Source organism: Pinus tabuliformis, chromosome 6 (genome assembly GCF_031772625.1).
Source record: "Pinus tabuliformis cultivar Carrire ecotype Pingquan chromosome 6, CPIR1, whole genome shotgun sequence".
Lineage (NCBI taxonomy): Eukaryota > Viridiplantae > Streptophyta > Pinopsida > Pinales > Pinaceae > Pinus > Pinus tabuliformis.
The window spans coordinates 1,114,246,042-1,114,318,130 of NC_142292.1; positions in this window are offsets into that span (position 1 = coordinate 1,114,246,042).

Genomic DNA, 72,089 nt, shown 5'->3' on the forward strand with positions numbered 1-72,089 from the left:
CGGTCCCAATAACACTACCACATAGCTTCTTGAATTTGAGGTTCATCATAGTATACACAAACTTGCAATCCACCATCCCACATCTCCCGAGCAACTTCACAATGCATTTTACTTGAGAAAGGAATATCAACTATCTTTTTCTAGACCTCTAGGCCTAGGAAGTAGTGCATCAGTCCTAGGTCCTTCATCTCAAACTTGGAAGCCAATTCCATCTTGCATTGAAAAATGAGAGGGAATGCACCTATCAAAAAGAGATCATCTACATAAAGGAAAAAAATGAGAGGCATGTCATTTTCAACCTTGAAGTATAGGTTAGGATCAACATCGCTCCTTGAGAATCCAAGCTTCATAAGATAGCTATCAATCCTCTCATATCAAGCCCTAAGGGCTTGCCTCAACCCATAGAGAGATTTCTTCAACCTTCATATGTGTTTCCTTGGATCTTTTACTTCAAACCCCTGAGGTTGTTCAAAGTAGACTTCCTCCTTAATCAAGCCATGCAAGAAATTCATTGTAATGTCCATTTGATGTAGGCTCCATACTTGAGTGGAAACAAGAGAAATAATAGATCAGATAGTGGTATATCGGGCAATCGATGCAAATATCTCGTCATAGTTTACCCCTTCCTTTTGGGAGAAGCCTCAAGCAACGAACCTGGCCTTATACATTTTAGCACTCCTGTCAGCTCCATGTTTTATTTTGTAAATACATATAGAGGTGACCATGGACTTGTCCTTAGGTCTAGGCACCACGTCCTAAACATCATTCTTAATGATAGATTCATATTCCTCATTCATTGCATCCTTTTGGACTTGGTGCTTTACGGCTTCTTCGAACGTACATGGCTCAATTTGAACAATAGTACTCATAGCAACTAAGTACCCTTGATACCTATCTGGCTTCTTACTTTCGCGGAACATCCATCTTGGAGCATTATTCATTTTAACATCTTTGGGAGTATCTTTGAGCCACAAAGGTATTTTACTTGAGGTATAGGTACCATCAGGAGGTGGATCAATAGGATCCATCGAGCCTTCAACATTGGGCATAAGCTCATCTGTCGGAGGTTCATCCTTATTTCTGTAACAACATAATTATCCTTCCTTGGAATGGGGAGTTCTCTGGCTTTCCCAAGGGAATTGTCTTCATCGAAGGTGACATTATGGCTTACTTCCACATCTCTTGACTAGGCACATAGATTCTATATGCCTTTGAATTTTTGCTATAGCCCACAAATGTACCTTCCTTCCTAGATGCTTCCAACTTGTTTCTTTTCTCTTTAAGAATATGAAAGTACACGGGACAACCAAATATTCTAAAATGTGAAACATCAAGTTTCTTAACAACAAAAACTTCTTCGGGTGCCTTGAAATCCAATGCTTGATGTAGGCTCCTATTTTGAACATACACGACAATGTTGGAAGCTTCTCCCCATAAGAACTTCGATAGACCTTTATCATGGAGCATGGCACGGGTGACTTCCATGATTGTTTGATTCTTCTCAAGAGTGTATGGAATGGTTGTCTCCCTTTTAATGCCAACCGCTTTGCAAAAGTCATTGAATTCATTTGATTCATATTCGCTTCCATTGTTGGTCCTCAATATCTTGATTTTATTCCCTGTTTGATTTTCCACGGAAAGAACAAAACCATTTGAACACTTCATCCTTATTCTTCCAGAAATAGATCCATGTTTTGTGTGAGAAGTCATCCACAACGTTTGCATAGTATAAGTATCCTCCCAATGATGTTATGAGAAACATACTAGACATGTCAGAATGGACCAATTGAAGAATATCGGTAGTTTGGCTCTCACTAGAAGGGAATGGTCCCCTTGTAAGTTTCACAACAACACAAACCTGACAAACTCCTACACAATTCATGTTGATCTCGAGCATACCTGTGACCACTTTCATTACCCCATGTAAGGATTTGTAATGAAGGTGGGAAGATCTCCAGTGCCATAATTAATATTGAAGAGAAGTATTGTAAGTCAATGCTCCCAAAGGAATTCCTCCAACTTGATAGAGACCATAAAACCTAAATCCAGGTGTGAATGCTCTTTAGGGTTTCTTTTCCAAATGCGTTCCTTTCCATCAATGAATGTTACCTTGAAGCCTTTATATTTCATCGCAGAAATAGACACCAGGTTCTTCTTCAAATCGAGCACATACAATACTTATTGTAGATGAATGGTTTGACCTTCATTAAAGTGAAGAGTGACAATACCTATCCCTTTCATGGGGTAAGTGGCATTGTATGCAATTATGATTTCCAAATTAGTCTTCTTTCAACCAAATTTGAGAGGGCTTCCTTGTACCTAGTGAAGCACCTTGAGGCTCCATTATCAATCAACCAATGATCCAAGGTATCCAGAGGAGAGGCAGTAGATAGAGCGGAAATAAGATAAAACTCATTTTGTTTTTCTACAACATTACTTTCCTCATACCTATAATTTATCGTCCTCTCAGGAGGTCACTTATTTCCATATCAAGAAGTGGGATCATTCATCTTTCCTTTATTGTTGTTCCTTTGATTGTCACTACCTTTGAAATTGTTGTTGTTGTTGTCGTCATCCCTCAGAGAATTCTTCTTGTGAGGACAATCTCTAGCATAGTGGCCGAACCTATTATAATTGTAACACCTTACTTTTCTTCCTTCTTTCCTTCCTTATTTCCTTCCTTTATTGAATTATTAACCATGTCTCCTTGGACCAACATTATGGTTTTTCTTAGAATGAGTGGAGAAAGAAGTATATTCATTTCCATTTGAAGGATTTTTTCTCTCCATCATCGTCATCTCCTCTTGATTGCATCCAACCAATAATTCATCGAAACTAGGTATCCTATTATTGTTGAGAATGGTGGTGTTAAACACATCCCATGATCTTGGAATACCTACAAGTGCAATGATATTTAGCTCTATATCAACAACTTCTCCAATAGATAGAAGGTCATTCTTGATTTGTGTGATCCTCATGAAGTAGGAATGGATAGACTCCCCTTTATCCATCTTGATGTCCTACAACTTATTCTTGAGAAAGAATATTTGATTTGCATTGTTCAATTTGAACATCCCAACTATCTTATCATACATCTCCTTAAATGTTCCCAAATAAAAAATATAAGCAACCAAATTATTTTGAATGGAGTTTATGATAATTCTCATAGCTTTGACCTCACCTTTCTTATATTTCGTTTTTGCAGCAACAAGTGCGTTTGAAAGAGGCTCCACCACTCTTCCCTTCACATAGTCCATGGCATCATACTCTTCCAAATTCAAGTCCAAAGTGATCTTCCATGCATGACAATAATATTTTCCCTTGAGCTTATCCTCATATTTGAAGTAAGATGTAGTAACCATTAGACAATAGTCTTGTCCAACACATCTCTCTTAGTGATTTCTTTTCTTTCTCTTGCTTGGGATTTTTCTTCACCTGAGCTTTGAAACCATGTTAAATTTGGTCAAAAATGGTATGTTCTATGCTTAGCACAATTAACTCAATGCATTTTAGTAGCACACATTCCAATTTAGTTTCTAATAGCAATCACATTGACAGTAAGAGTATATAGAACGTGAAACAAAATGCAGAAGACAAGAGAACACCAGATTTGGCAGATGCTAGGGAAAAACCCTAATGTGGGGAAAACCCTTTGATCAATTCTTCTTACTATTATAACAAATGTTTAGTAGACAGAGAGTACAAAATGTCAAAGTTGACTTGCCAAATCAAAGTCAAAACAACCCTATCAAATATAGTCAAATTCAGTCCTAACCAAAAAGTCAATGCTAGTAAAAAAAATAGAAAAATGTCTTCTTTGAAGCTCAGTCAAACCCAATCAAACTTGGCCTAAACAGGAGGTCACAATTAGCCCAAAACAATCCCAAAGTCAATGGTCAAAATTGGTCAAATTTATGCCCTGAAGTCAATGGTCAACTTGCAAATTTAAACTGCACTCAAAGTGCCCATAATGCCTCGATTTTTGTGCCAAGGTATATGACCTACCCAAACAGAAATCTACCCAGAAAATTGAATTCAAAATATGCTTGGAAAGTCAAAGTCAACGCTAGTCAAACTCCTACAACAATCTTGAAATTTAACCCTGCAATTTGCCCAGAAAAGTCGTCCTCCTTTCCACACGTGTGAGAGAGAAGATCTACCCAATAGTTGTATGAATCAATGAGAGGAGAGAGAAGAATGTGAGTGATAATTATGCCAAATGAGGTGAGAGGTCACTTGTATTTATACAAGTTGTTGAGGGTGAAGTAATATGTCTCTTGGGCTTCATGAGCCTACATGATGATGTGATCGACCTTGACAATTTACACATGTGTGGGCATAAATTCAAAAACACACTTATGCTTATCCAAATTAGATGATCCTTATATCAATTTTGGTCCTCTCGAAAAGAATAATTCAATGTAATCATCATCTCCATCAAATGAGTTGTCCAAAGTGGAATTTTCCCTAGTTTCCAATTTTAACATTTGAGCACTTCCTCTTGTTTTGTTGAGATTGTCATTCATTTATTGTTGAAGTACCTTAGTGTTCATAATTAAAAATCATTGCAATAAACTACTTAAAAGTTTTTAATAATATCACCTTAAGAGCACTCACATATTTCAGTTGCATCTTAGGATTAACCTCTTGCATTAATTAATTTACTTCTAAGCATAGGATTGGTTGATAGAGATATAGGCCCACCTTTCTCATTTATCCTGAGGAGTTTAGCACCTCTTTAGTGGTTATCACAGTGACATTATAGTCGTCAAAGTCACAGTCTCTATAGCACCAGAGTCATCAGGTGGTTAGAACCTAAGGGGAGGTATCATTAAGCAGGCCTTATCTTGCTTCCCCTTGGATTCTCTCTCGCAACCTACTCTAGAGACTAGATTCAAAACAATTAAGAGGAAGGATACACTTAAAATAGGCATATAACTTAAAATAAACCAATATTCTGCATCTCACTTAGATTATAGGATTTGCATCTCATTTAGGATAATGATGCATCATTTAGGAAACAACTTTTCATATTGTAATTTGATAAATAATTTGTTTTACACAATTAATTGACCCCATTTAAGGCACTGGTATTTCAAAATAATATAATGCAATCATTTAACTTGCTAATTCAACCAAGTTTTTAGGCCATTTAGTTTTGTCTCCCAGACTTTTTGGTTTCCAATAAGCCTCCCATATTCGCATTTCATAGGGAATACCCCCCATAGATTGTTTTAGAGAGACAACTAGAACGGAGAGGAAGGGGATCAGAGTGACAAACCCCATTCTCAGCGTTGTCGCATATCACCTATACTATTTAAGAGACAACATTTTATGGCGTCGTTGTTGGGGATAATTTTTTTTCCCTTGGTTCTCATGACATCTCTTCTTTTAGAACCTTCTCATTCTCATCTTTTCTTTGTATCTTATCATCTTCTTTACCCATCAAACGACACATTTTCTGGCACCATTGCAAGGGATAAGTTTCTTGTTCCCAATGTTTCAATATTCTTTCCATCTCTTCATCTTTTCATCATTCTCATCCTTCATATTTTCATTAATCTTCCCATCACATTGATCAGATTTTCAATCTGCACCATTGGCACTTGGACGTTTGGGTTAGTTTCCTATTTGGGTGGCGGCTCCACTTATTCATCCATTCACATGGGTTTATACTAGAATAAATACTGGTAGCTTGGTTAACCCTGCTCCCGATCCTGAAAATGCTCTAAGGACTCAGTTAAATAAATTACATTCTAGTAAGAATTTAATCTTTCTCCTATTTTGTAAGAATTTAATCTCACATGATTAGCCTATTCCGTTTTGCAGTCCTTGTGAATTTTTTCATGAAGAAAGTGCATGTTTCATTGCTAGAAAACTCCTAGACGAGGGAAGCAACGAAAAAGTAAATAATGTAAGTCAAATTTCTTGAAAGGAAGGTCATTGTGCAAACATGATCCCTTCATATTTCACCATCAACAACTTCAATGATGAGAAAGATCCTATCACACAGATGTATGGTGAAAATCTGTCTTAGGAACAAATTCTAGAAATTTCTAGAAGAAAATGTTATACTTATCAAAATAAGGACAAGGATTAGAATCATAATAAACAAGTTGCATCTAAAAGCTATCAATCAGGATTGAAAATTGATTGGGCCGCATGGATAAACAATGTTAAGATTTTTGTCCCAGTGCTAGAACTTCTAAAGATTCCTTCTCAAAGAGCAACATTCTTCAAATCTCTAGGCATGGCTCAATAGGATAAGATTGATACAGGATCTAAATTATTACATGACCAATGAAGACAATCAACCTTTCTTCCTTACTTTAGAAGTTAATGATCACCTGCTTCGCAATTGTATGTTGTATTCTGAGGCTTCAACCAATGTCATGACTAAGAAGGTTATGGACCAACTAAATTTGAGAATCTCAAGTCCTTATCACAACATTTTCTCTATGGATTCAAAGAAAATTTAAGTCCTTGGTGAAGTTAAGGACTTACAAGTTTCCTTGGCAAATTATCCTTATAAAATTATCACCATGGACATAACAATCATTGATATGTCAGACGTATGGGGAATGCTTCTATCAAGAAAGTTTGCAGCTGACTTAGGTGGATGCATTTAGTTGGATCTATTGTATCCTACTATTCCCGTAACAACAGGTGGTATGGTTAGATTATACATAGAGGTTGAAAGAAGGTATCATGTTGAAAATCTAAAGAATCCAGACAGTGATGAGGAAATTGAACCACAGGGTCATCCTTCAAAACTTAATGCATTTGTGAGAGAATTCTTCCAGCTTGTATATCATTTTTCTTCATCTCATCTTCTGAGCAAGAAAAGAGGATGGCTTGAATTTGATAATGATGTGCAATACAATGATGAAAGTCTACATCAACCAAAAAGGTTCAGAATTCAATAGGGGACATCTAATAAACAACGAATTGCCTGCATGCAAATAGGTGTTCAAGATAGTGCCACATGGATGACATTTGATACCATAGGGCATCCTTTGTATTTTATTTCTAACTCTACACTCTTAGTTAGAATTTTATTTGTGTCATTAGTTAGTTTTTTTTCATGAATTTATATTTTATGTATTTATGCTTATATGTTAAGAGTAGATTTTTCTATTCCAAAAGATGTTCTATATATACATGATGATTTGGATTTTGAATGGATATCTAATTGATGGACTTCTATTTTCTTAGGTACAAGACTATGGATTCTCACATTCCTTCAACGAAGCAATGTGTCCCCAAGTAGAGCCAGATGTTGACCACACTTTGTAACAATCCAAGGAAGCAGAATGCAAAGATATGATTTTTATTTTAAAGTTCAAAGCCATCAACTAACACAATTTTATCATTGAAAACCGAATTTATGCAAGTTGTATTGTAAATGATGTTAATATGACTATTTAATTAAATGACAACACCTAGGTAAACCTCTGATGTTGGAAACATATTTCATCCTAGGAAGTTTTCTAATCTCACCAAATTATGTGTGTTTCTAAACATGGATAACCAAAGTTTTTCTTCCAACTTATATCCCAAAGCTAGGGTGGAATCCCTTGACAAGGTCTTAGGTGAATCCTAATGTTATATTGAGTCTTTGTAAAAGTGTGTTTGGGAATAATTCAAGGACATTTGGCTAAATCATTTTATTACAAACCACTTGGTCTATACTAGATCATATTGAGTCGTAGAATTGGGTAAATTGTTGAGGGTGTGAGTCTAAATGTGTTTTCCTCTTTCGAAGGTTGATATTGTAATATTTTGAAGTAAAAAATATTTTAGTGCATGGCCCCTCATATTTAGACACTATGGCTAAAATATTTGAGTGTGGAAAAATAACTAATCCCCTCTAATGTCAACTTATTAATTTTTCTAGCTAAATCAAATAAAAATCCTAAGCTAGGAAATTAATCAATTCTAAGTCAAAAAAATAATTATAGAGAAATTGATTTATTTCCAAGTGGAAAATAATAAAAAAATTCGTGGGTCAAAGGAAAATCGTTTTTTGGAGGTCTCCCACCAAGGGAAAAGTAGATATTTTAAGAAAATATGAACCCTTGGACCTTGGTGGTTAAGTCTAAGTCAATTTTTTGAGGAAATTATTCCAAAATATTAATTTTTGGATTAATTAAAAGTGGTTTTAAGAAAAATTCTATTTTTTCTTCAAAATTAAAAATTCGACAATGGGGATTAAAAGATGATGAAGCTATTTTCAATGGTCAAGATTATTTTGATGAGGATCAAGCCAATTAGCCTTTATTTTCTACTTAGAGGAGTTTCTCTATATAAAGAAATCATTTTGCTTCCATTGAATATCTTTGGATGATGTAATTCTTGAATGTTGTTATTGAGATGTTGCTCTGTTGGGAACATTTTATGTCATAATAGAAAGACTTTGGGGTTTAATTCATGGTTTTTTTCTTCCGGTGATCTATGGTATGTGTTAGCTATGTGCGATCATATATTGTGCTACACATTGCTAATAATTATTATTTCATTTGTCGATGATAAGAACATTCGATTGGTACAATCTATTTTAGATGATCTGATTTACCATATGATATAACATTTTTCTTGAGAATATTATATAGATTTACAGTTACGCGAGCCCTTAGGCTCCAAGTTCACATATTGTGGGGAAGAGCCGACTGTGTTTGGGCTTTGCTATTTCTTTATGATATTTGATTTTGAATAAGGGTTTCAACCAATATTTATTTTTTTCGAAATATGTTCATCCATTGTTATTTATCCATTTTATTTTTGTAAATTTTGTAAATATTGTATATTTGTAAATAATTTCTAACCTATTTTTTTTGAAACACTTGGGGTTTTATTATTTTTTGGGGTTTTATATTTTGTATATATATTTGGGGTTTTATAATTCTTTGATCCAATTGTGTAGGTGAACTTCAAGTTGATCAAGAGAATTTTGTTGTGGTTTTCGAGTAGATCTAGGCCTAGAAAGGCAATAGCTAGCCTTCAAGCTCAACGTCAAGCCTGAAGAAGTCAACTATCATTTTCTACAATGATTTTTGGTGAATTTTGGCATTTGTAGGGTTTGGATTTTTTTTTAAGGCGCCAAGTGTTGTGGGGGAAAGTATCCAACTCGGAATGACCCTAACCCACTCTAAGGGTGGCAGTTCCTTAGCAACAGCTGAAAGCAAAGCTATCTAAAGTTTCTTCTTTATGACATGCAAGAGATAAAAGGGAGAGATCCACTCACCGATGTCTTGCGCAAATGGTCGATCCGATCTCCTTTGTTTGCCGCTTGCTCCCAACTCCAAGTCTTTTCACGGGCCCAGCTACACGAGATCCTGCAAACAAGACAAAGAAAGGAAACTACAAGAAGCATGCATTCATAAATGATTCAAGGATTAGCATAAATCAAAGACGCAAGTAAGACAATACACCATTGAAACACATGCGAATAGAAGAACCTCAAATGCTTTATTAATATATGGAAGTAAGGTTCAGGCGGTGATACAACCATGAGAGGTCCAATCCAGCATCACCTTCCCGACAGAGAGAAATCTCTTCTTCACCTCCCTCAAGCAATCACCCAATACTCTCAACTGTAAACCAACAACAATTCTTCGCACTAAATTCCGGCCTCCAGATCCCATGGGATGAGATCCTTATATAGAGTTTTGGAGTGAAGATAAGTCAGCTTGATGTGTGACTTGTTGTCCTCTTCAACTCCAGTTGTTCTTCAGTTCTTCACTCGGAGTTTCTGTCTTCCACTTGGAGTTTTAGAAGCTCTTAACTCATCATTAGGCGAATCTTATGATCAAGTGTCTTTTTGGAAGCTTCCTGGGCACTGGCACATTGAGAAAAAGATTCCTCCACATGTCAAAGTACGCCCAGCGCAGGTAGCCTTTGTTGCACTTGCAATGCAGCGCAGGTACACCATGGAGCTCTTGACATTCAGCGCAGATCCCTAGTGGAGCAGCTGCTTTGATCCAAAACTGACCTGTTTTTGAGTGTTTTTCAGTGGAGAACTGATTTGCAGTGCTGTGGTTTGCTGACCTTGTTCCTCTAAGGGTAAGAACAACTTGTTTAGGGACTTTGGATCCCTTAGATTATTGACATTTCATGCTCTATGCTGTAAGGCACAAAAATGTCTATAACAGTTGCCCCCTAAAGTATGAGGTCGTTTATCGGGTGAAATGCTTTATTAGGAGGATCCGAAGTTCATTCAATCGTCGGGAGGTGACCTGTAACAAAATACAATACAATACATTATCTCTTCATACTTTCTTTTCATGATCTAGCTGATGCGGGCATTTCCCATGCTCAGCTTTATAAATACATTTGTTGTACATAAACAGACGATCGTCTGATAATAGACGGATAATTCTCTGCTTTTAATTATCATCCTTTTAGTAGGATGCTCATCTGCTGCACATGTCTATGTTTTTATCTCCTGAATATATATCGGAGCCCGGATGGATGAAACTAGATCCGGGGTCTTCAAACTTGTCCGATCTTCACTTTAGTACAAGTCGATCCATGTGAGAATTTCCTGAAGTCGAACATGGAAAGACATCGCTTGATTACCAGTCAATAATGTAAACTATTAACAAGCGCGAGAGGAATCACCGATAATGATGATGACCCTCAAGGTACTGCAACACAATTCACGCAGTGTGAATATAGGATCTGACGTCGAACACCACGCAAAGTCTCCTGGTCGAAGGTCATTAATGTATACCTATCGCCGGGAGTGAGAAACTTTCCATTGAGGCATGCAAGCTTCAAAGTACTGAGGGGGTGTTCCTAGACCACCACGGTTCCTGAACAGTCGAGTCAACAGTTAGACCAGTCTAGAGCTACCCTCCAGCCTTCCACTTCTTATACGCCTTCCTCCGATCCTTCTTCTTCGAAAGGTCAAGCCGCCAAAAGCGTGGCTCCCATAGAAAAGAAGAAGGAAAAGAAGAAGAAAGAAAAGAAGCAGAAGGAGCCAAAGGCGCCTGGGGGCAAGCAAAAGGTATCTAACGAAAACCCACACACAGCACGGACCGGGCCCAAATCGCCATGTGTCATATGTAGAGGGAACCACCTCCATCGTGATTGTCCCAGTATTCCCCGGATACTAAGGGACTGGTCCCCTCATTTGCACAGTTCGGAAGCGTCAACCTCTAACAACCAGGTTGAATGCTTACCGTCGACCAGCGAAAGTGAAGGTTCTAGACGACGAAGGGGAATGAGATCCCCCTGCGAGCTGTGTGAAGGAAATCACACCCTTCACCGTTGTCCCTTTTTAGATGAAGCAAAGAGAGTTTTGGAAGATCAACCGGTTGCACCGTTGCTACTTCCTCCTGGATACCAAAAACTTGCGCCAACTCCTTCGTTGGTCGAAAATACAGCTGCCCCGCTCATAGGGCCAGCTGAAGTGTCAGTCACTGAAAGTGAACCTACTGAATCCGGACCGGACAAAAGTCCAAAGTTGGAGACGGCAGTTGACCCGGTTCTCCCTTCAGAAGTTTCATCTTCAAATACCACAGTCACTGAGGATTCATCTTCAGTTGACACCCTCACTGAAGAGAGTAAGGATGACACCATCCAGGTTCTCTTCATCAACACCGATTCTGATGAACATCAGGGAAATGTTCCCACTCCTTTATCGCAGGAAGGAGCGTCGTCAGGATCATATCCGGCCGTATATTCGGTCCCACCACCAAGCAACCTAGTTGTGTCCTTTGATTGGAACCAACTAGGCAGACCTCGGTTACCAGCCAGTATACCATTTAGAATTATAGTCCAAATATACAAAATGGTGATGGCTGGAACTTTCATTGATGAAGGGGCATCTGTGAGTATCCTGTCCTCCATTGCTTGGAAAGCACTGGGTTGCCCGACGCTTTTGCCCGAGACAAGGCATCTCTCGGGTTTTGACAAAGGAACCAGTCGACCATTAGGGATTCTACCTAATGTGCCTATTACACTGAAAGGGAAGGCTGTCAAAATGAATTTGATGGTCGTCTAAGGACCCTTCGATTATAACCTACTCCTTGGACGAGACTACATATATTGCATGGAAGCAATGGTCTCCTCACTCTTTCGAATAATGTGTTTTCCATACGAAGGAAGAATGGTCAAGCTCGTAGACCAACTTTCATTTCCGGGATCACGCATCGCCAATAGTCACATACCTATCCTAAATGGTCTATTTGATCAAGAAAGGTCTCTACCTCCGGTTCTTCTTCCTGATGAGCGCGAGTGATTCGGGAAAGTAGGGCCGGAACCCAGGGGGCATGCATCCTGGTCTGCTCTGGAGGCAGAAAAAACCTTGGGTGTAAAGTAGAATTTCCGCGGGAGAATATGACTAGTCTGTACCCCGTCCCCTCCTTCTTCTTCGTAAAACAGAAGAGCCAGCAAGAGCTCTCATGCGGAAGAAGGGGTAATTGGGAGTGGGGTTGTTCTGGAAAAAGATTCTTTTGTTAAAGTTAAGTGCGTGGCGGAGCATCGTCATTCACCGTCGCCTAGTCGGCGTCGCCGAAGAAAGTTTCTGTTTGAAAGGATTAGCAGAACAATCTTTGGGTAACCTGAAAGAGGTAAGCCTCACCTGTTGAAAATAAAGGTTTTTAACGGAAAAGTAGGGGCAGCCTTGAAATTAGACTTACACCTGGGGGCATGCAAACCTCTTGGAATACAAGCGCGAGCGGTTTTTAGTTTTAGGTAGGACTAACCCCTCTAACCCATAGGATAGGCCGATACCCAGCTTGCATAAAAAGAGGATATGGAGCAATACGTAGGGAGATGAAGCTCTTTAAAAAATAGCGATCTTCCATGAGACCTTCCTACTTTATGACTGGTAAAAACGAGCAGTTTTGGCAAAGTTCATGCTCGTTAAAAAATAAACGCAAGATCCGAGCAGTTTTAATGCGGAAATTCATGCTCGTTAAAAAATAAACATAAGCTAGTGAGCAGGCTTCCCCCAGAGTTCAAGCTCATCCAGAAAAAATGAACCGGTAAATAACCATTTGAGACCGTAAATTCATCAGCCATAAAAGCCTTGGTCGTGTTTGTGCACCGTCACCTCCACTTTTCATTTGGCCGATCATTCACATCCACTTGATTGTTTACCTATTTTGAGGAACAGCTGCGAAGAGTGATCCCACCTAGCCATCCTTGTAATACTGTCATGATTGGAAAATTCCAACCTGTACCTGGAATCTGTTGCTATCCCTATTTATCACTCGTTCCTCAAAAAACGAGTCCTCTTTGAGCTCTTTTCACTGACTCGTAAAAAATGAAAAGTTTGCCGAGTTTTGGCCTTCCAGCTCGTTAAAAGGACCGGAAGAGCTATCCCTCCTCTAGATTTTAATCTTTTTGGACCTGAGGGATTATTGCACAAAAAGATCGAGCACTTGTCTAGTTCGGCTCGATAAAGATATCGAACATTCATCCCTTCTGTATTGTTTTATACTTTTTCGGACTTAAGGAGGGCCTTAATGAATCCCACATCAGTGACACGGAACGGAGCTAGTGATGATGGTGAAAACGATCTGTGAAATATGATCCAGGGTGGCGGTCATGGAAGGATGAAAGATGATGTATGGTAGTGGATGGGACCCGGTTGACACTTTCTGAATGACATCTCTTGAACATATAACGACACTGATGTGATGGATCGGTAGCATTACCCCATGTATGGATGGTATGGCGAGACCATGGTGAAGGGACCGGTGAATGATAATAACCCAAACCGATATTTACGGAGGCAAAAGTGTCATGTTCAAGAGCGACTTGCTACCATTAAGCTTTGAGGTTCTCCCAATTTTTCCCCAGTCATTTCTGACCAGTACCTTTTTATTTTTTTCAAGCTTGAGGAGGATAACATATGCTTGTTCTATAACCTGCCCTTCGAGCAAGCCCATCGCTATGTTTTAATGAGCCTAGCGATAGGGAAACTCGTTCTCGTCTAAAGACAAGTTTGTCGCTATCTAATATTTTTAACGAGCCCAGCGACAAAGACAACTCGGTCCTTTTCATTTTTAGAGAGTCTGAAAAGTGTACATAAAGTAGACTCCAGGGGTCCTTTTTCATCATCTAATCCCTTAAGTCTGAAAAAGTATAAAACAATACAAAAGGGATGAATGTTCGATATCTTTATCGAGCCGAACTAGACAAGCGCTCGATCTTTTTGTGCAATAATCCCTCAGGTCCAAAAAGATTAAAATCTAGAGGAGGGATGGCTCTTCCGGTCCTTTTAACGAGCTGGAAGGCCAAAACTCGGCAAACTTTTCATTTTTTACGAGTCAATGAAAAGAGCTCAAAGAAGACTCGTATTTTGAGGAACGAGTGATAAACAGGGATAGCAGCAGATTCCAGGTACAGGTTGGAATTTTCCAATCACGGCAGTATTACAAGGATGGCTAGGTGGGATCACTCTTCGCAGCTGTTCCTCAAAATAGGTAAACAATCAAGTGGATGTGAATGATCGGCCAAATGAAAAGTGGAGGTGACGGTGCACAAACACGACCAAGGCTTTTATGGCTGATGAATTTACGGTCTCAAGTGGTTATTTACCGGTTCATTTTTTCTGAATGAGCTTGAACTCTGGAGGAAGCCTGCTCACATGCTTACGTTTATTTTTTAACGAGCATGAATTTCCGCATTAAAACTGCTCGGATCTTGCGTTTATTTTTTAACGAGCATGAACTTTGCCAAAACTGCTCGTTTGATAAGGTCAAATTCATATTTTACCATGACTAGTTTTTCTTTTCTAGAGATAGTACTGTTTTCATCAATTTGCTGCAACAAACTCGTTAGAAACGGATAACATGAAGTAAAAATACTAATATTTTACTTTGAACTACATAAAAAGCAATTTAAAAGATGTTTTTACCTCTCATTTTACCATTTCATGTGCATTTGGTTTGTTGGAGCTTTGGAGGTGCCTCTTCCTCTTGATTTTTCACCAGCTGATTTCGGGAGATTCTGTGGACGATTTTCAGCGCCGTTTCCACCAGGTAGGAGCTAAACCATAGCTCCATCTTTTCATGGTCTTATTTCTCAGTTTTATGCTTGTTTTCCTGCCCCCATGAGCCCCTGGGGTTTCCTTAGGGCGCTCTGCCATCAGCGCAGGTGCCCTATATCGAAACCTGCATTGGGGGTGCTCATTTCCAAAGGCAGTTTGTCTCCTAACGCAGGTGAGACCCTTCCCCACCTGCGTTGGGCGCAGAAAACTTCTTGGTTGCATAGTTTTTCATGAGAATTTTGCCATTTTCTTTACTGAGTCAGGGATCTTACTCCTCCTCTTGTTTGTTTTGCAGAGTTTATTGGAGCAGAATGACTCTCACGTGGCGAGAACGAGAGCATGAAGAGGAGGACATGATTGCCCTCCATGATCCTGTTACCGTGAGCGCGTTGCGGAACTGTGGCTTGCTAAAATTCTTCTGCATATCTAGCATGAGGGCACAGATACGTTTACTGCAGTACCTGCTTGATGCTTGGGATCCTGTTAACCAAGTGTTCCAGATTAGGGGCAAGTCCATCCCTTTGACCATAGTGGACATTTATTTCTTGACTGGGTTGTCAAGGCGGGGTGCCCCCATTTCCTTGTCCGGTTCGGCCCGAGGGAGTGATTCCGTGAAAGATTATATCCGTCAGTATTGCAGGGAGGGATCTCAGCCGAGCAGAGACGACAAGATTTCTATTTTTGATGTCACTGACAGGTCTCTCAGGTCTATTCTGTACACGATTTGTAGGATGGCCGGTAGTGCATCCCCTCATGTTGCCAACAGGTCATATGTGCAACACGCCCTGGAATGTCTTCAGCCGAAAGTTTTTAACTGGTGTGATGCAGTACTGGTTCAAATGAAAAACCAGTTGACCAAAGTAAAGGACAGGAGACTGAAGAATTTTGGCTTTGGTTCAGTTTTGACTGCCTTCGCTTTGGAGAAGATACCCCTGATGCAACCTCAGTACATTGTCCTCGACTTTCCATCTCCCACTGAGCCACGCATGCAGAGGTGGGTTGACCACATGGCTAGACATGCAGGTCAATCTAAGATTACTTTTACTGATGCCTTCTTTAGGTGGTTCGAGCGGCATGATATGGCTTTTTCCGAGTATCCATATATTGGCATGGATTTCCGAGGTGATCCGGATTTGGTACTACCGGATGACGAGCAGTGGGGTGATCTTGGTAAATACTTTGACCTTATCACTGTTTAATGTTTTTTATTTATAATGTCCTTGTGCTTTACTCTATCAAGACTCTAATCAAACTCTTGTGTGCATGCAGATGTGAGCCCCGTCCGTCCAGCAGTTCGTCCGGGAGTTCCGGCCGCTGCCCCTGCAGGGGAGGCTCCAGGGAGGGCTATTCTCCGTGACCTTGACTTGGCCGAGACTCTTGTTGTTGTGCAGGAACAGGTCGAGGGTCTTACCTTCGGGATTCCGGATATACGGATTGACGAGTTGCCTCTGCGATTACAGCGACATACTGCTGGTGTACCTAGACGATGGTCTCGTCTTCTGCGCATGATCGCACAGGCCGTGGCATGTTATCATGAGCACCACTAGGCTAGGGTGCCCCCCAGCCATTTTTGAGTTTTGGGGTCGTATGACCGATTTTGTCTTGGTTATATAACATTATATGTAAACCGTAAACAGTTATATATATTTTTGATTTTCGGGGTTTATCCCAGTTTTTATGTGATCCATGTATGAAACATCGATGATGCTTCTCTTTTTATCAAATTTGCAAATGTCTATCTAACACATAGTTTGCTAATGAGTCGGTTAATGTGTTTAAGTTTCTGGAAATGTGTTGATATTGGATAAAATCAAACTGTCTTTCCAAGATTTTAACTCTTAGGAACTTGCGATAAATAGCTGGATTTCGGACAGAGTAGGTACCTTTGAGCTGTAGTACCACGAGCTGTGAGTCTAGCCTGATGACTAGCCGGCGTATGCCATGGGTGATGGCATCAGAGAGGAGCTCTATCAACGCGCTATACTCAGCGATATTATTTGTTGATTGACCAATACATACCCCCCTGAAACTCATTAACTCGCCGCTTGGGTTAAAAATGGCCCATGCTGCTGAGGATAGGTTCCTCGAACTACGACTCGCTCCGTCAGCATATCCAACCCATGGTTCCAATGGATTTGACATCTGCAATAAGTGTAAAAAGCGGATTACTTAAACCGGAACAAACGCTTTAGCGAAAACAAAAATGTAACAAAAGCATACAGGTTACTATTAGGCATAGTAACGCTTAAGGTACAACCCGTTGCGGGGTTGCGCCAGTGGAATTCCGTCATAATCTACCAACTCGTAGGCACCTTTTGCTAACACACTTTTAACAATATAAGGGCCCATCCATAAGGACTTGAATTTCCCAGCTCCCAATTTAACGGATTCTTGGTCATAAAGCAAGACCAAATCACCTTCCGAGAAGACACGGGGTTTGACATTTTTGTCGAACTACGCTTTGACTCGTTTCTTATGGGCTTCGTTGGCCAAGGCGGCATCACGATGGGTTTCATCCAACTGGATTAACTCCAAGAAACGAGCTTCTTCTTCTGAGTTTCCGGGGAGGAGATCAATTGCGAGTTTAAGGGACGAAATTTCACACTGGATTGGTAGGATCGCCTCCAGGCCATACACCAGTTGAAACGGTGTGAACCCAGTGGCATTCCTTACCGATGTTCGGTAGGCCCACAAAGCCGAGTACAAGATCAAATGCCATCTTCTTTTTTGAACCCCCACCATCCTTTGCAGCATGCGCTTCAGGACTTTGTTGATCGCTTCAACCTGTCTGTTAGCTTGCGGATAGTACAGAGTAGAGCTATCGTGAGACAATCCTAGTTTGGCAGTTAATTCAACCATCATGTGATTGCGAAAATGCAATCCATGATCTGTTACTATGGCCTGTGGCACGCCGAATCTAGCGACTACATGATTAAAAAAGAATAGGGCTGCTGTTTCACCAGTGTTATCCAATGTAGGCATCGCCTCGGCCCATTTTGTAAAATAGTCAACTGCGACTATAATATACCCATGCCCCCCGGTCGAGGTGGGGTTACATTGCATGAAATCGATGCCCCACTTGGCGAAAGGCCCCACAGCTATTATTGGCTGTAAAGGAGCGGGGTCTTCTGGTTTTGCTATCAAAAATCTGACATGCATGGCAACTTCTAACTGCGGTTATGCAATCTTTGAACATGGTTGGCCAGAAGTATCCTGCTCGTAAGATTCTTTGTGTTGTAGCATATCCAGATTGATGCCCCCCACAGGTGCCTGAATGACATTCATTCAGGGCTTTTTCGGCCTCCTCATGGGTTAGACACCTTCTCAGGACTGCATCGACACCACGACGGTAAAGCGTATCACCAACGATCATGTAGTCTTTTGCTTGGTATCGAATGCGTTTTCGTTCTGAGTGAGAGGTGTCTGGCCGAAACTTTTGGGTTTGGAGATAAACTATTATATCTCCATACCACTCATCACTTGCTGATATCAGAAACAAACTTTCGTCCACGATCGATTCTTTGGACGTTTCATCGTTGTACGATGACGGGAGATCGCATAATAATTCTACGAAAACTAAAGCTTTCTTTGATTTGGATTTCACAAATTCCAGAGTCGCCAGTCTGTTGTGGGGGAAAGTATCCAACTCGGAATGACCCTAACCCACTCTAAGGGTGACAGTTCCTTAGCAACACCTGAAAGCAAATCTATCTAAAGTTTCTTCTTTATGACATGCAAGAGATAAAAGGGAGAGATCCACTCACCGATGTCTTGCGCAAATGGTCGATCCGATCTCCTTTGTTTGACGCTTGCTCCCAGCTCCAAGTCTTTTCACGGGCCCAGCTACACGAGATCCTGCAAACAAGACAAAGAAAGGAAACTACAAGAAGCATGCATTCATAAATGATTCAAGGATTAGCATAAATCAAAGACGCAAGTAAGACAATACACCATTGAAACACATGTGAATAGAAGAACCTCAAATGCTTTATTAATATATGGAAGTAAGGTTCAGGCGGTGATACAACCATGAGAGGTCCAATCCAGCATCACCTTCCCGACGGAGAGAAATCTCTTCTTCACCTCCCTCAAGCAATCACCCAATACTCTCAACTGTAAACCAACAGCAATTCTTCGCACTAAATTCCGGCCTCCAGATCCCATGGGATGAGATCCTTATATAGAGTTTTGGAGTGAAGATAAGTCAGCTTGATGTGTGACTTGTTGTCCTCTTCAACTCCAGTTGTTCTTCAGTTCTTCACTCGGAGTTTCTGTCTTCCACTTGGAGTTTTAGAAGCTCTTAACTCATCATTAGGCGAATCTTATGATCAAGTATCTTTTTGGAAGCTTCCTGGGCACTGGCACATTGAGAAAAAGATTCCTCCACATGTCAAAGTACGCCCAGCACAGGCAGCCTTTGTTGCACTTGCAATGCAGCGCAGGTACACCATGGAGCTCTTGACATTCAGCGCAGATCCCTAGTGGAGCAGCTGCTTTGATCCAAAACTGACCTGTTTTTGAGTGTTTTTCAGTGGAGAACTGATTTGCAGTGTTGTGGTTTGCTGACCTTGTTCCTCTAAGGGTAAGAACAACTTGTTTAGGGACTTTGGATCCCTTAGATTATCGACATTTCATGCTCTATGCTGTAAGGCACAAAAATGTCTATAACACCAAGTCCTAGTCATGCTAATCGATGGCCTCCTAGGGCCCTCAACCCTCTCTTTTCTCATGGTTGCAGCCCTTTTAGGGCTCGTCATGGCCTCTTAAGGCTCCTAGAACCCCTCTAGGGGAGTCATCTAGCCCTCAAGGGGCATTGGCCCTCCTCCCTTCCCCTTTTCATGGCCTTCAAGAGGATATACTCCCTCTCGGCCTCCCTTTTTCACCTAGCTACAATCTTTTAAGGGTTGTTCACTTGGCCGCTAACCCTTATAGGGCTCTTTCACCCTAGCATAAGCCTTTCTAGGTTTGATGTCAGCCCTTGAGGGCTTATCTCCCCTAGTCGTGACACTTTCCGGGCCTTCCTTTCTCTTGTTTTCCCTTGTATCCCCTCATTTCTCATTTCTAGCCCTAATCTTAAGGTTTTCTAGCCTTATAACGCTTGCCCTAGCCTTGTATTCAATCATCTCTGATTTTGATATTAGTTGAGTGGGCTAACGTTGTTTTTTTGCAGCAATATTAGAGCTAATTTGGTGTTTGTAGGTACCCAATCTCATTGGAGGTAAAACTAGCCATCAACTAGGCCTCTAGGCCTCTTGGTTTGCCTCTTTTCCCCTTCTCATTTTCATTGTTTTGTTACAACCATTTTTTGTATTCATATAACATTAATAAATTCATTAATATTGACTAAAAATTATTTACTAATCACTCAACTTGATTAGCTAATCATTGGAGCCTCTCAGACATTGATAATTTGGTGCCTTAATGGGTTGAAACACTATTTTTTTGAGTTGCTTCAAGTCTGATATATGTTTTTCTGAGGTCTAATATGAACATTAAAATCTGATCTATAATGTTTAAGCACTCTTATAATCAAGTAAATATCATGAGAACTTGAATACATTGATTTTCTAGTTATCTTTGGCTTGTTGCATCATTTCTTGACTAATGATATAAAATTACAGACCTCTAAAGTCAAGGTTGTAGCAGTAATAAATCACAATGATATAAGTCTCTAAAATTGGTTAAGGAATTTCTACAATTCACAATCATTGATGGTTGAAGTGATTTGGGCTCAATTTTGACACATAAGTGCTCTAATTGGAATGGTAATTGTTGATGAGATTTTCTCTCAGTGACATTATCGATTAATACTCTTAATTTCTCATTGCCATTATTGTCATTGGATAAGTGGGCTCATTGCTCATTGTTAAACTTGATATCTCTTGAGGATTATATTCTAATAATAATTGTGACAAGTTTTCTCTATTGTATATCTCATTGGAATATTGGTAATTGTAATCTTGAAAATTACTAATTATCTTAAGTAGCATTGATCGTGTCTTGTTTATATCTTGAGCTAATTGTCTATTGATATTACCAGCAACACTTTTTGGTACCATTTAGTTTGAGAACTTTCTCGTGGTTGAGATTGTCATTCATTTATTGTTTAAGTAACTTATTTCTCATAATTGAAAATCATTATAATCAAGTACTTATTTTTTTTAATAATCTCACCTTAAAATCACTCACATTTTGCACTTGCATCTTAGGATTAGCCTGCTGCATTAATTAATTTACTTCCAAGCATAAGCTTGGTTGATAGATATATAGGCCCACCTTTCTCATCTAGCTTGAGGGGTTTAACACTTCTTTAGTGGTTAACATAGTGACCTTGCAATCGTTAGAGCCACAGTCTTTGTAGTGCCAAAGGCATCATGTGGTTAGAACCTAACAAGAGGTAGTGTTAATCAAGCCTTAGCTTGCTTCCCCTTGGCTTCTCTCTCGCAACCTATTCTAGAGACTAGTTTCAAGAAAGTTAAGAGGAAGGATACACTTAAAATAGGCATAAAACTTAAAATAAACCAAGATTCTACATCTCACCTAGATTATAGGATTTGCATATCATTTAGGATATTGAAGCATCCTTTAAGAAACAATTGTTCATCCGATAACTTGATAAACAATTTGTTTTAAGCAAGAAATTTCCTCCATTTAAGGCATTGGTATTTCACAATAATCAAATCCAATCATTTAACTTTATAATTCAACCAAGTTTCTAAGCCATTAATTTGTGTCTCCCAAACTTGTTGGTTTCCAACAAGCCTTTAATATTCACATTTCATAGGGGCTACCCTTGATATCTTGTTGTAGTGAGACACCTAGAACAAATAGGGTGGGGATCAGAGTGACAAGCCCAGTCTGAGTGAGAAATTCATGATGAAAGAGACATAGGAGAAATTGATGACGAAAGAACGAGATTGCAGATCATAGGAGGACTAAAATACATCATCTGAGTGGAGCAATAACAACAAAAAATAGTTGTCCCAAGGTGATAGAAGCTATTCTAGCAATTCAAAAGCCAAGAAGTGTGACGCAGAGCCAACCAGAGCCACACAGAAGTCGGGAGATTCACAGAGCCTCAGAGAGGCCAGTGTTGTTGACACAGAGGGCCAAAGGGTTGACGCAGGCCCATCTGGGGTGATGCAAAGCCAGCGTGCAGCAGAAAGGGGCTAACACAGTTCATAGAAAGGCAATTGTTGGAGTCTAGAAGGCTATAGAAATATTGTATAGTGGAGATGGTGAGGTACTGTAGTCAGAATAGTCCCTGACAGAGCAGGGCCAGAGGAGTTGTTATTGAGGGTTTCTTCCCGAGGAACCTAGATTAGTAGTACAGTTGCACAAGACGATCAGAGTAGGGGGCACCTTGACAAGCGGCAAAAGGATTTCCAAGAGGGAAATTAGGAATCAGAGAGAGTCTAGAAGAGAACTTCCAGATGGGAAGTAGAGACTCAAAGGAGTCAAACAGAGAACTTCCAAGAGGGAAGTAGAGGAGCGTCATGGCACTACACGGGGTAAGAGACTAAGATAAACTAGACAAAGCATCAAACTTCGCAGTCTAGAAGGACAAAATCTTATCAGTGCTTGATAGGAATCATTTCAAGTACTGCACCTTGAAGGTTATAGCTATCCCAGTCGAATCCAATGATAATGACAAGTACAAAGAGGCGATGGCGAGGGCCAAGTGCATTATCCTTGACTGGGTCAACGATCATGTGGTACCACATAAAGCTGAGAAGGAAATGATATTTGAGATGTGGGAGGCTCTCAAGAACCTGTACTAGCATACTTCTGTGCAGAGAAGAATGCTTCTTGAGAACCAAATGAGTTCGTATCAGATGAAGAAGGGTCAATCGATAGACACCTTCCTTAGAGGACTGAATGAGATCTGAGACCAGTTGACTACTATAGGAGCGACATCGAATCTTGAGCTTATGGTGAGGACAACCCTGAATGATGTCTCAGAAGATTGGGAAGTGTTTTTCCAGAGTATCCTCGGCAGAGGGACTTTCCCACCTTGGGATGATATGTGGGTAACTCTTCGCCAGGAAGAGATCAGATGACAACTGAAGACAGGTACCAGCAACAAAGGGATCAAGGTCAAGACGGAGGAGGAGGAGAATGTGGCCCTAGCATATAAGGGAAAGAAGGAGAAGCAGAAGAAGAAATATCTCTCCAAGATCAAGTGCTTCCACTGTGAGGATATGGGTCCTTATGCATCCCAGTGCCCAAGGAAGAAGAGTAAGGGAGAGTCTTCCAAGACTAAGGTAGCACCAACATCGGCAAAGAAGGAAGTTTTGACAAATGATGACTGTGCCATGAGTGCACACACACCACTTGAGCAGAAGTGGGGAGACATCGAGCTGTAATCAGGCAAACTATAGGCGATGAGGGGCAGGATCCTTGAGGTACCCAACCTCCTGGATTAAACCTTGCTACGGGAACCCCGAAGTGAGAGTAGCAAAATTGGCGGATGTCGGTAGAAACATATGTGGATGAAGTGGTAGAGAGTGCTATAGTGTAGCAGTCCCGAGATAGCACAGAGCTAGCAGGCTGCAGCAGTGCGAGAGGCACAAGAGTGTTGCATCAGTGTAGGAAGGAACAAAGAGGTGTGCAATGGTGTAAGATGCAAGGAATTATTGCAGTAGTGCAGAGGTCAGAGAGGGAGCACTTGTCAGTGGCAGAGGGAGCTTCATCATCAGAGGTTGTTTCTAGCCCAACAGGGAGGTCAGTTGAGAGATCAATTACTTGCTTCTCAGTAACTGAGTTGCAGTGTAGTAGTGGGCAACATGATGCAACATGATGAGAGGAGGTGCAATACGGATGCAGTGTTGAGAGAAAGGACCAGCAACAACACGGATCAGAGGGAGTTTTCCTACAAATGTAGCAGTGGTAGTGGAAGAACCATGGGTAGTAGTACATGAGGTAGCAGTTTAGAGGATGTTGGGCAGGAAGGCCTACCATCAACACAGGTACTGATTTCGTATGATCAGAGGAATACTCAGTGAGGAGTATTGCTAGAGCATAGTCCTCGCTAAGAGGGAGTGTTGATTTGGGGTAGCATCGGATGTGCTCCAATCACGAAATTTGGTGGAGAGGTTGGGGCACATGAGATCTACAATATCCAAAAAGGGTTTGGGCAGATTCTAAACAGATCAGGAGATATTAAAATAATTAATATTTTTAATGGAGTCCCTAAGTCTAAACTTAGGGAAAATAAAATATTAATGTGTATTAATATGAATCTATGTTAGAATGGTCCAAAATAAATGGATCAAGCTAGATCTAATCTTAGTCATTGATTAGTGACTTAATCTTGACCGTTGAGAAGTCAACAAGAAAAGTATAAGAGGAGGCTTGAGGGTCACTTGGAGAGGACACTAGAGTGATCAGTCATTCTATTCTCTAGAGAAAGGTTTGCTACGAGAGATAGAATCAGTGATCGAGAGAGCACATGAGGGGAATTGAGTACAGAGAAATAGAGAAGGCAAAGGTTATGCCGGGAGAGCAGCGCAACAGCCAAGGAGAGTGATGCAAAGCTAGCAAGGGCTCACGCAGGGCCATGCAGAGGCAGCCAAGTGTTGCGCAGAGCACTAGAGAGGCCAGTGTGTCTGACGCAGAGGCCCAAAAAGCTGACGCAGGGCCTACTGGGGCTGATGCAGGCCAGGAGAGGCTGATGTAGGGCTAGTGTGAGACAGAGAGGGTTTGACACAGTCCAGATTGGGCAGACGCTGGGGATATAGGAGAAATTTTGTGCTGAGGAGCTACTGGAAGGGTTTTCCAGGGTTACAGCTAGGAGATTTCTCTCAAGCTATGGGGTATAGCTGCTAAGGAAATTCTCTATTGGGTAGGCTAGTCTCTGTACCCAAATTGTACTCTGATATTCCTTAATCATAAAAACCCTTAGATAGTTGCACCAGTTTTCCCGCATTGGGTTCTTCCGATGACATTGGTCCAAAAATAATGGTGTCATGTAGTGTGTTTGTTCTTGTTTCTTTTAGTTGTTGATCTGTAATATGTTGAACATGCAATGGTGTTTATTTTTAGTATTTACTTGTTAATTTTTCTTTAACAAGTTATTTACAAAGTAAATACTGAAAATAAACACCAGTTCATGCTCAACATATTACAGATCAACAACTAAAAGAAATAAGAACAAACACACCACATGACACCATTATTTTTGGACCAGTGTCCCTGGAAAAATCCAATGCGGGAAAACTGGTGCAACTATCTGAGGATTTTTCTTATTAAGAAATATCAGAGTATAATGTGGGTTCCGAAACTAGCCTACCTAACAGATAATTTCCTTAGCAGCTATACCTCATAGTTTGAGAGAAATCTCCTGGCTAAAACCCTGGAAAACCCTTTTAGTAACTCCTCAGCACAAAAGTGCTCCTGCAACCCCAGTGTCTGCCCAATTTGGATTGCGTCAGCCCCTCTCTGTCTCAAGTTAGCCCTATGTTAGCCTTTCTTGGGCTGCATCAGCCCCAGGAGGCCCTGCGTCAGCTTTCTGGGCCTTTGCGTCAGACACGCTGGCCTCTCTGGTGCTCTGGGCATCACCTAGCTGCCTCTGCATGGCCCTGCGTGAGCCCTTGTTGGCTTTGCGTCACTCTCCTTGGATGCTACACTACTCTCCTGGCACAATCTCTGCCTTCTCTATTTCTCTGTACTCAATGCCCCTTAGCTGCTCTCTCGATCACTAATTCTATCTCTCTAGCAAACCCTGCTCTAGAGAATAGAATAACTGATCACTCTAGTGTCCTCTCCAAGTGACCCTCAAGCCTCCTCTTATACTTTTCCTGTTGACAACTCAACAATCGAGACTAAGTCCCTAATGAACAACTAAGATTAGATCTGGCTTGATCCATATCATTTGGACCATTCTAACACAAATTCATATTAAAACACATTAATCTTTTATTTTCCCTAAGTTTAGACTTAGGAACTCCATTTAAAATATTAATTATTTTAATATCTCCTGACCTGTTTAGAATCTTCCCAAACCCTTTCTGGATATTGGAGATCTCATGTTCCCCAACCTCTCCACCAAATTTCGTGGCTGGAGCACATCCAATGCTACCCCAAATCAACACTCCCTCTTAACGAGGACTGTGCTCTAGCAATACTCCTCACTGAGTATTCCACTGATCATCTGGCATCAGTACCTGTGCTTATTCTAGGCCTTCCTACCCAACATCTTCTACACTGCTACCTCCTATACTGTCACCCATGGTTCTGCCACTACCACTACTGCATCTGTACGACAGCTCCCTCTATATATGTGTTGTTGTTGGTCCTTTCTCCTAGCACTGCATCCACATTGCACCTCCTCTCATCATGTTTCATCGTTCTTCCCACTATTGCATTGCAACTCAGTTACTCAAAAGTAAGTAACTAATCTACCAACTGACCTCCCTATTGGGCTAGAAACACCCTCTGATTCTGAAGCTCTCTCTGCTGCTCACAAGTTCTCCCTCTCTGACCTCTACACTGTTGCAACAACTCCCTGCATCTCACATTGTTGCACACCTCTCTGTGCCTTCCTACACTGGTGCAACACTCCTATGCCTCTCACATTGTTGTAGCCTGCTAGTTCTGTGCTATCTCAGGACTACTGCACTATAGCACTCTCTACCACTTCATCTGCATCCATTTCTAACAACATCTACCAATCCTGCTACTCTCACTTCAAGGCTCCCGTAGCAAGGTATAATCCAAGAGGCTGGGTACCTCAAGGATCATGCCTCTCATCGCCTACAGTCCACCAGACTACAGCTCAATGTCTCCCCCCTTCCACTCAAGTGGCATGTGTGAACTCATGACACAGTCATCGTTTGTCAAAACTTCCTTCTCTGCCCGTGCTAGCGCTGCCTTAGTCTCGGAAGACTCTTCCTTACTCTTCTTCCTTGGGCACTGGGTCGCATAATGACCCATCTCCCCACAGTGGAAGCACTTGATCTTGGAGAGATATTTCTTCTTCCACTTATCTTGCTTTCCCTAATATTCTAGGCCCACATCCTCCTCCTCCTACTTGACCTTGATCCCTTTGTTGCTGCTACCTGTCTTCAACTGCTATCTGATCTCTTCCTGGCAAAGATATGCCCACATCTCGTCCCAAGGTGGGAGAGTCCCTCTTCCCAGGATACTATAGACAAACACTTCCCAATCTTCTGAGACAACATTCAGGGTTGTCCTCACCATAAGCTCCTGATCCGATGTCACTCCTATAGCAGTCAAATGGTCTCAGATCTCATCCAGTCCTCCAAGGAAGGTGTCTATTGATTGACTTTTCCTCATCTGATACGACCTCATCTAGCTCTTGAGTAGCATTCTTCTCTGCATAGAAGTATGTTGGTATAGGTTTTTGAGAGCCTCCCACATCTCAAATATCATTTCCTTCTCGGCTATATGTGGTACCACATGATCCTTGACCCCGTCAAGGATAATGCACTTGGCCCTCACTATCACCTCTTCGTACTTGTCATTATCATTGGGGTCGATTGGGATAGCTATCACCTTTAAGGCGAAGTTCTTGACACGATTCCTGTCAAGCAGTGATAAGATTCTGGCCTTCTAAACTGTGAAGTTCGATGCTCCATCCAATCTATCCTAGTCTCTTACCCCATGTAGTGCCATGATGCTCCTCTACTTCCCTCCTTGAAGTTCTCCATTCGACTCCTCTGGGTCTCTACTTCCCATCTGGAAATTCTCTTCTGGACTCCCTCTGAGTCCTGATTTCCCTCCTGGAAATCCTTATGCCGCTTGTCAAGATGCCCCCTACTCTGATCGTCTTGTGCAACTGCACTACTAATCTAGGCTCCTCAGCTAGAAACCCTTGATAACAACTCTTCTGGCCCTGCTTTGTCAGGTATTGTTCTAGCTACAGTACCTCACTAGCTCCACTCTGCAATATTTCTACAGCCTTCTAGACTCCAGCAATTGCCTTTTTGTGAACTGCGTCAGCCCCTTTCTACCTCACACTGGCTCTGCGTCACCCCAGATGGGTCTGCTTCAGCCCTCTAGCTCTCTACGTCAACAATGCTGGCCTCTCTGAGGCTCTGCACAGCTCTCGGCTTCTTCTGTGTGGCTCTGGCTGGCTCTACGTCACACTTCTTGGCTTCTGTGCTGCTAGAAACAACTTCTGTCACCTCGGGACAGTTTTTTTCTGTTGCTATTTCTCCACTCAGCTGATGCCTTTTAGTCCTCCTCTGATCTAAAATATCGCTCTTTCATCATGAATTCCTCCCATGTCTATTTCGTAATGAATTTCTCGCTCAAGAGACCCCAATGGAATGGTGTCTCCTGAGAAATTCTCGTTTTCGAGGCTTTCTTCTAGGTGGGCCTTGTCCTTAGGGGACTTCATAAAACTAGCATTTCCTAGTTGATTTTCACCTCCTAGGGTTTCATCTGTAGGGTTTTCTTTAGCTAGGGGGTCCAGTGGACTAGTAGTTGCTGCTTGATTTCCTTCTTTAATGGTTTCTTCTACATGCACTTCTGCTTCAAGGGGTTTTTCCACATAAGGGATTGGTTCCCTTTGTTCTTCCAAATTATCAGTAAATGATAGAGTTTGATCATGACCAGGACTACCATTAGGGGTAGACTGGTTGGGGGCACAAATTTTCCCTTAAGAATTCTCAAATTGCTGCTTTCCTTCACCAAATATCCCCATGTCTTCCAGTATTATGGCCACCTCTTCCTCATAGTCTTGAAATGAGTCATCCTGCGGACTTGGAGGGGGTGTGTGAGATGGACCAACGTCATTTATTTGAATTGGGGTGTGTCGCTACAACTTCACCCACATAGAGCATCTTCTTTTTGCCAGACCCGAGGCCATAGAGGAATTCCTCCTTTTTTGTGTCCTTTTCGGACCTGTGGCTCTTGGCCCTTGCTATTTAGTTGCTAGGTTTTCTATAGGTGGGGCCAAAGTAGGATTTACAATATTATCCTAGGTTAGTTGCTGATGGGCCAACCCATGAATGATAATCAATTTGATAAGCCCATGATTACTGATGACTGTATGTAGGTCCTTTGTTTTTCTAACTCGACGAGCAACATCATGCAATAGGGAATTTAAATAAAACAACAAGTTAACTGTAATTTTATATTTTAAAATAGCTAACATTTTGAGTTAGTGGAGCTTTACCACATCCTGTCGTCCATCACATGTGATGTACCTTTGCACGATTGCTGCCAATTCCTGCCATGGCTGTCTTAATGCTGTAGGGTAAACACCTTTTCCCGTTTGCACCAATTGCTCGCCTGGGTCTTGAAATATTGTGATGCATTGTGCAGCAGAACATGTTTTTCCATCCACCGTTTGACTTCAGCTATGACTTCTTCAAAGACCGTTATGTTCCTGCCTTTTACCGTGGTGTTGCCATTCTGCAAATTCTGCAGAAATTCAAGTGTCAACTCTTCATGAAATCCCTTTAATTTATTCAAATATTATAGCCAGCTTGCATGCTCAAGAATTTCCTGAGCCTAGTCTAGTACCATGAGCACTATGGGTTCATTTCGGATGGCTTTACCTCCCATGGCTACTATTTTCCTATGACTGGTTTACTTGCATGCACTTCTCTCACACTTTCACAATTTAGAACAGCGGCAGCGAATGTTAAGGCTATTGACAGCGAAATGACGTTGTTTTGGGAATTAATATCACATACAGTCAAGTCATTTATCTCATCAGTAATATTTGAAACATGGTCATAATCAGTCTGCATGCTATCCACAATGGTTTCCTTCCTTCATCCAATTAGAAACAGTTTGATAATTATTACACATACACAATCATCATGCAATCCTTTAACTGGAAATCAGTTTAATAATTATCATACAACCATCCATGAATTGTCACACATGTTGTTCATACATAGACCATCCCCCCTCCAATGGGAAAAGGGAATCCACATCCGTCGAGCATGGGAAAAAAATAAAATCATCAGTAAATCATAAATGCACGCAACCAATAAGTATTAATGGATTTCATTAAAGTGATTGGACAAATATGATATAATGGATATATGATATAAGTTACCATGCATGTTGGATTTTTAGGAATGTTGTTCAAATGGGAAATTTTCCTTTAGAAATGAATCCATGGGTGGTAATAGGATAGAAATAATTTGGCAATGTCACATGGTACTTCAATACCAAAAGCAGAGTCACTACTGCTAGCAGGCGTCCATAGCCTTGACAGGGTTTCTTTTTAACCCTACAAGTGAGCTAGAGTCCTCCTTTTGATTTTTAGATGATTCTCCCTTTTATTGCTATAAAGAGCCCACTATGCTCGCATGGTAGCCAGATAATCATAGTGCCATTCACCAGGATATAATAAAGTGGTCAGGCTGGCTCGTGATGAGGTTCCCTATCCTTCTGATAGTTTTAATTATCAAGAAGGTCATTACCTTGGTTTGGTGGCCAAAATGGAATGTCACCCGTTACATCCTTATGATCATGGTAGGCTGGCTCGTGCTAAGACCCCCTATCCTCTTTAAGACAATATTTGTTTCATTTTCATATTTCCATATTTTCATATTTTCATATTTTGATGCTTTTATTATAAAAAGAGGGAGGCTCATTTACTCCTTAAGAGTCAGGGATGGCGTAAGAAGTAAAAAAATGCCAATGAAAGTTATACTTTTACCCCCATATCATCATATCAAAAGGGTTTACCCATGTGAAAGATAAACCAGCATGGTATTAAAATAATAAATCATTTTATGATGTGTCCAAAGGGAAGATATTCAACTAGTCATTATAGATATGCACCACGTCAGCTTTTGAATAAAGATAGCTATCAAAAGGTTTCATAGGTCATAATTGTATTAACATTACTGTTTTTCTTTATCTTATGCGCAAATCCAACCAGATCATTTTTATTCAAAACATAAAAGAGAAAGAAAAAATGGCAAAAAGAATGACCTGCGATGAAACAACAAAGAGAAATCACAGTTATTCATTTTACCGATTTAAACAATAAACACACAAAAAGAAAAATCATGGTTGTTCAATTGATTGAACAAAAACCATTCAATCGATTGAGCATCATACACTCAAAAAGTTCCGTTCAATTGATTGAACAACAATCGTTCAATCAATTAAATAGAAACACAAAAATGTAAAAAGCGTTGTTCAATCGTTCAATCGATTGAACAACAACACAAAAAACGCAAAATGTGTTGTTCAAATGATTGAACAACAATCGTTCATTCGATTGGAAAAAAGAAAAGAAAAACGTAGAAAGTGTTGTTCAATAGTTTGAACAACGATCATTAAATCGAATGAAAAGCAAAATTGGAAAATCTCAAAAGATTTTGTTCAATCAATCGTTCAATCGATTGAACATCGGAATTGGAAAATCACAAAAAGTGTTGTTCAATTGATTGAACAACAAACACACAAAAAGTGATGTTCAATTGACTCAACAACAATTGTTCAATCGATTGAACAACAAACATGCAAAAGGTGTTGTTCAATTGATTGAATATCAATATTCAATAGATTGAACAACAAACACACAAAAAGTGATGTTTAATTGATTGAACAAAAATATGCACACAACAATAAGTGTTGTTCAATTGATTGAACAACAATCATTTAATCGATTGAAAAACACCTATGAAACAAACCCAAAGACAAGAAAAATCCTCATATTTACATGGTGATTCCTAACTAGATTGCAATCAACTGTAAAGGAATATATACATTATTTACAATAAAATAAAAATGCAATTTCACGAGAGAAAAGCTTCTGGGTCATTACTTCCTGCAGCTAAAATTTTCATGGTGGGGTCCTCACATACTTGTTGGTGGAAAGACTCCTTGGTGAGTGGTTTGTGATAAAGATGCACCCGATGTCCATTCACCTTGAAAGAATGGCCAGACCTGTCAATGATAGTTAAAGTGAGAGTACCATTTTTATGTACTTCTTGAATTTTATAAGGGCCGAGCCACCTTGTTTGTAACTTACTTGGAAAGTCCTGGAATCTGGAGTCATAGAGGAGTGCCCAATCTCCTTTTTAAAATGTCCTTTTTCTCATAAGACTATCGTGCCACTTTTTCGTTTGCTGCTGAATAATTACAATATGTTGGAGGGCAAGCAGTCGAGCCTCATCCAATTTTTTTATTTGTTGAATTCGCTTGGTTTAGGATTTTGTTAGATCCAGTCCCACTTCCTGAGCCATTCATAGAGTCTTTATTTCAAATTTGACAAGAAAAATAGGTTCTTTGCCAAACACCAGTTGGTACGGAGAATATCTAGTAGTATTTCGCCAAGTGGTGCAATAGGCCCACAAGGCCTTTGGTAGTCTAGCAGCCTAGTCTCACCGATGTGTTGAGACTGTCTTGGTCAGAATTTCTTCGATAACCTTATTGGTGCTTTCAACCTTCCCATTCACCTGCGGATGATATGGGGAAGTGATTTTATGTGTAATGTGGTGGTTTCTGAGAGCTATTGTAATCTTGTGTCCTACAAATTTCCCTCCCCCATCTGTTATCACTTCCTGAGGTAAACCATACCACATGAATAGCCCAAAAAGGAAATTAATTATAGATTCTTCTGTAGCTCTTGGAAAATCTATTGTTTCTACCCACTTCGTCACATAATCTATGGCAACCAGTATGTAGGCCTTTTGGTTTGATGGTGGATGAAATGGGCCAACAAAATCTAGTGCCCACCGTTCAAAGGGTTCTATCACCAATTGGGGCTGCAGTGGCATTTCATCAGATTGACCAGGTCAGCCCATCCTTTGGTAGCTATCACAAGCCTAGGCATATTTCTTAACATCTTTAAAAATAGTGGGCCAATAATAGCCCATCTGTAGTACCTTATTCCCTGTCCTACGATCTACGAAGTGTCCTCCGTAGGGATCATCATGGAAAGCCTTCAAGATGTCATAAATCTCATCCTCGCGAATGGGTTTACGTATACACATATCAAACCCTCTATGAAAAAGGTATCCGCCAATCCAAAAAAACCAAGCGTTGCGGTGGACAATCTGTTTTCTTTCCTTTACTGTCAAGTGCCTGGGCAAATTCCCCATTACCAGATAGTTTGCTACCTATACATACCATGGCGTTTTGAATGCTACGACAAACAAATTTTCATCTGGAAATTGGTCATCCACTGCCAATAGATCATTTACCTTTGGAACCTGGGACAAAAAATCAGCGACTGGGTTTTCCTTCCTTGGACAATCCTTGATGGTGATATCAGACTCTTGCAAAAGCAATAACCAACGAGTCACTCGACAATTTGTAATAGGTTTGTTGGCTAAGTACCTAATGGAAAAATGATCAATATACATAAAAACTTGATAACCAGTTATATAGTGTCTAAATTTGTTTATGGCATAGATGACAGCTAAGAATTCTTTTTCTATTATTGTATAATTAAGTTCAGCAACAGTAATATTTTTGCAGATATAATACATAGCATAATGTTTTCTATCCTCCTCCTAGACGAGGAAAATGCCTATTGCTACATCTGATGCGTTCATGGATATGTGAAAAGGCAATTTGCAGTTTGGTCCACATAATACTGGTGCCGTCGAAACTAGTTTCTTTAAATCTATAAAAGTTGTGTCGCATTTTTCAGACCATTTAAAATCAACATTTCCAGTTAAAGCATGCGCAACAATTTTTGAAAAGTTTTTGATAAACCTGTGATAATAGCCTACATATCCTAGGAATCTATGTACCTCCGTCTAAATACAGGCGTAGGAAGTAAAATAATTACCTGTATTTTTGTTGGATCTACCTGTATCCCTGTTGCAGAAATATAATGTCGCAAGATTACACCTTCGGTCATCATCATGTGGCACTTGACATTGCTTAGACACAGTCTGATAGCAATGCATCATTCTAAAACCTTTTCTGATGTTTGTAGGGCATGATCAAAGTCATCCCCATACGGGGTAAATTCATCCATGTAAACTTCAAGTCCTTCATTTACTCGAGTTTCCCCTCCCAAGAGTAGATCATATAAGGTTCATACAACATGAATGGTGGGTAAAGTTTTTGTTTTCCTCATAGGATTCTTTACACATAACTCTTTAATCATTTTAGCATAAATAGGAATATCTTAGATGGCCTAGAGGAGAGGAATTTTGACACAAATATTTTTTAGTTCCCCTAGAAGATCAAAATCTGGATAAACAATTGGCTTGGGTATTGTCAGCCTTTCGGGGAATGAGGGAGAAGTGACTATGAGATTCTCATGATCTTTGTGTTGATCTGTATCTTCTCCTTGTTTTATTTCGGCATCAATTACAGTTGATGGCATATGTACAGGTTGGGTTTTCAATTCAATTGATGGCTGGTCTCTATTTTCCCCAGAGGTAATGATATGTCCTTACCTCAATCTAAGTTCATTACATTATTTTTGATCAATCTGATAGTCTGCGCTTTTGACAATTTGCACCAGCTGAACTGGTCTGTTATTGGGATTCGAATTCGATTTAGCTGGAAATTAAGGATGCAAAAGAGGCTGAGGATTTTGCTATAATGGATATGGGGCTAATAATGCAAGTTGAGATTGAGGACCTGTTCTCATAGGTGTATTGGATATTCCCAAAGGTTGCTGCCAATTAGGAGACCAGTTTGGGCTTTGAGAAGTAGAGGCAGGCCACTGGGATGGATATGGATCACCTTGCTAAACAGGAGAAAAAGGAGAATTCGGTCAGCCATTACCCGGAAAGGATGGAGTTGGCCAGGGTTTCATAAGGAATGGTTGGGATTACCAATTAAAGAAAGATGATTGGCCTTGCCAGATGTTGGGACTCAGAAATGTCATATTTTCATCCACCTTTTTATTCACTATTCCTTACATTTCATCATCCCATTAACATTTTATCATATCATTTTCATAAATACATTTGGGTTTCACCTTCTTATTTTCCATTTTATTCATTTTTGTATTACAAGTGAATTTATGATTAAATATTAGAAAATATACATATTTATATATATATCTTAAGAATATGTGAGTTTTGTGATGTGTAGGAAATATGTGAAGAATTAATTCCAAGAGGCTTCTCAAATATCTCCTCCACCATATTAAGGAGATAATTATGCAAGCCTATTCCTAAGGAGAAAATCATGGAGGATTTGGTTGGCATATCTTATCCATATCTCCTCCACCATATTAAGGAGATAATTATGCGAGCCTATTCCTAAGGAGAAAATCATGGAGGATCTGGTTAGCATATCTTATCCAAGATATGTGAGAGATTTGTGGAGGATTCAAAGGGATCATATTTTGTAATAATGGGAAAGTAGTTGAAAATGCTTGAGAGATTTGTGGAGGATTCAAAGGGATCACATCTTGTAATAATGGGAAATTAGTTGAGAGTGCTTGAGAGAATATTAGATATGTGATTATGAAATGGTTATCTTCCTCATGTATATAAGAGAGTGCTCTCTCTTCATTTTGATAATAATGAATAATGGAGAATGGAGATTAGCTTTAAGAGATAGTTTTGTAATTAGGAGAAGGGGATTCTTAGCTTTGATTCATATTCTTTGTTATGTTTTCATGATTTGTAATTTGATTCTTGTAATATAATTTGAGATAGCTTTATTGTTGTGAGCTCACATATGTTGTTTGTCATTCAATTCTTCACATGTTGTAATTGTTTTTCCCTTATGCAATTTCCTGCTTTCCTAGTTAGTGTTTCAATGCCTTCCTAGATTAATTTGATTTCAGTAATTTAGATTAAATTAGTTCCACTTCGGTCCTGCATATATAGTGCATGTGCCTTGTAAGTCTACGAACCTCAGATTGACAAATTAAATAGTTGGGCAAGTACTACAACAGAATTAAACGATAATATTTTCGCCCAACATTTTGGCTCCGTTGCCGAGGAGGCACGGTGGATTGAAGTGTAGTTTGAGTTTTCATGCAAGTGTGTTTAGACATGTTCCTAACTCCGAGGTGTTAAGGCGGTAAGACATGGGGAACAGACTACGCATCGCATTCGAGATACCGTAACCAGCTCGACCTCTTATGGATTAGGGCATGTAGGGTGTGTTTAAATTTATGGAAGTGTGAATTTCAATATCTGCAAGTGTGTTTGATTTTTGCAACTGTGAAGAGTGTTGGATGAATTCATGGTTCATGGTTGTAATTGAAGAATTCAATTAGTCCTTGTAAGAGGGTTTAATTGAGTATTTGAATTCAAGATTATTTCTGTGGTCCTTTTGTTTTTAATTCAATTTTTAGTGTGCTAATTTGGAAGAGTTTTTGTGAACTAAAACCTTGTAAAAGGATTAAAAACTCAGACAACTATTAGCACTTTGTTTTTAGAATCTCTTTCAACATGGTTTTATAATGAGTGTCAACTTGGAACTACTCACTCATATCCTTGCAGAAGTCGGAATCTCCTCTTCCCTGGAAAAGGAGATCTTGACAAGAATTGAAAGTTCAACTACTCCCCAAGAAATAAACGAAGATTCAACATCTGAAGAATCCTGCGTATCTGATGGTGAACAATCATTCGAACAGGAATTCGAGGAAGAAGAACAACAGATCGGAGAAGAAGAAGAGGAGTTACAACATGATCTAAGTGAGAGAAACTGTGCCTATCAAAGCTTTATCGAACAATGGTTCCAGGTAAGTACTAGATTAGATTCATCTTTTTATTTTTTAGTTGATTTGCAGTTACAGCAACTAGACTCATTCACTCTCGAATATTTTCATCCATTATTTAAAAAATTGCTATTGGATATATTGTTGTTATTGCTACATGAATGGCTTCATTGGAAGTTTAATTACACGTAACTAATTTTTTCTAATTAGTATAGAGTAGGTAGGCTTTCATTTTTAGTTTTTGCTTTCATTTTCAGTTTTGCTTTTACCTAGAATAAGTATGCTCTCCTCCGCGCTTAGTGCGATCGCGAGGATCAGAAAATAGGGATGATTTAGACTAATTTTAGGAATAAATAAATTCATGTTTTGCAATATGCTTCATCAAAAACATCTTTCAATATGCAAATCATTGTGTCCATTTGTTAAAAAAAAAATTAAGTCTAGAGAAAGTTTAGTTTCTTTCTAAATTTTAGTTTTTCATTAAAAGCCTGGTGCTTTTGCCTATTGTCTCTCCTTGGCACCTTCAACCTTGAGCATTTAAACCTATGGTAATGGTGTGACTGAGTGCCAAAAATGGAATTTTCTTGAGCTCCATGAATGCCAAGGGCCATACCTGCATATTGTTTAAAAACCACTGGTCGACTTGTTATTCAACTTCAAAGAAATTTTAGATGTGATTGTGACCATCACATACTAGTATTAAGTAGTTTCATGCACCTTCTCTTATGTCATGGTCACCTCCTCTCTCTCCACCATCGCAGCTCTTTTAGAAAGCACACAAAATCTGCAAAAATACATAAAAAAATCAGGCTTTCTGAGAAAATCAAGCTTTTTGTCCACGAAGTAAGGAAGAGATAATGCCAATTCAATTTTGTGGAGGGGGAAGTTTTATCTTGATATCCTGGAAATTCCCGCAAACAAATCCTTGAGGCCCACATTTGAATGAATCACACAAACAAAATCAAACAACCTCCAATCATTGAAGCACCATCGAGATTTCAGCCTGAGAATAATGCAACTTATAACGGGATAGGAAAGCACCGGGACCATGCTCATAAACTTGCTATAGAACCGGGAAGTCCTCACATATTCTTCAGCTATGGTGAAGATGGAGCTGTCTACCGTTTTGATTTGAGAACCCAAACTCCAACCAATCTATTTACCTGCCTTGCTTTCGGTGCAAACAAGTCAAGCCATTCTGCTATTTTTACCTACAACACTTAATCTGATTGCACTTCCTGATTAGAAGATTTGATGGAATCCAACAAACGTAAGAGAGAGCAGCAAGCACATATCTCTTTCACACCTGATGTGATTATGCATGTATTCAGATTACATAGGCGAGTCTTCGAGCGAGATGGAGAGAGAAGGATTTCAAGAGAAGATTTTACACAACAGAGCATATTTCTTTCACTCAATAAATTTGTTTTGACAGCTGCAGCGCCTGGCTTCAACATCAGAAGAGGAAGAGAGTGTTGCCTAGCTTAAGATTGGAAAAGATTTTTTGGATAGATCATCCTCCAGGAATCGACATTGTAAGTTTTTATCCAAGACCACAACCTCCACGGATTTCAGGTCGGTGACTCAAATTCAGCAATTAAAAAATAAAATCCACTATTGATTGCATTAAGACGCAGCTCTACAAATGTGTTCACTGTACTCTTGAAGGCAGATCCTTAGGTTGTTGAATTATATGTGCACAAATGTAGCGTCACCAAAATAAATGTGCCCAGATAATCTTGGCATACATACCTTCGACCCCTCATAGTTTCGGGAACCGGGACTCTCCAATCCCCATGCATACAGATGGATTTTCTTGCACTATAGAGCATGGGCTGCAAACACTATGCGCAAGTTTCAGGACACCTGGCAAAAACAACAGCCATTCAAACTGGTTTTGGGCAGAGGTAATTTACCAAGAAAATAAACTGCTATTTCAGTTGTTGTTGAAATTTCAGATGAAATATAGACCATAACACTAGTTTGAAATATCTCTTTATAGTGTCAATATTTTCTTAGCATAGATGTAACAAAGTCTTTGCAAATTTTGTTTTTCTAGACATTTGAAATTTTGGTGTTTGTTATTATAAAATAATAATAATAATAAAATAAAATAAAATTGCCTTCATTCATTTATAAACTAACTACTTGTTCCCTAACAAATACAAAACCTTTTCAAATGTTTTAAATCACTTTTCCTGCAAACCAATAAAAACATTTTGAAAAAGTATTGCACAATCAATGAGTACATTGCATGGGGACATGCAATATTTCTAGATTGGGGGGGAATAAAAGTATGTTGGATTTTATCATTTATTTTAAAGTGAATTTGTGGGAAAAAGTTAGGATGCATATACTAACAAGTGAAATGAGATTGGTGTTATGTGTAGGTCAATGAGAAGCTTATGCAGAAAGCTCAACATTACAATGCGACACCCTTTTCATCCACAATTAGTGTAACTTCAAAAAATAATTAAAAAAAATGGACATTTCATAAATTCTTGAAAATGAGTTAATTTTTTTTTTAGTCACTTCATACAGGAATGATCAATGGAGATGGCACACAAAGGTGACAATTTTTATGCAGGAATGGTGCTAAGTTTTTCAGAGTGAAGACAATCTAAGGCAAAAGTGATTTTTCAAAATCACAATGAAAAATGCATCATTGGACGCTTGAAGGAACTAATTCTTCACTGCACATATCATGACATTTTCCACTACACAAAAATCCTTTTGCGTCATGACTACTCACGCCTAGACCATCCTTATGTTGCAACAATCTTCCATTACCTTATCTTTCACGACTTCATGCATGCCTATTTTTCTGAATCGCATACATTCCTTTATCCTTTTCAGTTTATTTTTTCCTTCTAGTTTTCCTTTTGAATAAAACTCATTCCCTTTCCATGATTACATTGCCTTGTTTTCCTCGCCATGCTGATCCACACTGCTTGTCCATGAGTTCTTTCCATTTATAGTCCTACCAAATCCTTTTGTACAAACTCGCATTGACTGGTGTGGGATTCCTTAAGGCCCACCTTTAAACAAGTCTTGCCCCATCGACATCAACACCTTATCTAGGAAATAGAATAGAGTTCCTTTTGGGTACCTTGAGACTTGCATGCCTTAATGGCAAGTTCTCTCGTTGACAATCATGGGAATACATCAATGTCCCTTGATCTTAAGATCTTCCAAGTGGCTCGACTTCAACACATCCATTCGCACTTCGCAAGATGTACTCGGGTACCTTGGCACTCATTGACATCAATGGTGAGTTTGCCTCGCATTGGTTAATGACATGCATCAATGGCCGGTAATCCAATGATCTCTTTTCATGCTCGACATCAACACATTTTTTCACATGATTAGACTTGTACCATCAGTTTTGTAGCAGACGAAGACTATACACTTTTTCACGACTCCCTCAACAGTTACAGCAACATGAATTTTGATCTATGAGAGTACCACAATTCCACTTTCAGCGTTTATCTTTTCCATGATTCAGCATCAGCTGTTCAGATTCCTTCATTTCCCAGGATCCAGTTACAACAACATCAGTCACATTTTCCTGATCCAGCAGCAACATTAGCTACATTCCTATTGCATAGTTCATCATTCTTGGGTAAGTAGAGGTATGTTTCTTTCTAATCTTTAATCATGCAACTCCTTATATGCTAACTTGAATATTTTGGAAAATTCCCTCACCATGCTACATTTCCTTTCATGAGCCATGTCAAGTTGCATGAGGATATGCAACCAATTTAGTTGCGGGGGGGAGGAAGAACTATATTCACTACATATTCACTACCATGATTCTATTTCTTCACCACTATCACTCCATTTTTCTCATTTACCATTCACCGACATTTATTTTCCAATGATACTTTGTTTCACTTTGCTTCATACACAATATTGGCATGCTTCATTAATATTACAAAATGGCTTTCTTATGCACATTATGATTTCCCATGAGTGTTTACATTATTATTGAAGAAAAGCGAACAGAAAATGAAATGAATGTTGTTAACACAAGAACCAACATCCTTTGTATTCATGGTTGTCACACAAGAACCAACGATAAGAAAATGTAAGTTGTTACTCATGTCTTTCACATATCTTGGAAACATTCATTATTAAAATGCATCATCATGTAAAGCCAAAGTTCAAGATGCCAAATGTTCTTAAAGAGACCCATGCATGGTTGCATGAGGACATGCAACAAGTTCCGTTGGGCAGGATGTTGGGACTCAGAAATGTCATATTTTCATCCACCTTTTTCTTCACTATTCCTTACATTTCATCATCCCATTAACCTTTTATCATATCATTTTCATAAATACATTTGGGTTTCACCTTCTTATTTTCCATTTTATTCATTTTTGTATTACAAGTGAATTTATGATTAAATATTATAAAATATACATGTTTTTATATATATCTCAATAATATGTGAGTTTTGTGATGTGTAGGAAATATGTGAAGAATTAATTCCAAGAGACTTCTCAAATATCTCCTCCACCATATTAAGGAGATAATTATGCAAGCCTATTCCTAAGGAGAAAATCATGGAGGATTTGGTTGGCATATCTTATCCATATCTCCTCCACCATATTAAGGAGATAATTATGCAAGCCCATTCCTAAGGAGAAAATCATGGAGGATTTGGTTAGCATATCTTATCCAAGATATGTGAGAGATTTGTGGAGGATTCAAAGGGATCATATTTTGTAATAATGGGAAAGTAGTTGAAAATGCTTGAGAGATTTGTGGAGGATTCAAAGGGATCATATCTTGTAATAATGGGAAATTAGTTGAGAGTGCTTGAGAGAATATTGGATATGTAATTATGAGATTGTTATCTTCTTCATGTATATAAGAGAGTGCTCTCTCTTCATTTTGATAATAATGAATAATGGAGAATGGAGATTAGCTTTAAGAGATAGTTTTGTAATTAGGAGAAGGGGATTATTAGCTTTGATTCATATTCTTTGTTATGTTTTCATGATTTGTAATTTGATTCTTGTAATATAATTTGAGATTGCTTTATTTTTGTGAACTCACATATGTTGTTTGTCATTCAATTCTTCACATGTTGTAATTTTTTTTCCCTTATGCAATTTCTTGCTTTCCTAGTTAGTGTTTCAATGCCTTCCTAGATTAATTTGATTTCAGTAATTTAGATTAAATTAGTTCCACTTCGGCCCTGCATATATAGTGCATGTGCCTCGTAAGTCTACGAACCTCAGATTGACAAATTAAATAGTTGGGCAAGTACTACAACAGAATTAAACGATAATATTTTCACCCAACACCATGCTTCCCCAAGTTTCTGTAGCTAATTAAATGGTGAAGAAGGAAAGAACTAGGATGTGTCTTGTGACATACCTGTAGGTTTGGCCTGCCACTGATGATGTTGGTTCATTAAATATACTGGCTCTATCTCTTCTTCTGCTTCCTTGAAAACTGCTTTCAGCCCTAGAAGTGATGGACATTGTTCAGTGGCATGGTCCTTGGTGTAGATAGCGCATGTCTGAACCATGTCCAATGGACACTCCCATTGGTTGTGCTTCTTCCAACAATGTGGGCAGAAAATGGCCAAGTTTTGTTCTACTAAGGCTTGTTTCTGTTTAGCCTGTAGGACATCTAGCTACATTGTGAAGGTGCCCACAATGTTCATCTTGAAATCTTCCAGGAGGTTACTGATTTCCATTTGTGTTACGCCTCCACTATGTGGTTTGCTTCCTCTGGTCATAAGATATTGAATTCCTTCTCCTATGCATGTGCTTCCTCGCGAACACCTAATACACAAGTGAATGATTTCATCATAATCTTCTTGAGAAATATCTCCTTTCCCCATTAAATTTAGAGTTTCTATCCATTATTCTTTCATTCCCTTAATTAAGATAGCTCTTAGGACTTATTTTGGTAAGGTGGTGTGAGGATATCTCTACAAATTATAGTGAGACCATTCAACATATTCTTCTAGAGTTTCATTATCCTTTGTAGCCATCTTAAAGATTTAATCTTTTAATTCCCTAGTCTTGCAAAAGTCCTAGTATCTTGTGAGGAAGGAAGTTTTCATGTCATCCCAAGAGTTAATAGTACGTCCACCCAATCCCATGAACCATCTCAAGGCTGCTCCTTTCAGAGTAGAAGGGAACAATTTTAGTTTTCGAGGGTCAGTGGTATAGTCATATCTTCTGCAAAGGACATCAAACTCGAATAGGAAGGCATCGAGATCCTCCATGATCATCCTATGAAAAGTTGGGATGCTCTGCAAAGGAATAACTTTCATAGGGGCATTGGTCACTTGGTCGACTATGAGGTATTCCAATTTCGAGGTTTGAACTTGAGGTGGTTGATTTTCCATTTGGTAAAAAATGTTCCAATATCCTTAAGGAATTTCAGGGGGTTCTATTTGAGTAAGAGGAGGATTAACAATCTGATTTGATTTTGCAGCAATGCTTAGATCTGGGGTCACAAGAGATCCTTTTTCAAATAGTTGAGGTCCTGCCTTGGCAGTTCCACTGATTTATCCCTCTCATTCTCTTAAGTTACACAATTTTCCCTCTTGTAGATGATTAGAACGTAAATTTGTTGTGACTTGAAGACTCTGTTTAGATCCTCCAATTTGGCTTTGAATCAACGCAGGCTGCAGATGGTGAGCCTGCTACCTGAGGGATTATAATAGGGTTTTTTCCAATGACAGTGCAAAATCCTACTGATGCCTCAGACTCAGCTTTTATTAAGATTTCATCTATAAACGTTGTTCTCCCAAGCCTCACCTATCCCTTGGGTTTTGTGGATTTAGGCAAGGGGTTCTGATCTTTTTCTATCTTTCTATTCCCATTCATTCATAAAAAAACTATTTCTATTTAACCTTTATGCTTTTGCTAAAAAGTGGGCTGATGAGAAAGCACTTTACTTGCTGGTCACGCAGGTTCTTACCTCTCATTTTTAAAACCCAATTCTCTTACAACAAGATAAAAGGAAATCACTTTGAAACAGTCTCCCTGGAAACGATGCCAAAATGTTAGTGCACTAAGATGTCCTATTACAAGCAATCTCAATACCTACATTCATTATCAACCCAGGGCAAGTCTTTTTATTTCAAGAGTGTTGGCACTATATATGCAATGAATTCAGAGGTCAATCTATGCTAGAATCGTTGCAATTACTAATGACTATCTCTTTAAATTCAATTTAAACAACTCTAAAGGAATTCATAACACACCTTGAAATTCTACTTAATCTATTCTGAAAGAAAATGAATCTGAATACAAATAGAAAGAATCACACTTGGAAATCTTAATTGGAATTGAAATTAACTTATTTAACATGACAGAGAACTATGATAATTGAACAATAAATGATAATTGAAAATCAGATGACCATATAAGAATCTTACATAAAGAAATCAATTCTAGCTGAAATCTATGATAACATTACTTAGAATGAACAACAATCTGAAATGAACATAACCAATTTGATAAAGAGCATCACGCATATAATCTATTCTGAAAGCAAATGAATCTGAATACAAATAGAAAGAATCACACTTGGAAATCTTAATTGGAATTGAAACTAACTTATTTAACATGACAAAGAACTATGATAATTGAACAATAAATGATAATTGAAAATCAAATGACCATATAAGCATCTTACATAAAGAAATCAATTCTAGCTTTGAAATCTATGATAACATTACTTAGAATGAACAACAATCTGAAATGAACATAACCAATTCGATAAAGAGCATCACACATATAACATAACCATTTCAATAAAGAGCATCACGCATATATAATCACATGGCTAAGTCTTGAATCTTGAATAAACAACAACTGTAAATTAGAATCGTCAATCCTCATGGTAATCAAAATGATATTAACTTAACACTAAAAAATAGTAAAGAATAAACAGAAATGATTATAACACCAGTCAAGCAGTAGATCTTCTCTTGGATGGGCCTAAAGCCTCTACAAGTCCCCGCTATTAGATACTCAGAACATGATTATGAATTAAACGCAATCTTCTTCATTAAAATAAGTAATAGAGTTACAACATCACCAAAATGAAAGTATTATATGTCCAAAACAATAGTTACAATATGTGAATTTATAAACTAGCTCTTCAGTTTTCCTTTTGGCCTTATATATAACATTTATAAAAGTAAATAGATAAAAGTGAATCCTCAAGATCAGGGGATCCTAAGGATTTCACAATACTCGATCTGATTCCATCATAAAATAGCTTTGGTCTACCCGGTCATCTATTGTCCTACTTGCCCCAGACGATGTCTTTTTCCTTTACTGGTTGTTGCTATTCTGTCAATTGAACAACCATCATCCAATCCACATCTCTACACATAAAGATAGTAAAATTTAGTTTTCTATGCCCAAATTTATCTAATGTGCTAATAATCGCTTTTACCCAACTTCAATTGTTGTTTCCTCTATTTTGTTCCATAAAACGAAGATAAACATATGAAGACAAATGCTAAATTAGGCTATTTACAAGGAGAAAACATACCTTTTTCTCGTCCCAACAATTAGCTACAATCTCATGTGTCAAACAAAATCATGATGAAAGAAGAAATTATTCAAAAGACCAAAAACAACAAGCGACTACCAAATACCTTCCACCACACCTTCAAAAACAGAGAAATTAGTCTCCAAGTGTTGGAAAATAAAAGATATTATATTAGGGTTTTATTATCCTTTCTTGATAATTACTTGTGAGTGTTTTGGATTCTTTTACTTATTTATTATCTTATCTTTCATCCATCAATTATACATACATGAAGATCACAAAACAAGAGACACAAGATATAGGCACCTGCTAGGGCAAAACCCCCCTCGAGGGAAAAGCCCAGTCAAGATAATTCTTCCTTTCAATTGTATTCTTTGAGACTCTTCACACTAGACCAAGATCATACTTTCCCTCCATGCCATGTCAGCCTACAAGATCTTTGATCCCTTCCAACAACTTTGACTAGGCAGCAATTTCTAGCAACATTCAGCTTTCGGCAGCAGCAAAACCATAGGAGACTTCAATCTCCCAAACTAGACCACAAAACAGAGAGAGAGGGAGGTATTCATAATGTATAAATACAATGGAATATCTAAAACTATATGAAAAACATGAAGAACCTTTAGGCACTGCAATGCCATGGACTAGATTCCTAACCAGAAAAATCCATCCAACCAGTCACTGAATAATTTAGGCACTGTAATGCCATGGACTAGATTCCTGACCAGGGCAATCAATCCAACCAATCACTAAAAAATTTAGACACCACAATTCCACGGGATAGATTCCTAACCAGGGAAATTTTTCCAAGTGGGACTAAGGTGGACTCAAGATTTCAGTCCCTCTTGGTATCATCAAGCTTACTTACTAACCACCAACTCAAACATATAGGTGTGTATCCAAAACCGAGCTCAATACACAACACCACCTTTCCAATTCTAGGATTCCTGACATCAACATAGATTCCCGACCTGATGTCTCCCCAAGTAATGCTTCGCTCAAAAATCCTCAACAAATCTCTTCCATTTACTTATCATAAATACAATCACCAATATCCACCAAACCCAACAGGTTCCTTAGATATTCAAACTTCTTACTAGGAAGAGCCTTTGTTAGTATGTCTGCAATTTGTTTGTCTGTCGGAACATATTATAACTTCATGATCACATCCTGCACCAAGTTACTAATAAAGTGTAACTTATTATTGATATGTTTTGTCCTCGAATGAAACATGAGATATCCAGACATATTGATACAACTTTGATTATCACAATTAATCACAGTAGGACCTAGAGACTTTTCAAACAAGTCTGTCAGAAGCTTCCTTAACCAAACCACATGTTTTCCTACTTCACACACAAACACATATTCTACCTCGACACTACTCAATGCAATGATATATTTCTTCCTACTCATCCATGAGATCATAGCATATCCCATACTAAAGCATCCTGTGGTAGTGCTCCTTCCATTGGTCTCACTGCCAGCCCAATTAAAGTTTGTGAAGCCAATTATATTGACCCCCTTACTATCATACTTTAGGTAGTGACATATAGTACCATGAAGATACCTAAATATATGTTTTGCATCTATCCAGTGATCATGACGAGGCTCCAACTGAAACTGACTAATAATTCTTACTAAAAAGCATATATCTAGCCTAGTATTTACCAGATACATAAGGGAACCCGCCAACTGACGATATGAGGTAGGATCCACGAGACTCAAGTTGGAGATCCTGAACTTCTTGAGGTTGGTGATCATAGGAGTAATCATCGGCTTGGATTCCATCAACCCAAATTTTTACAATAACTTGACAATGTAATTCCTTGCCCCAAATATATCTCCGCATGTCTCTGCCATACTTCTAGACCTAGGTAGTAATGCATTAGTCCTAGATCCTTCATCTCAAATTCAGTTGCCAAAATTTTCTTGCATTCTTGAATTCTTCATTCTACACCAATAATGAAGAGATCATCCATGTATAGTAGAATAATGATTGGCTCATTATTCACAACCTTGATATATGGATTTGGATCAACAATACTCTTCATGAACCCAATCCTGAGAAGGTATGAATAGATCATCCACATATAGTAGAATAATGACCGACTCATTATTCACAACCTTGATATATATATTTGGATCAATAATACTCTTCATGAACCCAATCCTGAGAAGGCATGCATCCATTCTTGCATACCATACCCTTGGTGCTTGCTTCAAGCCATATAAAGCCTTCTTTAGTCTGCAAACATGAGAGTCCCTACTATTTACTTCAAATCCTTCAGGTTGTTCGATGTACACTTCCTCATCAATGGTCCTATTTAGAAATGCGATCTTAACATCCATTTGATGGATATTCCACCCCATTATAGCAGCCAGTGAAACCAACAATCTAATGGTAGTGTACCTTGCATTAGCTGAAAATGTTTCTTTATATTCAATTCCTTCCTTCTGAGACAAATCCCTTGCAACGAACCTTGATTTGTACTTGTCTATAATTCCATCAACAACATGTTTGATCTTATAGATCTACTTTGATGTGACAACCAAATTGTCACTAGGTCTAGGAATGATTTCCCAAACCCCATTATTCATGATGGATTGATATTATTCCTACATAGATTTCTTCCAAACCTCTTCATGCTCAACTTCCTGGAATGTATATGGCTCGACTTCAATCAACTTTGTCATATATGCAACATAACTAGAATACCTTTTCGGTTTCTTACTTTCCCTAGAGGACCCTTTCACAACTTCGTGTCCTTCAGCATCTTCTAATGTAGCTCTCAACCATATTTCCTCTTCCTTGTGGTTGGTATAACCTGTTAGCTCTTGAAATTTCACCTCAGGCTGAGAAAGGCAAACCTCAAGGCTACATCAAACCATTTAGCCTCGTAGCTAGCCCTACGGGGCAGGAGAAGGCTCTCTCCGGTCAATCTCGGTAGATCTTCAATGGGATGAGATGACCAACAAGGTAAAACTGATATTAGGCTAGTAAAATGATTAAAAAGGTTGATTTGGGGTTTTTTGGGTTTTTGGTGGCAAATTGAGGAATTGCAATTTTGGGTGCGGGGATTGGACACAGTTTCTGCAGGGGTTTCCTTGGGGTGAGGTAGGAAACAGTATTGATGCCTTAACTTGATATGGATGATCAGGAATGAAAGATGAGGAGCTAAAGAGAGCAAACAATGACTTTGAATTCCCTTTAGACAGTAGAAAACATGGAAATTAAACAAATTTAAAAGCAGAGCATGGCTAGCATGAATTCATACTTTAACACTTCATTTGTTTAATGTGCAGCAGTAAAGAAAGGAAATGAATCACATAACAAAGCATACAAGAACATTGAGAAACACACCATCAACACATGAGTCCACAAGAATCCCAAAGATGACTGCAAAACCCTGGTCTTCCTTAGCAAAAAATTGCAGAGATACAGTGAAAATATACAATGATAGCTTCTCCCTCAAGAGTCCAACCATGAAAATGAGCAAGAAAGTACATAATATAGATGATCTAACCTCTTTCCCTGCCTCCATGGGTCGAGCTCACTATCCTAGGAGCTGTTTCAACAACTTCTAAACTAGACACTAGAAAATAGGCAGTCAAAACAACTTGCCTCTATAAACTTGGAAACCAGTTCATACATTCCATTTTTACCCTTTACACAAATGAATCTTCTAGAAGTGTTAAACAAGAGTAAAAGTATCTAAAAAGTGTCACAATTACATCCAAGAGGACCATCATTAACCTCAAAAAGTCAAAAAGAGTAAAATCTGCGTTTTCTGGGCTGAACAAGTCAATTCTGGCAAAATCTGCTCAACGGGTCGCGCCCCCCTGCTCAACGCATCGCGCACATTTGGAGCGATGTTTGAGGCACTTCCCGGTGTCAGAATCAGGTGCCGGATAGCTCGTTGGAAATTTCTTTGAGTCTACTTTCCAACCCAACTAGAATTTTTGAATTTGGAGTTCATTTGCCCTGTCAAAAACCAATTCTCCCAAGACAGCTTTCCAAAATTCTCAAAATTTTTTGGGATTTGTGTTGTGGCTAAGCTAGTGAGTGTCATGATCTTTGAAGGATGCCTCAGCCAAGATATGGAGTGGATTGGTCTTCTTCCTCTGCCTAAGAGCCTCAGACAACCTCCTTTGGAACATTTTCATTTTGGCCTTGCATACATGCATCCTTGCCCAATAGTGATTCTTCATGTTTCTCAGCAGCTTTTTCTCTTGGTTGGCCTTAGCCAACAGCCTCTCCAAGCGAGCATTCTCCTGAATGAGCATAGAATCTCGGTCAGTAGGCAATGGATCACCGGGTCTTCTACGGTTCAAGACTCGGTCGCTACGAATCCTCCATAGCTCATCAAGTGCTTTCTCCTCCTCCAATTGTTTGTTCCGCTGCTCCAGGTAAGTGATAGTCCATTGGGCACCCTCAAGTCTCCTCTACAAAACATCATTTTCAGCCCTGAGATTCTGAATGATCTCCTTCGCCTCTTGGCTAGGAGAACGGGCCTCAAGATCAATCACCGGACCCTCACGAATCATGGGCTCTTTGCCCCTCTGTAGTACCTGTGCTGGTGAAGAAAGCGAGGCCCCTTCCACCTGATGTGGAGATAACACTCGCTGAGCTGAAGATGAAGGCGAGACCCCTTCCACCTTCTGTGGAGATAGTACTCGCCTAGCTGCTGCAAATAAGGCCCTCGGGCCTTTCTGATATGTGAGCTGAGGTGAAGAAACAACATGTCTATTGACAAGAATATCAGGCTGTTGAGACGGTCCACCCTCCTCATGAATGACCTCGGGATGTGGCTGGGGTGGTGCTGTGAAAAACTCATGGGAGATGAACTCCTCCCATGAGATGCCCTGTTGAGTCAACTGATGTGAGACTATGAGCTGAATCAAACCATAATGACATAAGCTCTTGTACTGCTGGGCCAGGGTCTTCTTCTGCAACATGAGCACCATCCTCTGAATGTTATGAAAGAAGAAGACCGGGATGTTCATCATCCTCACTCGGGTGAAAGGCATCAAAAGGCGAATGTGATATGAGTACACCTGTGAAAATCTGCCCTCACAGGTAAAATAATGCATAATAAGCCTCATGATGGGAGCATACTCACGAATGGTAGCCGGACATAGGGCTCAAAGTGAACAAAATCTAGCAACCTGCGCTTAGGCCACACCTCACCCACATTCGGTATCCCTGTAGCCTGTGAGATCACCTCGGGTGTCAATGTAAAGTTCACCCCTACCAGAGTGACATGTCCATCATGGAGGTGTAAAACAAACAAGCGGGCCAACTCTCTATGGTGTTGAATCCGAGAAATCCTCTCACAGAACTCATAACAAGACATGTACCGAAAACAAGTGACTGCCATAGGACATGCCTGTAATTCTGCCAAAGAGGTGGGCTCCTCTCGCTTATGATGTCCACCCTTACCACCCTTACGAGGCCTCCTCTGTACCTCAGCCTCTGTAGATGATGAATGGTCATCACTTTGCTCATAAGTTTCAGTTTCTGACATGGTTTAGGAGCAAAGTGGACAAACTGAATTGCTGTCTCTCCCTGCAAAAAGTGTTGAACTCTATGCTGTTTCAAGGGGAAAAAGACATGAGGGAAATGTTAGGGGAGGGATCTTTTAACAAGGAATGGGAATATCTAAATATTACAGGGAATTTTTAAGAGAAATTTTGCAAATCATTATGCATATAGGAACACATATTTGTAATTGGGAAATCATTTGCAAAGATAATTACATATGGGAAAAAACATGTATGAAAGTGAACATGGGAATATGCATACATGTATTAATAGGGGAAATAGGGAAACCATACACAAAGCTTTCTGATATATTCATCAACATTTTCTTTTGATTTCACATGAATTTTTCCTTTGTTTACACATGTATATGGTAGAGGGAAATTAGGGTTTTGTATGCTTTTGGAAAGGGGTAGGGTTTACATTTTTAGTCATTAGGGATGGGGAAAGATTTGCATTTCATTTGTAAAATAATATGGGAAAGGAGATGAACATATAAGGGTGAGTGAAAGGGAAAGGAGGGAAACAAACCAAAGGGAAAAATAGCTTGAAACAACATAAACCCTAGCACAGTTTGCTCATTAACATTGCAGCTATATAATGTCTTTTCACTTGCATGATTTGATCATTCAAACATTTTCAAGACATCCACCATTCATAACCAACAAGCTTTTTAAGATTAGACCACCTACCTCGAACAAATTTGTGGCTTGGAGAAAGATTGGGTAATTTTTTTTGAAGTTTGCAGCAAAACAGTTCAACGGGTTGCGCAGGCCGCCCAACGGGTCGCGCACATTGCTTTTCTGAACTGCAGAAGAGCTCTCAACAGGTCGCGCACCACCCAACAGGTTGCGCACCTGGTTCAATGGGTCGCGCCCCTCTCTGCTGCCCGAAATTGCTCCTCTTTCGCTCCTTTCTCTCAATCACTCTCTCTATCTCTCTTGCAAGCGTTAGAATGCACAATGAGAGTGAAAGGAGGGAATTTGGGCTTTTATAAGTCTCATTTGAAAAAATTTCATTTACAAACCCACTTTCTAATGTTTTTTCTTTTGACACTTTATAACACTGATTTTTGGTTTCCTTTATCCTGAATTTGACTCATTGAGTGCTTTGACTTGATTCTTTTTGCAGGTAGATCATCTGAGGGACCTTGGCAAGGGGACCAGGGTTGCAATTTGTCCGCTGAAGACTTTTGAAATTTCATCACTTATTTACAAAAACTGAGAAAATGACCTTGGCTTTAAAAACAGAGTTTTTAAATCCAAGGTGAAAGTTCACTGTACAAGATAAAAATATCGGAGAAACATGTTTACAATCCTCCCTCTGGCTTGCTGAGTACTCATGGATTTCCAAAGACATGACCTTGCAGAGATAAATGACCAAAACCCTAGACCTAGGACTTTGACCTCAAGACAAATCAAGACAAGCTTGAAAAACTTAATAACTGATATGACCAGATCCAGCAAAGCCAAGAGGGGTATAAATAGACCAACTCCTCCATCAGGGTTATGGCATGCCTAACGGGATGCAAAATTTGACACTGATGAGACACCTACTAATGCAAATGCAAAGAGCTTTGATCACTGATGGAGGGCTTTCAAGACCGACACTAACATTGGCTCCAATGGGGATGGTAACTCCTTGGAGGTACCAAGAACCTTAGACCTCTGGGAGAGCAGACCAGTGCTTTATTCATTGCGCAATGGAGTCATCATCGACGCAACTCTTGAATTAATTTCAAACTGAAACTGAACTAAAACAATCTTCAAGCAAACTAAAACAAGATGCTGCCCTTATGTCTGCTTATTTATTTACAAAGCTACCCTACTTTGTTGTACAAACACTAGATCAGGTAATACTAAAATGCCAAATTAACCATTCAAGTAAACCTGAAAATGTTGTAGCTCGAGAATGCTTCTGCCAGAACACAGATGCAATTGCTCGCAGCCCTTCATGCAAAAACTGAGCCTGGTCACGTACAAGAAAGTATGATCTATCAATTAAAGTGAAAAACATGTCCATATATGCCGCAATAGGATCATGAAAGCCGGACTCTGTTGGCTGTCCCAATTCTGCAATACATACCTCTAGCTGCATATTGTTAATGTAAACATCTGTAGGCAAGTCTATGATTTCTTGTTGCGAAGGAAGAAGGATTTCCAAGAACTTTTTAGGATCTTGGAAATCATATGACTGGTTCTGCTCATCTAATTCTTGAATCTCCTTTTCGATTCTTTCAACAATTAACTCACACAATTTAGTTTTGAATCCAGGGAACCGTGTAGATTTCATCCATTGAAGCAAGGCATTGAAGACATTTTCATCAAATTCATTATCTGCTAACAGCTTTCTTATTTCTTCTACAGCTTCACACAGGGTAGGGTTTGCCACATACCCTTCCATTGCATGAATAGATCAACAAGCGTTAGAATGTCTGGATTGAGTTGGAGTCGCCAGGTGAAAGGTTCAGCCTGCATAAGTGTCTGACTGTTGTCCACCATCAACATCAGATCTGCACCTTGATTGCATGTACTGGGACAAGACAATCAACAAATTGAATGTTCTCCCCAGTATGGTCGGCAGTATGTTAGCTCTTGAAATTTCACCTCAGGCTGAGAAAGGCAAACCTCAAGGCTACATCAAACCATTTAGCCTCGTAGCTAGCCCTACGGGGCAGGAGAAGGCTCTCTCCGGTCAATCTCGGTAGATCTTCAATGGGATGAGATGACCAACAAGGTAACACTGATATTAGGCTAGTAAACTGATTAAAAAGGTTGATTTGGGATTTTTTGGGTTTTTGGTGGCAAATTGAGGAATTGCAATTTTGGGTGCGGGGATTGGACACAGTTTCTGCAGGGGTTTCCTTGGGGCGAGGTAGGAAACAGTATTGATGCCTTAACTTGAGATGGATGATCAGGAATGAAATATGAGGAGCTAAAGAGAGCAAACAATGACTTTGAATTCCCTTTAGATAGAAGAAAACATGGAAATTAAACAAATTTAAAAGCAGAGCATGGCTAGCATGAATTCATACTTTAACACTTCATTTTTTTAATGTGCAGCAGTAAAGAAAGGAAATGAATCACACAAAAAAGCTTACAAGAACATTGAGAAACACACCATCAAAACATGAGTCCACAAGAATCCCAAAGATGACTGCAAAACCCTGGTCTTCCTTAGCAAAAAATTGCAGAGATACAGTGAAAATATACAATGATAGCTTCTCCCTCAAGAGTCCAACCATGAAAATGAGCAAGAAAGTACATAATATAGATGATCTAACCTATTTCCCTGCCTCCATGGGTCGAGCTCACTATCCTAGGAGCTGTTTCAACAACTTCTAAACTAGACACTAGAAAATAGGCAGTCAAAACAACTTGCCTCTATAAACTTGGAAACCAGTTCATACATTCCATTTTTACCCTTTACATAAATGAATCTTCTAGAAGTGTTAAACAAGAGTAAAAGTATCTAAAAGTGTCACAATTACATCCAAGAGGACCATCATTAACCTCAAAAAGTCAAAAAGAGTCAAATCTGCGTTTTCTGGGCTGAACAAGTCAATTCTGGCAAAATCTGCTCAACGGGTCGCGCCCCCCTGCTCAACGGGTCGCACAACTTTGGAGCAATGTTTGAGGCCCTTCCCGGTGTCAGAATCAGGTGCAGGATAGCTCGTTGGAAATATATTTGAGTCTACTTTCCAACCCAACTGGAATTTTTGAATTGGGAGTTCATTTTCCCTATCAGAAACCAATTCTCCCAAGACAGCTTTCCAAAATTCTCAAAAGTTTTTGGGATTTGTGCTGTGGCTGAGCTAGTGAGTGCCATGATCTTTGAGGGATGCCTCAGCCAAGATATGGAGTGGTTTGGTCTTCTTCCTCCGCCTAAGAGCCTCGGAAAACCTCCTTTGGAACATTTTCATTTTGGCCTTGCATACATGCATCCTTGCCCAATAGTGATTCTTCATGTTTCTCAGCAGCTTTTTCTCTTGGTTGGCCTTAGCCAACAGCCTCTCCAAGCGGGCATTCTCCTGAATGAGCATAGACTCTCGGTCAGCAGGCAATGGATCACCGGGTCTTCTACGGTTCAAGACTCGGTAGCTACGAATCCTCCATAGCTCATCAAGTGCTTTCTCCTCCTCCAATTGTTTGTTCCGCTGCTCCAGGTAAGTGATAGTCCATTGGGCACCCTCAAGTCTCCTCTGCAAAACATCATTTTCAGCCCTGAGATGCTGAATGATCTCCTTCACCTCTTGGCTAGGAGAACTGGCCTCAAGATCAATCACCGGACCCTCATGAATCATGGGCTCTTTGCCCCTCTGTAGTACTTGTGCTGCTGAAGAAAGCGAGGCCCCTTCCACCTGATGTGGAGATAACACTCGCTGAGCTGAAGATGAAGGCGAGACCCCTTCCACCTGCTGTGGAGATAGTACTCGCCTAGCTTCTACAAATAAGGCCCTCGGGCCTTTCTGATATGTGAGCTGAGGTGAAGAAACAACATGTCTAGTGACCAGAATATCAGGCTGCTGAGACGGTCCACCCTCCTCATGAATGACCTCGGGATGTGGCTGGGGTGATGCTGTGAAAAACTCACGGGAGATGAACTCCTCCCAATAGATGCCCTGCTGAGTCAACTGATGTGAGACTATGAGCTGAATCAAACCATAATGACATAAGCTCCTGTATTGCTGGGTCGGGGTCTTCTTCTGCAACATGGGCACCATCCTCTGAATGTTATGAAAGAAGAAGACCGGGATGTTCATCATCCTCACTCGGGTGAAATGCATCAAAAGGCGAATGTGATATGAGTACACCTGTGAAAATCTGCCCTCACAGGTAAAATAATGCATAATAAGCCTCATGATGGGAGCATACTCGCTCTGGAGAAATCTGAATGGAAAAACACCCGCCAAATGTCTCACGAATGGTGGCCGGACATAGGGCTCAAAGTGAACAAAATCTAGCAACCTGCGCTTAGGCCACACCTCACCCACATTCGGTATCCCTGTAGCCTGTGATATCACCTCGGGTGTCAATGTAAAGTTCACCCCTGCCAGAGTGACATGTCCATCATGGAGGTGTAAAACAAACAAGCGGGTCAACTCTCTATGGTGCTGAATCCGAGAAATCCTCTCATAGAACTCACAACAAGACATGTACCGAAAACAAGTGACTGCCATAGGACAGGCCTGTAATTCTGCCAAAGAGGTGGGCTCCCCTCGCTTATGATGTCCACCCTTACCACCCTTACGAGGCCTCCTCTGTACCTCAGCCTCTATAGATGATGAATGGTCATCACTTTGCTCATAAGTTTCAGTTTCTGACATGGTTTAGGAGCAAAGTGGACAAACTGAACTGTTGTCTCTGCCTACAAAAAGTGTTGAACTCTATGTTGTTTCAAGGGGAAAAAGACATGAGGGAAATGTTAGGGGAGGGATCTTTTAACAAGGAATGGGAATATATAAATATTACAGGGAATTTTTAAGCTAAATTTTGCAAATCATTATGCATATAGGAACACATATTTGTAATTGGGAAATCATTTGCAAAGATCATTACATATGGGAAAAAACATGTATGAAAGTGAACATGGGAATATGCATACATGTATTAATAGGGGAAACAGGGAAACCATACACAAAACCTGCTGATATATTCATCAACATTTTCTTTTGTTTTCACATGAATTTTTCCTTTGTTTACACATGTATATGGTAGAGGGAAATTAGGGTTTTGTATGATTTGGGAAAGGGGTAGGGTTTACATTTTTAGTCATTAGGGATGGGGAAAGATTTGCATTTCATTTGTAAAATAATATGGGAAAGGAGATGAACATATAAGGGTGAGTGAAAGGGAAAGGAGGGAAACAAACCAAAGGGAAAAATAGCTTGAAACAGCATAAACCTTAGCACAGTTTTCTCATTAATATTGCAGCCATAGAATGTCTTTTCACTTGCATGATTTGATCATTCAAACATTTTCAAGACATCCACCATTCATAACCAACAAGCTTTTTTAAGATTAGACCACCTACCTCGAACAAATTTGTGGCTTGGAGAAAGATTCGTTAATTTTGTTTGAAGTTTCCAGCAAAACAGTTCAACGGGTCACGCAGGCCGCCCAACGGGTCGCGCACGTTGCTTTTCTGAACTTCGGAAGAGCTCTCAACGGGTCGCGCATCACCCAACGGGTCGCGCACCTGGTTCGACGGGTCGCGCCCCTCTCTGCTGCCCGAAATTGCTCCTCTTTCGCTCCTTTCTCTCAATCACTCTCTCTATCTCTCTTGCAAGCGTTAGAATGCACAATGAGAGTGAAAGGAGGGAATTTGGGCTTTTATAAGTCTCATTTGAAAAAAATTCATTTACAAACCCACTTTCTAATGTTTTTTCTTTTGACACTTTATAACACTGATTTTTGGTTTCCTTTATCCTGAATTTGACTCATTGAGTGCTTTGACTTGATTCTTTTTGCAGGTAGATCATCTGAGGGACCTTGGCAAGGGGACCAGGGTTGCAATTTGTCTGCTGAAGACTTTTGAAATTTCATTACTTATTTACAAAAACTGAGAAAATGACCTTGGCTTTAAAAACAGAGTTTTTAAATCCAAGGTGAAAGTTCACTGTACAAGATAAAAATATCGGAGAAACATGTTTACAATCCTCCCTCTGGTTTGCTGAGTACTCATGGATTTCCAAAGACATGACCTTGCAGAGATAAATGACCAAAACCCTAGACCTGGGACTTTGACCTCAAGACAAATCAAGACAAGCTTGAAAAGCTTAATAACTGATATGACCTGATCCAGCAAAGCCAAGAGGGGTATAAATAGACCAACTCCTCCATCAGGGTTATGGCATGCCTAACGGGATGCAAAATTTGACACTGATGAGACACCTACTAATGCAAATGCAAAGAGCTTTGATCACTGATGGAGGGCTTTCAAGACCGACACTAACATTGGCTCCAATGGGGATGGTAGCTCCTTGGAGGTACCAAGAACCTTAGACCTCTGGGAGAGCAGACCCGTGCTTTATTCATTGGGCAATGGAGTCATCATCGACACAACTCTTGACTTAATTTCAAACTGAAACTGAACTCAAACAATATTCAAGCAAACTGAAACAAGCTGCTGCCCTTATGGCTGCTTATTTATTTACAAAGCTACCCTACTTTGTTGTACAAACACTAGATCAGGTAATACTAAAATTCCAAATTAACCATTCAAGTAAACCTGAAAATGTTGTAGCTCGAGAATGCTTCCGCCAGAACACAGATGCAATTGCTGGTAGCCCTTCATGCACATACTGAGCCTGGTCACGTACAAGATAGTCTGATCTATCAATTAAAGTGAAAAACATGTCCATATATGCCGCAATAGGATCACGGAAGCCGGAATCTGTTGGCTGTCCCAATTCTGCAATACATACCTCTAGCTGCATATTGTTAATGTAAACATCTGTAGGCAAGTCTATGATTTCTTGTTGCGAAGGAAGAAGGATTTCCGAGAACTTTTTAGGATCTTGGAAATCATATGACTGGTTCTGCTCATCTAATTCTTGAATCTCCTTTTCGATTCTTTCAACAATTAACTCACACAATTTAGTTTTGAATCCAGGGAACCGTGTAGATTTCATCCATTGAAGCAAGGCATTGAAAACATTTTCATCAAATTCATTATCTGCTAGCAGCTTTCTTATTTCTTCTACAGCTTCACACAGGGTAGGGTTTGCCACATACCCTTCCATTGCATGAATAGATCAGCAAGCGTTAGAATGTCTGGATTGAGTTGGAGTCGCCAGGTGAAAGGTTCAGCCTGCATAAGTGTCTGACTGTTGTCCACCATCAACATCAGATCTGCACCTTGATTGCATGTCCTGGGACAAGACAATCAACAAATTGAATGTTCTCCCCAGTATGGTCGGCAGTATGTTAGCTCTTGAAATTTCACCTCAGGCTGAGAAAGGCAAACCTCAAGGCTACATCAAACCATTTAGCCTCGTAGCTAGCCCTACGGGGCAGGAGAAGGCTCTCTCCGGTCAATCTCGGTAGATCTTTAATGGGATGAGATGAACAACAAGGCAACACTGATATTAGGCTAGTAAACTGATTAAAAAGGTTGATTTTGGGTTTTTTGGGTTTTTGGTGGCAAATTGAGGAATTGCAATTTTGGGTGCGGGGATTGGACACAGTTTCTGCAGGGGTTTCCTTGGGGTGAGGTAGGAAACAGTATTGATGCCTTAACTTGAGATGGATGATCGGGAATGAAAGATGAGGAGCTAAAGAGAGCAAACAATGACTTTGAATTCCCTTTAGATAGAAGAAAACATGGAAATTAAACAAATTTAAAAGCAGAGCATGGCTAGCATGAATTCATACTTTAACACTTCATTTTTTTAATGTGCAGCAGTAAAGAAAGGAAATGAATCACACAAAAAATCTTACAAGAACATTGAGAAACACACCATCAAAACATGAGTCCACAAGAATCCCAAAGATGACTGCAAAACCCTGGTCTTCCTTAGCCAAAAATTGCAGAGATACAGTGAAAATATACAATGATAGCTTCTCCCTCAAGAGTCCAACCATGAAAATGAGCAAGAAAGTACATAATATAGATGATCTAACCTATTTCCCTGCCTCCATGGGTCAAGCTCACTATCCTAGGAGTTGTTTCAACAACTTCTAAACTAGACACTAGAAAATAGGCAGTCAAAACAACTTGCCTCTATAAACTTGGAAACCAGTTCATACATTCCATTTTTACCCTTTACATAAATGAATCTTCTAGAAGTGTTAAACAAGAGTAAAAGTATATAAAATTGTCACAATTACATCCAAGAGGACCATCATTAACCTCAAAAATTCAAAAAGAGTCAAATCTGCGTTTTCTGGGCTGAACAAGTCAATTCTGGCAAAATCTGCTCAACGGGTCGCGCCCCCCTGCTCAACGTGTCGCACACCTTTGGAGCAATGTTTGAGGCCCTTCCCGGTGTCAGAATCAGGTGCAGGATAGCTCGTTGGAAATATCTTTGAGTCTACTTTCCAACCCAACTGGAATTTTTGAATTTGGAGTTCATTTTCCCTATCAGAAACCAATTCTCCCAAGACAGCTTTCCAAAATTCTCAAAAGTTTTTGGGATTTGTGCTGTGGCTGAGCTAGTGAGTGCCATGATCTTTGAGGGATGCCTCAGCCAAGATATGGAGTGGTTTGGTCTTCTTCCTCCGCCTAAGAGCCTCGGAAAACCTCCTTTGGAACATTTTCATTTTGGCCTTGCATACATGCATCCTTGCCCAATAGTGATTCTTCATGTTTCTCAGCAGCTTTTTCTCTTGGTTGGCCTTAGCCAACAGCCTCTCCAAGCGGGCATTCTCCTGAATGAGCATAGACTCTCGGTCAGCAGGCAATGGATCACCGGGTCTTCTACGGTTCAAGACTCGGTCGCTACGAATCCTCCATAGCTCATCAAGTGCTTTCTCCTCCTCCAATTGTTTGTTCTGCTGCTCCAGGTAAGTGATAGTCCATTGGGCACCCTAAAGTCTCCTCTGCAAAACATCATTTTCAGCCCTGAGATGCTGAATGATCTCCTTCGCCTCTTGGCTAGGAGAACTGGCCTCAAGATCAATCACCGGACCCTCATGAATCATGGGCTCTTTGCCCCTCTGTAGTACTTGTGCTACTGAAGAAAGCGAGGCCCCTTCCACCTGATGTGGAGATAACACTCGCTGAGCTGAAGATGAAGGCAAGACCCCTTCCACCTGCTGTGGAGATAGTACTCGCCTAGCTTCTACAAATAAGGCCCTCGGGCCTTTCTGATATGTGAGCTGAGGTGAAGAAACAACATGTCTAGTGACCAGAATATCAGGCTGCTGAGACGGTCCACCCTCCTCATGAATGACCTCGGGATGTGGCTGGGGTGGTGCTGTGAAAAACTCACGGGAGATGAACTCCTCCCAATAGATGCCCTGCTGAGTCAACTGATGTGAGACTATGAGCTGAATCAAACCATAATGACATAAGCTCCTATACTGCTGGGTCGGGGTCTTCTTCTGCAACATGGGCACCATCCTCTGAATGTTATGAAAGAAGAGACCGGGATGTTCATCATCCTCACTCGGGTGAAATGCATCAAAAGGCGAATGTGATATGAGTACACCTGTGAAAATCTACCCTCACAGGTAAAATAATGCATAATAAGCCTCATGATGGGAGCATACTCGCTCCGGAGAAATCTGAATGGAAAAACACCCGCCAAATGTCTCACGAATGGTGGCCGGACATAGGGCTCAAAGTGAACAAAATCTAGCAACCTGCGCTTAGGCCACACCTCACCCACATTCGGTATCCCTGTAGCCTGTGATATCACCTTGGGTGTCAATGTAAAGTTCACCCCTGCCAGAGTGACATGTCCATCATGGAGGTGTAAAACAAACAAGCGGGCCAACTCTCTATGGTGTTGAATCCGAGAAATCCTCTCATAGAACTCACAACAAGACATGTACCGAAAACAAGTGACTGCCATAGGACAGGCCTGTAATTCTGCCAAAGAGGTGGGCTCCCCTCGCTTATGATGTCCACCCTTACCACTCTTACGAGGCCTCCTCTGTACCTCAGCCTCTATAGATGATGAATGGTCATCACTTTGCTCATAAGTTTCAGTTTCTGACATGGTTTAGGAGCAAAGTGGACAAATTGAACTGTTGTCTCTGCCTACAAAAAGTGCTGAACTCTATGTTGTTTCAAGGGGAAAAAGACATGAGGGAAATGTTAGGGGAGGGATCTTTTAACAAGGAATGGGAATATATAAATATTACAGGGAATTTTTAAGCTAAATTTTGCAAATCATTATGCATATAGGAACACATATTTGTAATTGGGAAATCATTTGCAAAGATCATTACATATGGGAAAAAACATGCATGAAAGTGAACATGGGAATATGCATACATGTATTAATAGGGGAAACAGGGAAACCATACACAAAACCTGCTGATATATTCATCAACATTTTCTTTTGTTTTCACATGAATTTTTCCTTTGTTTACACATGTATATGGTAGAGGGAAATTAGGGTTTTGTATGATTTGGGAAAGGGGTAGGGTTTACATTTTTAGTCATTAGGGATGGGGAAAGATTTGCATTTCATTTGTAAAATAATATGGGAAAGGAGATGAACATATAAGGGTGAGTGAAAGGGAAAGGAGGGAAACAAACCAAAGGGAAAAATAGCTTGAAACAACATAAACCTTAGCACAGTTTTCTCATTAATATTGCAGCCATATAATGTCTTTTCACTTGCATGATTTGATCATTCAAACATTTTCAAGACATCCACCATTCATAACCAACAAGCTTTTTTAAGATTAGACCACCTACCTCGAACAAATTTGTGGCTTGGAGAAAGATTCGGTAATTTTGTTTGAAGTTTCCAGCAAAATAGTTCAACGGGTCACGCAAGCCGCCCAACGGGTCGCGCCCCTCCTAACGGGTCGCGCACGTTGCTTTTCTGAACTTCGGAAGAGCTCTCAACGGGTCGTGCATCACCCAATGGGTCGCGCACCTGGTTCGACGGGTCGCGCCCCTCTCTGCTGCCCGAAATTGCTCCTCTTTCGCTCCTTTCTCTCAATCACTCTCTCTATCTCTCTTGCAAGCGTTAGAATGCACAATGAGAGTGAAAGGAGGGAATTTGGGCGTTTATAAGTCTCATTTGAAAAATTTTCATTTACAAACCCACTTTCTAATGTTTTTTCTTTTGACACTTTATAACACTGATTTTTGGTTTCCTTTATCCTGAATTTGACTCATTGAGTGCTTTGACTTGATTCTTTTTGCAGGTAGATCATCTGAGGGACCTTGGCAAGGGGACCAGGGTTGTAATTTGTCTGCTGAAGACTCTTGAAATTTCATCAATTATTTACAAAAACTGAGAAAATGACCTTGGCTTTAAAAACAGAGTTTTTAAATCCAAGGTGAAAGTTCACTGTACAATATAAAAATATCGGAGAAACATGTTTACAATCCTCCCTCTGGTTTGCTGAGTACTCATGTATTTCCAAACACATGACCTTGCAGAGATAAATGACCAAAACCCTAGACCTGGGACTTTGACCTCAAGACAAATCAAGACAAGCTTGAAAAACTTAATAACTGATATGACCTGATCCAGCAAAGCCAAGAGGGGTATAAATAGACCAACTCCTCCATCAGGGTTATGGCATGCCTAACGGGATGCAAAATTTGACACTGATGAGACACCTACTAATGCAAATGCAAAGAGCTTTGATCACTGATGGAGGGCTTTCAAGACCGACACTAACATTGGCTCCAATGGGGATGGTAGCTCCTTGGAGGTACCAAGAACCTTAGACCTCTGGGAGAGCAGACCCGTGCTTTATTCATTGGGCAATGGAATCATCATCGACACAACTCTTGACTTAATTTCAAACTGAAACTGAACTCAAACAATATTCAAGCAAACTGAAACAAGATGCTGCCCTTATGGCTGCTTATTTATTTACAAAGCTACCCTACTTTGTTGTACAAACACTAGATCAGGTAATACTAAAATTCCAAATTAACCATTCAAGTAAACCTGAAAATGTTGTAGCTCGAGAATGCTTCCGCCAGAACACAGATGCAATTGTTGGTAGCCCTTCATGCACATACTGAGCCTGGTCACGTACAAGATAGTCTGATCTATCAATTAAAGTGAAAAACATGTCCATATATGCCGCAATAGGATCACGGAAGCCAGACTCTGTTGGCTGTCCCAATTCTGCAATACATACCTCCAGCTGCATATTGTTAATGTAAACATCTGTAGGCAAGTCTATGATTTCTTGTTGCGAAGGAAGAAGGATTTCCAAGAACTTTTTAGGATCTTGGAAATCATATGACTGGTTCTGCTCATCTAATTCTTGAATCTCCTTTTCGATTCTTTCAACAATTAACTCACACAATTTAGTTTTGAATCCAGGGAACCGTGTAGATTTCATCCATTGAAGCAAGGCATTGAAAACATTTTCATCAAATTCATTATCTGCTAACAGCTTTCTTATTTCTTCTACAGCTTCACACAGGGTAGGGTTTGCCACATACCCTTCCATTGCATGAATAGATCAGCAAGCGTTAGAATGTCTGGATTGAGTTGGAGTCGCCAGGTGAAAGGTTCAGCCTGCATAAGTGTCTGACTGTTGTCCACCATCAACATCAGATCTGCACCTTGATTGCGTGTACTGGGACAAGACAATCAACAAATTGAATGTTCTCCCCAGTATGGTCGGCAGTATGTTAGCTCTTGAAATTTCACCTCAGGCTGAGAAAGGCAAACCTCAAGGCTACATCAAACCATTTAGCCTCGTAGCTAGCCCTACGGGGCAGGAGAAGGCTCTCTCCGGTCAATCTCGGTAGATCTTCAATGGGATGAGATGACCAACAAGGCAACACTGATATTAGGCTAGTAAACTGATTAAAAAGGTTGATTTGGGGTTTTTTGGGTTTTTGGTGGCAAATTGAGGAATTGCAATTTTGGGTGCGGGGATTGGACACAGTTTCTGCAGGGGTTTCCTTGGGGCGAGGTAGGAAACAGTATTGATGCCTTAACTTGAGATGGATGATCGTGAATGAAAGATGAGGAGCTAAAGAGAGCAAACAATGACTTTGAATTCCCTTTAGACAATCGAAAACATGGAAATTAAACAAAGTTAAAAGCAGAGCATGGCTAGCATGAATTCATACTTTAACACTTCATTTGTTTAATGTGCAGCAGTAAAGAAAGGAAATGAATCACATAACAAAGCTTACAAGAACATTGAGAAACACACCATCAACACATGAGTCCACAAGAATCCCAAAGATGACTGCAAAACCCTGGTCTTCCTTAGCCAAAAATTGCATAGATACAGTGAAAATATACAATGATAGCTTCTCCCTCAAGAGTCCAACCATGAAAATGAGCAAGAAAGTACATAATATAGATGATCTAACCTCTTTCCCTGCCTCCATGGGTCGAGCTCACTATCCTAGGAGCTATTTCAACAACTTCTAAACTAGACACTAGAAAATAGGCAGTCAAAACAACTTGCCTCTATAAACTTGGAAACCAGTTCATACATTCCATTTTTACCCTTTACATAAATGAATCTTCTAGAAGTGTTAAACAAGATTAAATAATCTAAAAAGTTTCACAATGACATCCAAGAGGACCATCATTAACCTCAAAAAGTCAAAAAGAGTCAAATCTGCGTTTTCTGGGCTGAACAAGTCAATTCTGGCAAAATCTGCTCAACAGGTCGCGCCCCCTGCTCAACAGGTCGCGCGCCTTTGGAGCGATGTTTGAGGCACTTCCCGATATCAGAATCAGGTGCAGGATAGCTCGTTGGAAAGGCCTTTGAGTCTAATGTCCAACCCAACTAGAATTTTTGAATTTGGAGTTCATTTGCCCTGTCAAAAACCAATTCTCCCAAGACAGCTTTCCAAAATTCTCAAAAAAATTTGGGATTTGTGCTGTGGCTGAGCTAGTGAGTGCCATGATCTTTGAGGGATGCCTCAGCCAAGATACGAAGTGGATTGGTCTTCTTCCTCCGCCTAAGAGCCTCGGACAACCTCCTTTGGAACATTTTCATTTTGGCCTTGCATACATGCATCCTTGCCCAATAGTGATTCTTCATGTTTCTCAGCAGCTTTTTCTCTTGGTTGGCCTTAGCCAACAGCCTCTCCAAGCGGGCATTCTCCTGAATGAGCATAGACTCTCGGTCAGCAGGCAATGGATCACCGGGTCTTCTACGGTTCAAGACTCGGTCGCTACGAATCCTCCATAGCTCATCAAGTGCTTTCTCCTCCTCCAATTGTTTGTTCCGCTGCTCCAGGTAAGTGATAGTCCATTGGGCACCCTCAAGTCTCCTCTACAAAAAATCATTTTCAGCCCTAAGATGCTGAATGATCTCCTTCACCTCTTGGCTAGGAGAACTGGCCTCAAGATCAATCATCGGACCCTCATGAATCATGGGCTCTTTGCCCCTTTGTAGTACCTGTGCTGGTGAAGAAAGCGAGGCCCCTTCCACCTGATGTGGAGATAACACTCGCTGAGCTGAAGATGAAGGCGAGACCCCTTCCACCTGCTGTGGAGATAGTACTCGCCTAGCTGCTGCAAATAAGGCCCTCGGGCCTTTCTGATATGTGAGCTGAGGTGAAGAAACAACATGTCTAGTGACCAGAATATCAGGCTGCTGAGACGGTCCACCCTCCTCATGAATGACCTCCGGATGTGGCTGGGGTGGTGCTGTGAAAAACTCACGGGAGATGAACTCCTCCCATGAGATGCCCTGCTGAGTCAACTGATGTGAGACTATGAGCTGAATCAAACCATAATGACATAAGCTCCTGTACTGTTGGGCCGGGGTCTTCTTCTGCAACATGGGCACCATCCTCTGAATGTTATGAAAGAAGAAGACCAAGATGTTCATCATCCTCACTCGGGTGAAGTGCATCAAAAGGCGAATGTGATATGAGTACACCTGTGAAAATCTACCCTCACAGGTAAAATAATGCATAATAAGCCTCATGATGGGAGCATACTCGCTCCGGAGAAATCTGAATGGAAAAACACCCGCCAAATGTCTCATGAATGGTGGCCGGACATACGGATCAAAGTGAACAAAATCTAGCAACCTGCGCTTAGGCCACACCTCACCCACATTCGGTATCCCTGTAGCCTGTGAGATCACCTTGGGTGTCAATGTAAAGTTCACCCCTGCTAGAGTGACATGTCCATCATGGAGGTGTAAAACAAACAAGCGAGCCAACTCTCTATGGTACTGAATCCGAGAAATCCTCTCACAGAACTCATAACAAGACATGTACCGAAAATAAGTGACTACCGTAGGACAGGCCTGTAATTCTGCCAAAGAGGTGGGCTCCTCTCGCTTATGATGTCCACCCTTACCACCCTTACGAGGCCTCCTCTGTACCTCAGCCTCTATAGATGATGAATGGTCATCACTTTGCTCATAAGTTTCAGTTTCTGACATGGTTTAGGAGCAAAGTGGACAAACTGAACTGCTGTCTCTGCCTGCAAAAATCGCTGAACTCTATGTTGTTTCAAGGGGAAAAATACATGAGGGAAATGTTAGGGTAGGGATCTTTTAACAAGGAATGGGAATATATAAATATTACAGGGAAATTTTAAGGGAAATTTTGCAAATCATTATGCATATAGGAACACATATTTGTAATTGGGAAATCGTTTGCAAAGATCATTACATATGGGAAAAAACATGTATGAAAGTGAACATGAGAATATGCATACATGTATTAATATGGGAAATAGGGAAACCATACACAAAACCTGCTGATATATTCATCAACATTTTCTTTTGTTTTCACATGAATTTTTCCTTTGTTTACACATGTATATGGTAGAGGGAAATTAGGGTTTTGTATGCTTTGGGAAAGGGGTAGGGTTTACATTTTTAGTCATTATGGATGGGGAAAGATTTGCATTTCATTTGTAAAATAATATGGGAAAGGAGATGAACATATAAGGGTGAGTGAAAGGGAAAGGAGGGAAACAAACCAAAGGGAAAAATAGCTTGAAACAACATAAACCCTAGCACAGTTTGCTCATTAACATTGCAGCCATATAATTTCTTTTCACTTGCATGATTTGATCATTCAAACATTTTCAAGACATCCACCATTCATAACCAACAAGCTTTTTTAAGATTAGACCACCTACCTCGAACAAATTTGTGGCTTGAAGAAAGATTGGGTAATTTTGTTTGAAGTTTGCAGCAAAACAGTTCAACGGGTCGCGCAGGCCACCCAACGGGTCGCGCCCCTCCCAACGGGTCGCGCACGTTGCTTTTCTGAACTGCGGAAGAGCTCTCAACGGGTCGCATACCACCCAACGGGTCGCACACCTGGTTCGACGGGTCGCGCCCCTCTCTGCTGCCCGAAATTGCTCCTCTTTCGCTCCTTTCTCTCAATCACTCTCTCTATCTCTCTTGCAAGCGTTAGAATGCACAATGAGAGTGAAAGGAGGGAATTTGGGCTTTTATAAGTCTCATTTGAAAAATTTTCATTTACAAACCCACTTTCTAATGTTTTTTCTTTTGACACTTTATAAAACTGATTTTTGGTTTCCTTTATCCTGAATTTGACTCATTGAGTGCTTTGACTTGATTCTTTTTGCAGATAGATCATCTGAGGGACCTTGGCAAGGGGACCAGGGTTGCAATTTGTCCACTGAAGACTTTTGAAATTTCATCACTTATTTAGAAAAACTGAGAAAATGACCTTGGCTTTAAAAACAGAGTTTTTAAATCCAAGGTGAAAGTTCACTGTACAATATAAAAATATCGGAGAAACATGTTTACAATCCTCCCTCTGGCTTGCTGAGTACTCATGTATTTCCAAACACATGACCTTGCAGAGATAAATGACCAAAACCCTAGACCTAGGACTTTGACCTCAAGACAAATCAAGACAAGCTTGAAAAACTTAATAACTGATATGACCAGATCCAGCAAAGCCAAGAGGGGTATAAATAGACCAGCAACTCCATCAGGGCTATGGCATGCCTAACGGGATGCAAAATTTGACACTGATGAGACACCTACTAATGCAAATGCAAAGAGCTTTGGTCACTGATGGAGGGCTTTCAAGACCGACACTAACGTTGGCTCCAATGGGGATGGTAGCTCCTTGGAGGTACCAAGAACCTTAGACCTCTGGGAGAGCAGACCAGTGATTTATTCATTGGGCAATGGAGTCATCATCGACACAACTCTTGACTTAATTTCAAACTGAAACTGAACTCAAACAATCTTCAAGCAAACTAAAACAAGATGCTGCCCTTATGGCTGCTTATTTATTTACAAAGCTACCCTACTTTGTTGTACAAACACTAGATCAGGTAATACTAAAATGCCAAATTAACCATTCAAGTAAACCTGAAAATGTTGTAGCTCGAGAATGCTTCCGCCGGAACACAGATGCAATTGCTGGCAGCCCTTCATGCACATACTGAGCCTGGTCACGTACAAGACAGTCTAATATATCAATTAAAGTGAAAAACATGTCCATATATGCCGCAATAGGATCACGGAAGCCAGACTCTGTTCGCTGTCCCAATTCTGCAATACATACCTCCAGCTGCATATTGTTAATGTAAACATCTGTAGGCAAGTCTATGATTTCTTGTTGCGAATGAAGAAGGATTTCCAAGAACTTTTTAGGATCTTGGAAATCATATGACTGGTTCTGCTCATCTAATTCTTGAATCTCCTTTTCGATTCTTTCAGCAATTAACTCACATAATTTAGTTTTGAATCTAGGGAACCGTGTAGATTTCATCCATTGAAGCAAGGCATTGAAAACATTTTCATCAAATTCATTATCTGCTAACAGCTTTCTTATTTCTTCTACAGCTTCACACAGGGTAGGGTTTGCCACATACCCTTCCATTGCATGAATAGATCAGCAAGCGTTAGAATGTCTGGATTGAGTTGGAGTCGCCAGGTGAAAGGTTCAGCCTGCATAAGTGTCTGACTGCTGTCCACCATCAACATCAGATCTGCACCTTGATTGCATGTACTGGGACAAGACAATCAACAAATTGAATGTTCTCCCCAGTATGGTCGGCAGTATGTTAGCTCTTGAAATTTCACCTCAGGCTGAGAAAGGCAAACCTCAAGGCTACATCAAACCATTTAGCCTCGTAGCTAGCCCTACGGGGCAGGAGAAGGCTCTCTTCGGTCAATCTCGGTATATCTTCAATGGGATGAGATGACCAACAAGGTAACACTGATATTAGGCTAGTAAAATGATTAAAAAGGTTGATTTGGGGTTTTTTGGGTTTTTGGTGGCAAATTGAGGAATTGCAATTTTGGGTGCGGGGATTGGACACAGTTTCTGCAGGGGTTTCCTTGGGGCAAGGTAGGAAACAGTATTGATGCCTTAACTTGAGATGGATGATCAGGAATGAAAGATGAGGAGCTAAAGAGAGCAAACAATGACTTTGAATTCCCTTTAGACAATAGAAAACATGGAAATTAAACAAATTTAAAAGCAGAGCATGGCTAGCATGAATTCATACTTTAACACTTCATTTGTTTAATGTGCAGCAGTAAAGAAAGGAAATGAATCACATAACAAAGCTTACAAGAACATTGAGAAACACACCATCAACACATGAGTCCACAAGAATCCCAAAGATGACTGCAAAACCCTGGTCTTCCTTAGCCAAAAATTGCAGAGATACAGTGAAAATATACAATGATAGCTTCTCCCTCAAGAGTCCAACCATGAAAATGAGCAAGAAAGTACATAATATAGATGATCTAACCTCTTTCCCTACCTCCATGGGTCGAGCTCACTATCCTAGGAGTTGTTTCAACAACTTCTAAACTAGACACTAGAAAATAGGCAGTCAAAACAACTTGCCTCTATAAACTTGGAAACCAGTTCATACATTCCATTTTTACCCTTTACATAAATGAATCTTCTAGAAGTGTTAAACAAGAGTAAAAGTATCTAAAAATTGTCACAATTACATCCAAGAGGACCATCATTAACCTCAAAAAGTCAAAAAGAGTCAAATCTGCGTTTTCTGGGCTGAACAAGTCAATTCTGGCAAAATCTGCTCAACGGGTCGCACCCCCCTGCTCAACGCGTCACGCGCCTTTGGAGCGATGTTTGAGGCACTTCCCATTGTCAGAATCAGGTGCATGATAGCTCGTTGGAAAGGTCTTTGAGTCTAATTTCCAACCCAACTGGAATTTTGGAATTTGGAGTTCATTTTCCCTATCAAAAACCAATTCTCCCAAGACAGATTTCCAAAATTCTAAAAAAAAATTGGGATTTGTGCTGTGGCTGAGCTAGTGAGTGCCATGATCTTTGAGGGATGCCTCAGCCAAGATACGGAGTGGTTTGGTCTTATTCCTCCTCCTAAGAGCCTTGGAAAACCTCCTTTGGAACATTTTCATTTTGGCCTTGCATACATGCATCCTTGCCCAATAGTGATTCTTCATGTTTCTCAGCATCTTTTTCTCTTGGTTGGCCTTAGCCAACAACCTCTCCAAGCGGGAATTCTCCTGAATGAGCATAGACTCTCGGTCAGCAGGCAATGGATCACCGGGTCTTCTACGGTTCAAGACTCGGTCGCTACGAATCCTCCATAGCTCATCAAGTGCTTTCTCCTCCTCCAATTGTTTGTTCCGCTGCTCCAGGTAAGTGATAGTCCATTGGGCACCCTCAAGTCTCCTCTACAAAACATCATTTTCAGCCCTGAGATGCTGAATGATCTCCTTCGCCTCTTGGCTAGGACAACTGGCCTCAAGATCAATCACTGGACCCTCATGAATCATGGGCTCTTTGCCCCTCTGTAGTACCTGTGCTGGTGAAGAAAGCGAGGCCCCTTCCACCTGATGTGGAGATAACACTCGCTGAGCTGAAGATGAAGGCGAGACCCCTTCCACCTGCTGTGGAGATAGTACTCGCCTAGCTTCTACAAATAAGGCCCTCAGGCCTTTCTGATATGTGAGCTGAGGTGAAGAAACAACATGTCTAGTGACCAGAATATCAGGCTGCTGAGACGGTCCACCCTCCTCATGAACTCGGGATGTGGCTGGGGTGGTGCTGTGAAAAACTCACGGGAGATGAACTCCTCCCATGAGATGCCCTACTGAGTCAACTGATGTGAGACTATGAGCTTAATCAAACCATAATGACATAAGCTCCTGTACTTCTGGGTCGGGGTCTTCTTCTGCAACATGGGCACCATCCTCTGAATGTTATGAAAGAAGAAGACCGGGATGTTCATCATCCTCACTCGGATGAAATGCATCAAAAGGCGAATGTGATATGAGTACACCTATGAAAATCTGCCCTCACAGGTAAAATAATGCATAATAAGCCTCATGATGGGAGCATACTTGCTCCAGAGAAATCTAAATGGAAAAACACCCGCCAAATGTCTCATGAATGGTGGTCAGACATAGGGCTCAAAGTGAACAAAATCTAGCAACCTGCGCTTAGGCCACACCTCACCCACATTCGGTATCCCTGTAGCCTGTGAGATCACCTCGGGTGTCAATGTAAAGTTCACCCCTGCCAGAGTGACATGTCCATCATGGAGGTGTAAAACAAACAAGCGGGCCAACTCCCTATGGTGCTGAATCCTAGAAATCCTCTCACAGAACTCATAACAAGACATGTACCGAAAACAAGTGACTGCCATAGGACAGGCCTGTAATTCTGCCAAAGAGGTGGGCTCCTCTCGCTTATGATGTCCACCCTTACCACCCTTACGAGGCCTCCTCTGTACCTCAGCCTCTGTAGATGATGAATGGTCATCACTTTGCTCATAAGTTTCAGTTTCTGACATGGTTTAGGAGCAAAGTGGACAAACTGAACTGCTGTCT